This window comes from Diprion similis, chromosome 3 (assembly GCF_021155765.1).
Source record: "Diprion similis isolate iyDipSimi1 chromosome 3, iyDipSimi1.1, whole genome shotgun sequence".
Classification (NCBI taxonomy): Eukaryota; Metazoa; Arthropoda; class Insecta; order Hymenoptera; family Diprionidae; genus Diprion; species Diprion similis.
This window is the reverse complement of record NC_060107.1, coordinates 4882268-4939257: the sequence shown is the minus strand read 5'-3', so window position 1 is coordinate 4939257 and position 56990 is coordinate 4882268. Positions and strand designations below refer to the sequence as shown.

The window sequence follows — 56990 nt, the reverse complement described above, 5'->3', positions numbered from 1 at the left end:
TCGCTTTTTCTATCATAACTTGCACCCGGAGACCGTTACTTCGGCGACGATGGCGACAATTTATATTTATGACAGACATATAAAGGAGGAATAATAGTATATCACGATATTAGAGACAGGTACGTTCTTAGACGTCGGTACCGGCTATCGGACATAAACAAGTCATTTAACAGCATCAGGGAACAAATCGACGCTGGACGATTACATTCTCTGCGATCCGTGTTGCCTTTGTCTTTTTTTACCTTGTTGTGTTATAGAACTTATAGATTATGGCAATTGTTTTACTTAGAAAAGAATAACAACCCTGCAATTTGTGATGACGATGATGAAGAAATTCCCGCGTTGGATCGGACGTGATCGAGCGACTTGGGAGGGGAAGGATACTGCCAAGAGGAAACAGCGAGTTGGGAAAAAATCCCGGCTAGGATCAGGACGGCCCGCACGAGTCGGCAGAACGTGAGAAATTTGCTGACGTACATCAGACGCTCGCCGACTCGCGATGGGGGTGCAACCCGCCCCCGTAAAAGGGGCAACGTCCTGTTTCCCCAATCTTCAAACCCCAGGCCAAAGACGGAGACGCGGTGCAAATCTGCACAGCGACTAACGATTCGGCTGACGTTGGCTGCAGGGAACGGTTGACGAGCGAATAAACGTTCTTTTAACGGTCACCCATCAATCCGTCTAGTTTTATCGTCACCTTAACGATTCCGTCCCGCGGCATTGCGCTGTCGAGCGTTAACTTCGACACGAGAAACGTCGTGCCTGTCCGTTCAATTTCGTTGCAATCGTACTGCGATATGCGCAAATACGATTGACCGGAAGTCTGCAAGGTGGTGGTGGTGGTGGGTCGATTCTACTGCTTTCAAGAATTCCGCAACAGCCCCGTGAAACGTTTTATAACGCTAATGATGGGGTCGCGCGGCCCCCAAGAACTGGAGCGAAAAGCTCGCGAAAAACATGCGCCGCCTTTGAAAGCGGCTTAAACGCGTCCAGGCTTCTGGGTGAATTTTTCATACGACAATCTGAGACGCGGCTTGATTTACGCTCGCATTAGTCTCTGCTCTGTGCGTTATACTGTACCTATAGATATATATATATATATATATATATATTTATATACGTCGGGTGTATACAGGTATATCTAAAGTGCCCGGAAGTTGGGCTTGCCATTTCGAATCGCCACCCCAGAGGCCAACCCTTGGGCCCATAAATATGTCGAGTGGACTTAAAACTGTCACTTGAAAGCTTTTAGAAGTGGTCCAGGCCATCGCAGCTTCTGACCTTCTCCACCCTTTCTTCACCTTGGTCGACAAGTGGCTAAATTTTTTTTATCCTCTCGTATTCAGGACAATTTTGATCAGCGAAGTTCGAATTATCCTTCACTAATCACTGATTGGAGCTAATATTATTGACCAAGTCTGGATTACCTTTGTTAGATTCTATTCCGCAAAAAGTCATTCCGAAATATTATCTGCAATAAGAAAACTTCTGCTCGAGAGGATCCGAATGGCTTGAAAGTATCTTTTCTGCAACGACTGTGGGGAGGAAATTCATTGAAGCTTTCCTTTTTTCCGTGTCATATTTCCTCCACAGAGAGTAAATAACGTGCGTGTATATTCGTTTTGCGGTATATAAGACCGGCGGAAATTATCTGCTGAACCACGTCGCCGGCAGAAATTGCTGATTTCGGTGGTGAAAAGATGATGCGAGGGGAGGAGGAGAATGGCGGGGGGGGGGGGGGGGGGGTGGGTGAAGGGAGGCGTGGATTTTGTCAAGAAAGAAACCCTTCCGCGAGTCCTGACGACGACGGGTTTATCCACCTTCTCGTCGTCGCCCTCACACACACTTTTCCCGCGAATTTTCTACCTCCAACTCGCGCATTTTCCCCCTGCGAGAGCTTACCAAACAGATATTTTCCAGAGCCAATCGGTCAGATGACGAGATGAGATAATCCGGCTCAAAGAATCTGAAAGACGCGCTGCGTTATCCGACTATAACCGTGTCATGGCCGAAATCGTGGAGTCTTGTTCACCTTCTTCTTTCGCCGCTGTTCCTCAACGCCGTTTCAACGTTCGACGTTTCAAGATCTAGAGAATCACCTCTGACCACTTACGGATGGACGTCTGTGTAAGATCAATTTGTTTGTAGAACGATATCTCAAGAACGAGTGACTGGATTTCAATGATTTTGGTCTCAATCGACGTGGATTTTCAAAACTTAGAATTTATTAGATTTTCACTCTGGCCGGTCAAGTACTTTTTCATTTATTTAAGTAACAAAATTCCAAAAAGTCAAATAGAAATTATATCTTGAGAATGGATGAACGGATTTAAATGAAAATTGCTATCGTGAGGTTTTTTGGGTCACCGATAACGAATCCAAGGTCAGGATTCCAAAATTCATGATGGCGGATCCATTATAGTGGTTCAAAATAAAAAAAATCGTAATATTTTCATGTAATATGGCATCCAAGGGCTTTTGAATCGTGAACCACGAATCTGAATTTGTAATTCGAAATTCGAATTCGATACTAATATTTTTTTGTTTCGTGAACTTGGAACCTGCAGTGAAAAAACGGGAAGTTCGAGGACTGGCTTTCGGTCAGCCTAAAGCTGCTTGTTCTAATCTGCGCGTTAATTTGTGGCCGCGTATTTCGCCGAGATAGATCTTCGATTTGTAGGCGCAGCTGAAACGCGCCTGAATCGCATTTTCGCTGCGATAAAAGCACGACGAGTGTATTCGCTTCGGGTGTAATCTCGAGGATGAAATGGCGCCGCGGACCATTTGACATCTCGGGAAAACCCGAAGCCCGTAAATACCTATATCGGTTGGTATTCCGTCTCTGCGGAACATCCAGCCGAATTTGACACTCACCCATCAATGCGACATAATTCATCCCCGAGAAATTCTCGCTGCGATTTACGAGGTGAAAAACTTTCGGCTGATTGCAGTGCAGGGTGGAAAATCCGCGAAGTTAGGGTGGCGCGAGTTTTACGAGGCCAATCAAAAGGCGCGAGGCGAGTTACGGTGACGCGTTTTTAAACACTCGGAAATCGGAGTTTCCACCTATCGCCGAAATGCTTAAGGGGTGCCGAATCTCGGTCGGTATGAGGGCGGGAAATCCGTATAATATGGCCACCGCTGCACAGGGGCTGATTAATGTTATACCGAAGGAAACGTGGCCGCGCAGATAAACGGGAAAGAACTAAGAGTGTGGCGAGAAAACGATGCTAAAGGGTTCGGGGATTCTTTCGGCGAAGGGGATCCACGCGCCCCTTGTTTCACCCTGCTTTTCATTCTTCCCTTGTTGTTTCACGTTCCCCGTAAGATCAGGAGTTGGCTTATTGCCTCATGAATATGTATAGGAAGTTCGTCCACCGACAAGCTCACCACTCTTACGTACTGACTCACGTTTTTTCAAAATTCCATTTCTAGTGATAACTTTTGAGCAAACATTCTCTCGCGAATTTTTGTCGTTTTTCTTTTTCATACGATATTATTCGCCTTTTGAAGGGGATTTTTATCGACCTTGTAGAATTTGTGTGAAGATTGTTTTCCCTGTTGTTTGGTCAAAAAGATAAAAACTAAATGTGAAATGACGGGTCAGAAATTCAGATACGTAAGATCGGCTTTAGTACCAAAAAAAAAAAAATATTACACTGAAAAACAAAGTAAGGTTTGTATGAACCAATTTCATTTGCAATAGATTTTTCCCTCTCGATGGTTCCAATTTTGGATCAATTACACTCAAAAAAATTGTACAAACCGAATTTTGATGCACAGAATTTTTTCTCGCTCAACAACTCGATGACGAACTCGGCGCTCGTATTGACTTTTCTTTGTTCTTTAACAGGGAATTTTACGGGTTTTTCCTGACGCGATGACGCTACGATCAAACCAAACTATCTCTTTCTCATAATCTCTCAAAGCAGTTAGGTAGTCCCAGGAATCCATAATAGAGAGAAAGAGAGATAATCTAAATTAAAACAAATTTCATATTTACTGAATGAATGATTGAATGAAAATTTTGAAGGGATATAAGAGGGTAGAAATTATAACGTCAAGGACTCTGAAGCGCGGAAACGCGGTTTGACCCTTCCGAGCAAGAGTTAGTGTTGGAAAATCTTGATTGTGACCAGCCTAAAAGAGACCGTGTCTCTCGTAGTCAGAAACGATCCGAAAGTAATTGAAGATGAGCCTCAAATTTTATGTGTATGGGTTCAGAAGACGTATCCCATTCGACATATAACGATTCATTTCTGCTCCAAATGAAGCGGTAGCCTCTCAGCTTGGCATAGGCCCTCACTCAGGCCCAAAAAATTAAAAAGGTTAGGGTCCATATAATTTTTGGTCTGTCAAACTTTTGACCCCTTTTTATTGACCACATTATACACTTCTTGTAATCAGCCCATCTACATTCTGGATTATCGCTAATTTGGGTATTCGCAATATCAGCCATTCCAAATTTTGAGCCCCACTTACTTCTGGTATGCTGCAAGCCTTATTGTACATATGCTGTCGTTTTTATACTCGTATTATTACGCTCGAGGCACGGTCTTATCGCATATCATGGGTCTTGCCGGCTTCCGCAGTCAGTCGCGCGACTGTTTTCGGACCTTGATGATACCTTCTCTTCTAACTCTATGAGCCCCACCATTCTGTCTAAAACACAGTGCGCAGGCTCAGATATGGAACGCGGTCGCGATGTCAGTCTACCCACGTCGACGTGTTTGTTAATGGTTGTTTCTTATCGTTCCATTTCTTTGTTGTGATTACCTGACACGCCGAACCGGACTCAAGTTTCAGTCGTAGAACTGATGGTCTTTACTTCGAAGTAGAGGACTCCTTGTAGATCGATATTATTGCCAGACTACCATGTAAAAGACAATGATTCTAGTCCAATCAACCGTTGATCTGGATTGCTAAAATTGGTTATTGAGAACACGGCAAGATCAAAGATGTGTTAAGAGTGTCTCACCGCGAACGTCACCGTATAATAAATAACTTATAGCATTGACGGAGAGTATAACAGTGACGAACGGAGAATAACTAGTTCGCAACAAATCGTCTGCCGTGACGTCACGCATGATGAAATTCTTGTTTCCCGTACCGCCCATGGCGGCGATGATGTCATGCGTTTAATACAAACTCAGGTCGCAGCCATGACTCTCGTAGTTGAACCGATCCCACCGAAAGCCGTAGACGTCGATTGGAGTGTGTTGTTGACCGGCCTTGAGCTTATCTAGAACGCGTTTCCATGCTGGTGCATTTAGACGCCGCATTCAGAAGTCACGTAGTTCTTCTCAAATCTTCGTTATCGTTGGACGCGACTGCTCGAGAAGTCAAGGTGTGTTCACGTTTACACCATCGTTCCCAGTCGAGGAAGTAAAAAACAGAAAAAAAAAAAAATTAGTGGACCGATTAGTGAATCTTCATCAGGTGATAAGTGAGGTTTGTGCGTTGTCGTTGTTCATCTAGTCTACTTTTGCTGCGTATCGGATTTTCGAGAGATTTTTGATCACATTGTTTCGGATTTGACTGATACTTTTTCACTGTTGCGCCTGCGTTTGGGCAACCGGTGTTACTCTTTGCACACTAAGCCATTCGTCTACTACTACTACTACTCTACTACAACTTACTTCATATTCTATCCTGTTTTTGATACTCTCGCGATTCCTTTATCGAACACTGCATGCGGAGCATGATAACCATAAGCTATTCTTTTCGACTTCCAGAGCTCGTCGTCAGATGTACGAACCAAAAGGAAACACCGGCGAGGAGCCAATCACTCCACCACCCTCGTACTCCACCGTTGTGAACGAACGGTCACACCAATGCAGTTTCGTAACCCACCAGCCTCCAGCTTCTGCACCCTATCCAGTGACGCCGAATCACGCAGAGACATTTCACCGGATGCCAATGCCGATGCCGATGCCGATGCCGATGCCGATGTCGATGCCGATGCCAATGCCCATGCCTGCTTCCATGCCGATGCCCATGCCGGCGTCACGAGTCATCTACGAGTCGCACTTCGACGAACCCAGGGAAAGCACATCGACCAGCTATGGGATTGCCGAAACGTTCAGGACCACTGACCACGATCATAATTACTCCGGGAGTGATCACAACCGTGCAGTGGCTACTCACGTGTCACATGTCAGTTTTGGGTCGTCCGCGAGGGATCAAACTATCCATGTTTTCCCAGAGGAGCAGAAAACCTCGGACTTCAAACCAGCATGTAAATTACCGATTCTCATCATATGCTCATTGGTTTCGTACACCTGAAGAAGGTATACATGAAATTCGTACTTATTCGTTGAAAAATTTTCTTCCAGTATGCTGTGCCTTCGCGATTGGCTTAGTCCTGTGTGGAATCCTGATTGCCATATCAACCATGATAAGGAGATTTCACTAATACCGTCTTCAGGTATGGGCTACTGGAGCTATAGCCAGTGGGTGGTCGGATTTGGGAGGTGCTTGACAGTTTTTCTGATTCCATTTGCAATCGGAAGTTCAAACCTTGAAGAATTTTTCGCACGTTAAATGTGATCCTAAAAAATCAGATAAAATTTTTTGACTTAAGCACAGATATCTGCAAAATAATTTATTCATTTTATAATCGTTTAAATAAAAACTAAATAAAAATCAGACCGTCACGTATTAGCCTCATCTGTGATACGTTGTACAAAGTATTTATTCAATGAAAACTATTAGGCTTAGAGCACAATAGCAAAATGCTTATTAGGTGAAAACGGTTAGATTTAAAGCATAATAGCAGAAAGTCAATAAAAATATTCGGTTTACAATGAAAATCTGAAAGAAATATAGGTTCGCAAGAACAAAATACGAAGTACGAGTAGATGAAAATAATATCGCAAGACAAGGAGTTAACAAATCACATGGTTTGTTAAACAAAGCAAGAGAATATTATAGAACTGTACTAATCAAGAACAAAAATTAAAGTGTCGTCTGTTATTGAACAGAGTCTCCTTCAGAGTTTGGAAAAAACTTGACGAACTCCCTGATTGGCGTTCTATGATTACCTATGATTGAAGAAGAAAAATGTTTCGCACCTTTTGATTGACTTATTTATTTTTGGCCCAGAATAGTGGGACAGTTGCGCTCACTAGCGGTTATTTTTTGCTTATATTTACGAACTAAACTAACTATTTACTAACTTTCTCGCGAGTAATTCAATCAGCTTTACCGACGTTATTTTTATAGTAACTAGATGAATGGCAGTTTTATTGGCCGTCAAAGCATCGCATCAAATTTTTCTCTTGATCTCCCTCAAATGGAAGGCTCAAATACACCGGCCGGCAATGAGCCAATGACTCCTCCACCTCCATCGTACGAAAGTCTTTTCTCCAAGGGTTGCACCAACAATACGGATTTCCAATGCCGCTTCTGCCTACGACACCGCATCCCGAGACACCGGAAAATCCGGAGACCTTTCAGGGGGGAACGGTGTCAATGTCAATGCCAATGCCGATGTCGACGTTAACATCGACGTCGATGCAGCCAAACGCTTTACAGTACGACGGCAATGGATTCGTGACGAAGATCTCAAATGATGCAATTGCAAAGAAATTGACAATGGACAATAGAAAAACTCGCTTCATCTTGACCCCGTTACAGGTATATGCACGCGACGTCTAGGAAGAACCATTCAAACAGTGACAGTCAAATTTGTGTGAAAGTAATGGACAAGAACCATAAATCTCCAGCTTACCCAAGGGAGATAAGATAAGAAGCGAACAGTGTCTTTCGAGCTTCCAGGTAAAAAATGTGCCACAGTTTCGTAGAGAGTGAATGTTAACTTGGTAAAATTATACGCAGATCGGTGTATCCGTCAGTATCGATGTATTGTTGTAAATTGAACTTGTGAAGCACTCAAGGAGTGAATCCAAGAAATAATCAAAGCCAAGAGGCCGGTTCAAGTAAAAAGTTGGGGTGACCATTCTACGCTGGTTATCATTTCAACGAATATAAATTCGCGAGTATTTTGAATGTATTTTGAGTACCTCAGCTGGTTGCGAGCAATATTTTGAGGCTACATCGAGACACCAAAGCATACAGCCGAAAATCTAGTCCATTCTTGGATCGTTCTTCGAACAGTTTTTCAGATATGGGATTTGGTATAGGTATGGGATAGATCAGGAGAAAAATTTGATGCGATGCTTTGTCGGCCAATAAAACTGCCATTCATCTAGTTACTATAAGAATAACGTAGATTAAGCTGATTGAATCACTCGCAAAAAACAATGGTGATGAAATAAGATGTAGAGTACGAAAAAATAACGGAAGGGGAACAAACTCGTGTGTCTGCACCTGTCGAGTTGCTGGCAATAACTGTTCGAGTTTATTCGCGAATCGGTACAGTATTTTGCCGAACAACGCGCAGCGCTCTAAGTAGGTACATATTCAGCAGAATAGCTGACTTTGAGATATATGCAAAATTAAAATTTTTCTCATTGTTCATTTACCAACCGTACTGACAGTGAGTTACCATTTGATTCGAGGAACATCATCTCATATCAAGCACTTCGTTCACTCCTCTACTTTTTTTTAGAAATCATTCACAACGACGTTTACAAGAGTAAACATTTTCCTTATTCCGATCTCGTGCGTCACGGTCTGTACAATAAAAGTGCGTGATCTGTTTAGTTCAAGTTTGAGTCTCAATTAAAAAGTTGATGTATACCCGACAAGGTGTTGATGCAATATTCATTCATAGAATTGGGGGGCTGGCACATCTTCAATGTCCTTTGCCTCTGGATATTGGGTAGATTCCATAATTCACAATAATTTGTTTCATGCCTCTTCTTTACATCACACAGTGTTTCATTTTCTTCAACCGCTTGCGGAAGTTTTTTCGATTATTTCTACTTCAAATCGCTCATGCGGTTTCTCCTTATCCTTTCCTTAATCGTAGAACCAAGTCATGTAAATGATAATCTCGGTTAGCCGCCTGATATGCGTGCGTCAAAGGAATTTTTCCGATATTTGTTTAAGATTAAATAAATGCCCGGGAACACTGCTTCCGTCTCCGTGTCGTTTTTCACTTACACGAATGTGTATACGAAGCTTCCTCCAAGTCTGTATGTTCTAAGGGAGGCATGCATGGTGATGTACGCGTGGTGGCTGCCCTCTGACGGTATTCCTAATGAACACACGATGTAGTTTCGTTGTTTTTTGGTTTTTCCGTGTAGTCCTTCGACGGCGTCCATTCAAGTTCACTTGATCCTGAACCTACGATCAGTAGATCGTCTCAGCATTTGGTCTAATTGTAAGTAAGCACATTTCCTTTTCCACAGTATTTTTTTTTTGCTAAGCTTGTAATTCCCGATTCTCAGACACATTTTGTGATTCAGATTCAGAGGTCTTTCAGCATCAAGTTACTTATTACTGAGCCAGGGTTATATCATGCAATAAGTGATTGTATCCGAAGTAACCATTATTTACATTCCGTTACCGAAATTTAGACCTCTGGTCAGATAAGACGGCATATACCTGTCCATACTATCAGCTGTTTTTCTTGAATCGTTTTACATGAATTTTCATTCATTGTCGGATTTTAAGATATTCACTAGTTTGAAATGGATTGGTTAGCTTTTAACACTCACACTTTATTTCGGTATGAGTGATTACAGATGTGCTGTGAACCAGACTTTATTTAATAATTTTTGCTATGTGACCCAGTATTATCGATAGCCTCGGAAGTAGTTGAAAGTCTGACACTCTCCATCATCTGAGTAAGAAGGTGGCTTGAAAGTGTGATATGAAAAAAAGAATATTCCGACAAATGCTCTCCACTCGAGAATTCAAAATTGATGGTTGTTCGTAGAATTACTTTTAACTTAGTTGCCATTCGATCATAGTATTAGTGCCGGTTCAAAAACCTCGTCTATTACATTTTAGAACTTGTCCTCACATGGATTTCCCGAAAACAACGGTTGGCACGGAGCCAAATGCTCCACCCTTGGCTCCACCACCTTCGTACGAGGATTCAATTAACGGATCGCCCCACCGTCAATACGGTTTTGCAACGAAGGTGAGACCTGCCACTGCATCCAACCCCGTAGACTCAGAGTACCCAAACATGTCTTCACAGATGATGGTGCCAATGCCAAAGCCATTGCCAACGCCAATGCCGATGCCAATGCCAAAACAGATGTCGATGCAACCGCCCATCTCACAGTACAACCATGGTTGCCCCCACCCCAGGGTGGTAGGCTCAGTTAATCCACCGGAAGAAGCAAGCCGAGATATTACCAATAATCCCACATACACCGGAAGTAACTACGAAAGTTCAGATACCGGCGCGACGACTGTTCAGACGGCGTTACCCTCCGAAGTGACTCATGTTGTTGCACAAAAATCAAGTCTATTACGTGCAGCAAGTAAATATAACATCATTGTTTATGCATGTTTTCTGTTAGTTTGGAATTTTTGGTGTATAATTGTACCATTAAAATCCGTCGACGGAATCAATATTTATTTATTCATCCAGTGATTGTATAATTTCAGCATGTTTCGTCACCATTGTTATTGCATTTGCAATACTCATCATCACAATGTATGAGGCCGCATTCATAAGAAGCTACTATTAATTTAGTTTCGCCGGAAAGTGTGGGGGCGTTGAGATACCGTAAGAAACGTGGCGCTCCGAGTCTGGTGAAATCATCCGCTTACAGGCCAAAATACGAATCAATCACATTTCGCCTTTGTGCGGGTCGAAAACAATCCTTGCATTTGGAACCTGGTAACTGATGCCAATTAACAATTGATGGAAATAATCAAAATTTTAATAACAGCAATTTTCTGTCTTCAATTATACACCTGTGATGTGAAAAATATATATATGTATATATACTAATGAAACTGGAGAATCTGGTAAGTCTAGGAGTGATTTTTCCTTTGCACTAATTCTATTTCATCGATACCATACGCATAACATATCAATATTCATTATGCAGTTCTGTACTTAGGAGTTGCAAATGCAAAGACTGAAATCTGTAGTCTAATTGATAATAAGAATAATTTTGCTGGTGAACTAGAGAGTTGAGGATCCAATGTAACGGTTCCTATGCACAGTCACATAACTGAATGATTTCTTTCGTGAAATTCACCCACAAAAGCGGTTTACAGATCAGAAAAATAAATGTATTTCATAATATTTGAATGGCCAATGAATTAAGTGAGAACGTTATTGCAAGAATAGGTGAGCCCCTAGTCTCGAATGGTATCCATAATCAATGTTATGAGTGAAGCAAGGCAATTGGTATCTAATGAAACAGAACTAGGAAAGAATCTAAGAACCAAATCCCAGTCGTTTCGGGATCTATTTTCTGCATGCAAGGTGCGAGCATGTTCGATAGTAAATGCTTTGTATGGACGACATGTTCAAGGGCATTCCACGGAACCAAATCACCTCGCATATCATCAATAGATCGATAATTCACTCCGTTTGAAGTCCGTCTACTCTGTTCACGCCGCGACGGTGTGGGATAAGTCAGCCATTTTGGTCAAAAGAGTTGTCGGGATTTGCGCAGATTTTACGGATCCATTCAAATAGTTAGATATACGAACATCAGCGAAGTAGCAAAAGCTTGTGGTTTCGTGTGATTTTATATAGTCACCGGTTTGCGGTAAGTATTCTGCTGACGTCAATTGACTGTGGATTGAAATAAGTGCTATCCGGCGTTTTATAGTTCAAGATAAGCAGGCCCATTGACTGAACAAAAAAAAAATAAGAAACTTGAAACCAATCATTGCACTACTGGCTAATCCACATTACGCGCAGGTCTAGCTTGGGGATTTCCCGTCGCTGATGAACCAAGCAAAATCATTGAAAACAGTTGGCAACAGATGTTCTTCTCCTCTTTTATCTTCGATCGTCGTAATCGTACTTTCATTTGCAGTTTGCGTACTGAGATACTTGGGATTGTATCAATATTTTTAGCTTTTCTTTTCCATTTTTCATCGCATTATCGATTCATCATTCACTTGACCTGTAAGCCACAACGCCAAGATCTTTAGGCTCGATGAATTATCTTAACAACCACAGCAGCGGACATAAAAAACCCCGACTTTGAATGCATGAGCTGAGCAACGCTTTGTATCAAGTGATCGCTGAAAAGTGAACAAGTTAGATTTTAACCTAACCCTAATCACGCAGTGTCAGATTACGTTAAGATTACCAGAATTCGGTGTATGGTCTAAATCCCGAGAACATTGAGGGGCGTATCGTTTCTTCTTTCATAATTCCACCACACGCTTCACAAGCACACAAAGTATCAATTTATTCAGGCGCCAGTAGACACGCGGTAAACTATCGCGAACCGAGTATGGACTCGTCACGTGCGATTTTGGGTTAATACTCTCCCGCCTGTACGTGTGTGACCTCGTATCAAAACGTTAAAATAGCAGTCAGGCTCGAGAGCTGCGCAGAAGGCCCGTGAAAGTCAGTGTGTTCTGCGACCAAGTTCAGTTCAATCCGGAAGAAAAGTGCAATACGTTGGTGTCCATGTAATCAACATCTTTCAGAATCAGGAGTTCTTCGGTCGCTTAAAATACGTTGCTGACAGTGATACCACTACCACCGCTGATAAAAGATCGACGCGGTCAATGCACGAAGAGCCAGGCGTGTCTTTCGGCTTGCGTCATTTGCTCACATTCCCATAAATAACTGTGACTCATTCAACAATCCACAAGATCATGTTCAAGATGCTGATTAAAAAATACCGGTGATAAATTGGCTTCGCATCTTTTGCCTCGCTGCGTACGGTGCGGTTACTACGCATACGCTATTGGACAGCAAAAACTCGTTTCAAGATAATGCGCGTCAAGTCGGAGTACGCAGTGCCGAAAGAGTTTTTTTTTTTCTCGCGTAAATCCCATCTTGCCGGTGAGAAATAGCGCGCAGTTGATCGCGGTCGTTGGAGGAGACAAAACGCGCTGTTTCGTGGATCGGAATCTCACTGCCGTAGAAAAGTAATCAGTCTAGGTACTATTGTTGATTTTTTCAACAAGCTGTTGCACAACGTCACACTCATCCGACTTTTTTCAGAGGCCTACTCCATGATGGGCAAACCAAAACCGAGCGCGCCGGAACCAGATCTCCAGCCACCCCCGTACTCCAGTCTCATGGCCTCACAGTCCCAGGGGACTTACACCCTGGTACCAGTGGAATCCAGCCAACCATCACCCTATCCCGCAATGGCGCCGGTTCAGCAGGACACCACGCCGTACCATGACCGCGTTAACCAGGTGTCGATGGAGAACGGAAAACCGATGTCACAACCTGTGTTCAACAGTACCTCTCTTGCCTCTACGACTTACGACCCCATGGCGAACGCACTTCCGACCCCCCGTGTAATCAGCCCAAGTCGGACGATCGTGGTGGCGACCCAAACCGCCATTTCAAGGCGCATAAGTAATTGCTGTTGTTTTACCTCTGGCGTTTGTACTGTTCTTTTTTAGATTTTAACAGTGGTATTAACTCGCTCGTTTTTTTATACTGGGTTACAAACATTCATTATGGCATTCGCCACACTTGCGGGTAATTACTGTAGGTACTAACGCTCCGAGGCTAGTGGTATCAGTGGCTTATTGAGATGATAGAAACGGTTCAACCTGATTCTGATGATATTTTTTCAATTTGATCAGGATCTCGGGTGGTGATGATCTTTGCAGTGATAGTAGTGATCTTGACCTTGATTGTGTTCGGGGGCTGGCTGTGGTGGTATCTAAAGATACAGGAGGAGCAACAGCGGTTCGAGAGGAAGTTCGAAGAACTGTCTAGCCAGCACAGGAAGCTGTTCGACGCATCTTCACTGGGCGACTACTGGTGAGAATAAACCATCCAAATATGTCAAGGTTCGGAGAATTACGTTCGTTATAGTTGCGGGTAAATTAAAGTTTTAGTCCCAGTCTAAGAACCTCGTCTTCTATATTCTAGAGCTTGCCGTCATGGATGTCTCGAAGACAGCAACTGGCGTGGAGCCACATACTCCACCACCTACGTACCAGGGTTTAGGTGACGGATTGCCCCGCCACGCACCGTCAATACCTTCATGGAACGGAGGCAACACCTACCGCTGCACCAATTCTCGTAAACGCAAGGTACGTAAACACTTCTCCGCAAATGAGGATGCCAATACGAATTCCAACACCAACGTCAGAAAAATATGATGTTCCATGTCTGGTTCAGTGATACAATCAACACGCCTCATGCCGAATTGATGGCATTTTGCCTCTGTAGAATTAAAGAACAATTCTGGCGTTTGAAATCTGACCATTGGTGCCAATAAACGATCGATGGAGGTATCAGGAAATTGAAAGTCAGCGAATTTGCGTTTTCTATCTAACATCTTAAACTTGCTGCTAGAGTTCTGAAGCGTCGGGTGTTTTCATAATAAGTCAGGCTATTTATTTGTGGCCAATTACACTATTCAACACAACTTTTTGACGTAAATTTAATTATAAATGGTTTGTATCTTAAATGCATAAAGTATTAACATAACAATATTGAAAAGATTACGTTACATCGGAATTTTTAAATATACAAGACAGTATGTATGAAAAATTGTTAAATATACTGGTTAATGAAAAAAAACCATGTTGAGCGTGGAAAAAAATGTTGTTTTATTTTTTTGTTGACCCGTGTAATCTACCTGTGCTATGATAAATATATGTACTAACGAAACTGGAGAATCTGGTAAGTCTAGGAGTAATTTTTCCTTTGCACTAATTCTATTTCATCGATACCGTACTCATAACATATCAATATTCAATATGCAGTTCTGTACTTACGAGCTGCAGATGCAAAGACTGAAATCTGTAGCGTAATTGATAATAAGAATAATTTTGCTGGTGAACTAGAGAGTTGAGGATCCAATGTAACGGTTCCTATGCACAGTCACATAACTGAATGATTTCTTTAGTGAAATTCATCCACAAAAGTCGTTTACAGATCAGAAAAATGAATGTATTTCTTAATATTTGAATGAGAATTGAAAGATATTCTTGAAGTGATCTACCAAATTCAGCCGAACCCTAGTTAGCGAGCTTGACGTTAAAAAATCAGTGCACCGATGCTTATTGCCTAACCAGCAAATTCGGATTTCGCGCGTAGTCGTGACACGCACAGAAGCGTGTCAGACGGCCACTGGGAGACATCGACAAGTCCGCTACTCCCACTCTGAGAATCAGTTGTAGTTGGTTTCGAGCACATCAAATTATTCTAGCAGTATAGTTTGAAGAGTGCTCGGCGTGAATGGAGCGAACGGCGTGCACATTTCATCGGTGGAATTGATACAATCCTTCCTGTTCGCGAGTGATAAGCCTTCAGTGGTGTATGTTGTACGGGCAAAGCAGTCAATTCTCGAAACCCCGACCGTCAATGAAGTGGGTGAGAACGTTATCGCAAGAATAGGTGAGCCCCTAGTCTCCAATGGTGTCCATAATCAATGTTATTAGTGAAGCGAGGCAATTGGTCTCCAAAAAACAGAACTAGGAAAGAATTTAAGAACCATATCCCAGTCGTTTCGGGATCTATTTTCTGCATGCAAGGTGCAAGCATGTTCGATAGTAAATGCTTTGTATGGACGACATGTTCAAGAGCATTCCACGGAACCAAATCACCTCGCATATCATCAATAGATCGATAATTCACTCCGTTTGAAGTCCGTCTACTCTGTTCACGACGCGACGGTGTGGGATAAGTCAGCCATTTTGGTCAACAGAGTTGTCGGGATTTGCGCAGATTTTACGGATCCATTCAAATAGTTAGATATACGAACATCAGCGAAGTAGCAAAAGCTTGTGGTTTCGTGTGATTTTATATAGTCACCGGTTTGCGGTAAGTATTCTGCTGACGTCAATTGACTGTCGATTGAAATAAGTGCTATCCGGCGTTTTATAGTTTAGGATAAGCAGCCCACTAACTAAACGCAAAAAAAAAAAAAAAAAAATAAGAAACTTGAAACCAATCATTGCACTACTGGCTAATCCACGTTACGCGCAGGTCTGGCTTGGGGATTTCCCGTCGCTGATGAACCAAGCAAAATCAGTGAGAACAGTTGGCAACAGAGGTTCTTCTCCTCTTTTATCTCTGATCGTCATAATCATGCCTTCATTTGCAATTTGCGTAATGAGATTCGTGTGATTGTATCGATTTTTTTTTAGCATTTTTTAAGTGCTATCTGTCAGACAATTGTTATTCTTCTCTATTTTTCATTGCATTGTCGATTCATCATTCACTTGACCCGTAACCCACAACGCCGAGATCTGAAGGCCCGATAAATTATCTGAACAACCACAGCCGTAAAAAAAGAAAAAACTCCGCTTAAAAACATAGATTCGATAGAGTCATATCGACTCGTTTAATAATTCACAAGGTCATGCAGAAAAAGACAGGAAAGATTCGCTCCAGAACAACGCGCGTCAAGTCGAAGCACGCAGTGCCGAATGGGTTCTATTTTTCTCTCGCGAATCCCATTTAGCCGGTGCAAAATAGCGCGCAGTTGATCGCGGTCGTCGGAAGAGACAAGTCGCACCGTTTCGCGGATCGGAATCGCAGTACAGTCGGAAAAAAAATCAGTCTAGGTGACCAGTGTTCATTTTCACATCAAGCACTTGCAAAACATCACACTCATCTGACTTTTTTCAGAGGCCTACCCCATGATGGGCAAACCGGGAGCGAGTGCGCCGCAATCTGAATTCCGGCCACCCCCGTACTCCAGTCTCAAGGCCCCGCAGTCCCAGGGGACTTACACCCCGGTACCGGTGGAATCCAGGCAACCTCCACCCTATCCCACAATGGCGCCGGTTCAGCAGGACACCACACCGTACTACAACCCCGTTAACCAGGTGCCCATAGAGAATGGACAACCGATGTCACAATTTGTGTTCAACAGCACCCCTTACGGCTCTACGATTCACGACCCCATGGTGAACGTACCTCAACCCGCCCGTGCAATCGTCCCAAGGATTTTTCCCCAAACAGACAATTCAAGGAGCCCAAGTAATTGTTTTTGTTTTACCTCTAGAGTTAGTACTGTTCTTTTTGAATACTTGTGGATAATTGCTGTGGTACCGTTTTGGGATTAGTGGCATCAGTGACTTTTCTAGATGATAGAAATAGTTCGACCTGATTCTGATATGATAATATTTGAATTTCACCAGGATTTCGGTTATACTTGAAGATTTTCGTAGCGATGGGAGCGATCTTGTTAGGGATCGTTATCGGTGTGAGGTTGGGTCAAAAGTGGAAAAAACAAAAACAACTGCAGGAGGAGTGGGTGCACGATGAAATGCGCTGGAAATTCCAAGAGGATTTCCGCAAGGTCGACGGTCTCGATCAGAACCGATACCAACGTTCTTTGGCTAATTCAGCACTGCCACCTCGTGACTACGACTTCGAGGCTTTAAACAGGGCTACGATCGGGTTCGTCAAGCAATTGCCTCAGTTCAAAAACTCGGAAAGTCGACCAACCGTTTACGACGCGGATCACAGATTCGGTCACTCTCTCTTCAAACGGAATACCAGAAACAAACATCTCCAAAGGCATGTGAAGAGGCTTACACCTTAGTCATCGGATTTCAGATTCGTAATTTTAAGGAGTGATTATGCGTGCTTTGTGTTAAGAAAATAACGTGCTGGTCACCGATATACACCGATTAACATCTTCCTCGCGTAGTTCCTCGCGAAAATCTGTGTCATAGTTGAATAGAATAGAAAGTCTATTAATCGATCTCAGGAATCGTAACGGAAGCTCTTGATGGCTTCATGGTTACGCTGTTGCCTCGGTGATTCGCGAAGTCCTGCATACTGTGATGGTTAGATCGAATAGTTCAAGTATCGCTTACAACTACTCAGGCCAAGTAGCTTGCTGGCCAAGTTTGGACGGTGTACCTACATTATCGGGTATACGTGGTTTCGATAACGAAACATGTTTAGACACAGCGTAGACCGATAATTCAAACCTTGGTATGTATGTTGGGCAAAATAGAGTCAGGCTGGAATCGGTCGTGAAGTTATATGATACCTACTGAATATACGAGTTTTGATGGTTGGTTTTTAAATTTCTGCATGTTAACAGCTCTGTTGTACAAATAGTTATTCAAACCAGTTGTTCGCATTGAATGTAAATTGAGATGCGGCATGACTGATTAAAGACTGTTTTTGTTATACTTATTTTATATTTTGAGACAGCAAGTTTTTTAATCTTCATTCAGAATTTTATTACAAACATGTTTACACGAGTTTTTTTATCGATAATTTTACACTTTAAATACTTTCGACATTTATATTGAAATAAATTAATGCCACTCATGCTTCCTATATATTATACATATCGTTATATACACATATATACATATACATATATGCCTACAATATGCACATATCTATTTTTAGAGAAAACAATACAAGGATGTAACTATACACACGTGTACTTAGATAGCTACGTATGATAAGCAGGTCTTGATATATTTTCTACGCCTATATATATATATATATATATATATATATATATATTCTTACACAGTACACACGCTTGCTACACGTTAATGACGGTGACAATAAAAAGTATAAATACAATAGTCAAAGTACGTGTAAAAGCATGAAATAAATTTTGAAACAATATTTCGACTGAATAATTCGGTAACGTAATCAAAGCTGGAAACTAATTTTCTGGAAATTTAAAAGAAATTATGAATAGTGATCACTTTTAAGTGATTTTCCCTGCAATCAATGATGACGATATCATACCGCACACAACGACAGGTGTCTAATCATGCTGTCATTAAATTCCGGGGGTTGGGGGTTAAATTGTGAATACGTATCAGTTCATACGGATTCGAAATTCTGCGAACAGATTTATTCGCGCGTATAAAATGCGGTGAAATTGTAACGTGTTTACCGTGCATGATGCGAGTGATAGCGAGATGCGATGTATGTATTATAGCGGAGCAATATTCAACGAGATAAACGTGCTTGAATCCGAAACACTGAATAAATACGAACAAATGTTTTCTCCTTCACCGACCGTTTCGTCGGTACTTCGGCTCCTGGCCCCGCACTAAAATACTAATTCCAATTCAGCTTCGATGTTCGTTCTCTTCCTCCGTCCCAGTTTTGTGATCCATTTACCGGGCGGTTTCCGTCTCCTGTTTAATCCTCGATCGCTCCGCAAGCTTTTTATCTCCCCTTCGTCTTGATCTCGAGAACGGAGAATAAAGGCTTTTTTTGTGGCTTCCGGAAAATCGTGGTAAGTCCAAAATTTTACAGATATTTAATTCGTTTGATGAAATACCGGTAACAAAATTCGGTTAATTTGTTTTTAAAAAGTGATGTGATGTTGATGTTATTTTTGGTGTTTGCGAAAAGGTACAAGAGAGAAAATCAACTGCTCAAACTGCTGTGTAGTTCTGCGACATAAGGAAAGAAAAGATAAACAGAAAAAGACGCAGAGGTCAATTTAGTAGATTTACTAAAGACTTCGTTTTACCCGACGGTGCTCATTTTCCTGTTTATATGACGTCGTAAAAAATCAATGTAACTCGCCGAGACGGAGGGTCGATTGTAGATTAGATTATCTCTGGCTCGATCTTGATCGGCCACAAGTTAAATTGTGTCTCCACAAGATATATATATATATATATATATATATATGTATACTTCTTAAACTTCCCCTCCGTATCTTTTTCAACCACCGCAGGAAAAATACTTTTTCGCTGATTCGTTTCTCTGTTTTTATTTAATTTTTTCAATATCTCTTTGCGGGGGGGAATTTCAACGGTAATAATGAGAAAATTTGTACGAACAATTTTAAATTTCGCTCGTTACATACGCGATGAACTCGTCAACGCCTCTGACATTCACAAGCTGCTCTATTTACAGCAATGACAGTTCGTAAAGAATTGCGAACCGTGTGACCGCCAGGGACGATGAAATACGGTGACGAAAATCGGCGAAAGCTATTTATGTAAACGTGCAACGTCAAATCGCACGTGACTCCGTCGAGTCGGCTGAATATTTTACGTGCACGCGGTATCCAATTTGAATAAATCAAATGAAATTTTATTCCGTGTTGATTTTGATACATACATATATATTTAAAAATTTACATCTTATTATTCTGGAATGAATTAGGCGGGAAATGCTTATTCATACATATACGTGTATGTATTGTGTAAATATACACCAACATTTTCACGTCTTTGAACGCCAGCCAATTAATATCGTCCTAAAATTGAGAGCTACTTTCCATTAAGGATGCCTCCTTCCTCTCTTCGAGGCGAAGGAAATTAATTCAAATTAGTAAGATACTCGCTTTGACGAGTGCTTGGCGAACGACTCAAAATCTAATATCACTTGAATCCCTTCAAGGCGTTGAACATAAGATATCGCGTCGCAAATATTGTCAATCAAATTTGAAGCCCTCTGACGCAGGTCAGACGTAGGTCCTAGAAAGAGATGAAATATATTGATCGGTAAGGCTCGTAATTACAATATTTCGTGCATATATGCGCAGCTGTTCGAACGAGTTGGCTCTCCCTCGTCTTCGATAAAAGATACGAATTTCCTAACATAGAAATAAAATGGTATCTATCGGTGCTTTAGTGGTCGAATTGAACGAAACGTAAGCAGATTATATCGCGTAGAGGGTAAAAATAACGGGAATCGAGTTGCGGAAGATGAAGCGGATCTGAAAACACGAGAAGAAGAACTTCCGTTCGATGCGGAAAATAATGTTTGTACAAGATAAGATGTTTCTCTGAACCTAGATATCATTTTACTTAAGGAGAAACTTCGCTATAGTATATAATATACGTCGGTATATAACAATAGATTGAGGCCTAGATTGAATAAAATGGGGTAATAAGAAGTTAAGGGTAAGGAAAAAAATAAAAATACGGAAAAAGTCGGGAAAAGTGCTGAAAATAAACCAGAAATTGATTGTTTCGTGCTGTCTTTTGCCGGTGCAATTTTTTAACGCGTCACAAAGTAGGTAAGTTAAAATTAAACTCCCCCATAAAGCAGTAGTGACAGCCATGGTTACTATCTTTTCTCCGTTCTCCATTGGCCGCATCTTTTGGCCAATCCCGAGCCGAGCTACCGAGTGCAACAGAGTCGGAGGCTTTTTTTGTCAAAGAAAATTGCGGATAAAAAATTGAAGAAAAGAGATTGAATCGGGAGCAATTTTAATTGATCGAGATGACGAATGGCGTGCATATATTTAGGTTTTCTCGAAGTGTGCAAAAGAAAATCTTGTCAAGTTAGATGCTTTCATTTGCGGAAAAAGCAATCGGGGATATTTGGTCTGGGATCGAGTTTCGAGGAACGAAACAATCGCCACATTTTCAACGATTTACGGAGGGTTGCTGGGTAGTTACTGTTCGGTGTAACGAGCGGTGGAAACCAGACGGCATCCAGGTTACAAAGAAAAAAGAAAAAAATAAAAAAAAAAAAAAGAACGAGGGAGAAGAAAAAATAAATAAAAACGGAAAAGGCAGCGCAGGGAATACGAGGAAGCCGAGAAAAGGGAGGACGAAGGAGCGAAGGATAGTTGAGGATTTGAAACGGCTCTATTCGCGGGATTTCATTCGATGCACCGCCACCTCTCGTTCCAGGCAATTCCACTGCGGTCGGTAGTAACACATTTTTACTGCCGCACTTCGCGTAAAGTATGGCTGCGCCTGCTCTGAGACCGAGTTTAAGAGATAGGAGCCTCGAAACGAGCAGGGAGTGAGACAGGCCCCGAAATAAGGAGAACGTGGAAGGGAAGGAAGGAAGAAGAAAGTGTGCGATGCCCGGTAAATACGGAGGAAATGCTTCGAGGTGCAGAGTGCAACGATCGATGTGCAGAAAAAAAATTGAAATGTGGTACTTTTTGGATATGCAATCGGAAACTTGATCTAAGGGTAATTCGATGACGGTGAATCGAGTGGTGATAATAATTTTGCAGTCGATCCTCGAGATTATTATAAAACAAATTGAGAAATTTGTCGAACTAAAATTGTTGGTGAGAAAAAAATAAAAAACGTAGAAAGGATTGTATATTTCTATTGGTATCGTTTGATGAAGTTATTATAGGTTTCGAATTGCACGGTTTAACCCTTTTATTTTTATGATTTCGGGGGTTTATTACTAAAATATTATCACATTTCTATTCAGCGTTATCGAATTACCCTTAGATCGAGTTTTTGGATTCATACTGAGAAGTACTACCTTTCATGCTTATTTACTATACCGATATTCACAACCCCTGAGAATCTGTCGCAAAATACTCTGCGAGATCTCCATTAATTGCAATCAGCCAATTCCTCGTCACTTCCGTTGTGCTATAGACTATAACGTATGAGATTCGAGTCATGAATTCATCAAGGTTTGGCGGAACGACGTATAAGACGAAATAACTGTAAGGCGCACATTTTCTGCGCAAAAGCTTTTTCATTGATTAACCCGCGATATCGCATATACCCGCGAACCTTTAACATGCTACGTCATTTTGGCAATATCAAGACTCCCCTGGAGGTAATAATGGGAGGCTGAGGAGCACAATGAGACGTTCGCTGAGCGGCGGCGTCGCTGAATCATCAGATCGCAGGAAAGTTATAATGGTCGACAAAGAATCTGCGCGTTATTGTTCTAATCGTTATTTGCCGTTGGAGAAAAGGATCAGGGTTCAATTGCGTGATACAAGAGTTTGGAAAAATCGATCGTCGTGTAATTTCACCATCGGAAGAACTGACAAAATATTATGCTGCTTCTAATCCCGTTTTCAGTGATTTGGTAAAATAGTTCTAGAAGTATTTATTATACATGATCGAATTACCGTTAATTGCAATTTTCAACGGCACACTGGAATTTATTCTACCGGTTCGATTTCCTCATAGGATCATACAGATCCGACTTTCATATCTACGAACAAATTGAATTAAGATTTTCCTAGATAAATCCTCGCAATAAATAAATGCTTCCTTGCTGTGGTTACGTTATCGTCCGCAACGCGTAATTTATCCAATGTTCGATAACGGCTATAACCGGTGAACGTGTTTCATTAACCAGTCATGAATGAGCACTCGTCGCGTGCGGGAGTGGCTGATGTTGTATTAATACTCAAGGAGACCGTTTAGCGTCTCGTGGAAATGATACGTCATAGTGTTAGGGTCGCTGAGTTGAGGTAGGTCTGGGTTTCTGCTAAGTCGATAAAAATATTCAACTCTATTTGCGTCACGTTCCACAATATTCAACGTCAGCATGGCTGCCAAGTAGTTTTCAGCAATAATTACTGCCGTGTATCGAGTTTACAGTAGTTGGAAACAGTCTAAGATTCTGCTAGACATTATCTAATCTGATAATGATAGCTAATCGACAGATAACAGATAGAATCGTAAACAAAGAGTCCAATTTCGAAATATAAGTGATCCTTTCACCGATATTTCGACAGTTCCAACAGCAATAAGAATGAACCGTCGAGATTGTTACACTCACTTTATCCGATCTAGTATTACCAAATTTACTCTATTCTCTTGAATGTTATTACTCTAATAATAATGTTTTATCAACGCGATTCAATTCCAATATATTGGTGAATCACTGGACTTATCATCGGTATCTTATACTGTCTTAACGGTCCTGATATCGGGTTTATTCTCACCCGACACGCGCAGTTACGGTACCAGTGTTTGATTTTTTTAGTTAACGTGTAGCTGATCAAGTTTTCCAGCCGTTGATTGTTCGTTCCACCTGTTGCATCGATAGCCACGCTGCAAGCTATGAATCCTTCAAAGCCAATAGCTAGAACAATTGAACTTGTCAATTCGAATTCGAATCTCTTTTAAGGACCTTCAGCTTGTGATCAAGTATCGCATGCTTCCAGCTTTCCTCACTCCATGATCCTGCAGATCTTACTTATGAATTGTCAGTTTTTTTTACTTCACATTTGCAGATAAGTGCGTCGGAACCAGTAGAAAGAGTTTTGGGTCCACCCTCTCGCAGCTCGTTGATTGATTTGGAACAAAGGCACATCAGTATCTGAAAAAATCAGTTTTTAGCTCTTCTACCATCGGACCATTACCATGCAACCGAATCATGTAAGAAGGTTAAGTTTTACTGAAGCAGTTGGCCCGCAAACTGTTCTGAATACAAAGCACGATCATCGAGATTTACGTCAAGAATTGATTAAGCTCACTGAAAATAAGGCAGCCAATAATCGTCATCAGAACGAGATTGGTCAGTTAGTTTCAAATCCCAACACAGGGATCCGTGCAGCTTTCTATACGCCTGAGAACTCCAGCCGAAGAAACGACGTTGAAAGCTGTCGGGGTTGTTGTTTACAGTTCTTATGTGAAATCCTCTGCTATTGTCTTTTCTACAAGTGCTGTTCACAGATAGACTGTTGCTCGCGAGATTGCTGCGACGACTAGCCTCACGAAGATTCGCGACCATGATGGACCAACTTTTGAAGGTTGGGTATTGCTTCGTGATTTGTTGTGGTATCAATTATACTATAACGAGTAAGTCATTCAATTTTGCTTCTTATCGCAAGTCACACATAGTCCTTTTAGATAATGAACTTGTCACAAATGATAAGAAGTGACACGGATACAAAAGAAAGATACAAAGGAAAGAGGAATACTAAGATAAAGTCCAACGTTTATGTAATATTAATCAGAGGCAACTAAAATGTGCGATGCAGAATTGCCAAGAAGTGAGGCTACGGTTAAACGGACACCTTCCGGCAGACCATATCGGGCATTTTTAAATGGTGTAAATTTATATCTACTCATAGGCCCCACTTATTCGTGACAATGACAAAAATCTTGTAATCTTTGCTGTTATAATTGAAATTCTGTCGAACTTAAATTGAAAAATACTTGTCGTGTACTAGAATAATAATAAATTAATAAAGTACTAGAAATTAATCTCGAAACTGAGAACAGGAAAAATTTTTTTGCGCAAGGGATTGCACAATTTCGTAGCTATATGAAGACTTCTTGGCTCTGACGAAAAGTCACCCTTTAACGAAGTTGGATCTCCTTTCCGTAAGATATAAAAAGTAGAGAGCAAAAGAATTTCATCATTGGGTTCAAACACCTTTCATTGTGTTTCATCGCGCTAATGATAACCGTGACTTGCATAAGAAGAACGATCAGAATTCAACTACAACAACGGTTGAATATGTGTTTAAATCTGCTGGGACCATTTTGAACGTTCACAAACAGGTACGTAAAGCCGAATGACGACTTAGGTGGGACCCCCATGACCAATTGTTCATAATCGAAGGGCCCGGAGAAGGTGGTATCCTCCCTTGATGACTGACTCATCGTCATTCGAATCCGAAGAAACGAAGGTAACGTAGGTAGCTTAACTCAGCCTTGGACCCGTTGAGGCGGACACACGACGCCATCAAAAGTCAATGGATTCCAGGTTGCAGTGTAGTTTCGTCCACGTCACGTACTTTCCATGAAATTGCTAGTGTGTGTTTGTTAATGCATCCATGAGTTGTCACATCCGATGTTCGTTCTGCTATTCGGCTGCATATACTTTTCTACGGTGCATGGGTTCTCATCCAAATAATTCATGAGAGAGATGGAAAGCTTTACAACATGCACTTCACCATTGGCCACCCATAAACCACATTCTCAATCCCCCTCCTCAATTCTTGTCGACTGCAGTCATCAGCTGCTGGTAGTAGTACGAAACGGGAGAGACACTGTTAGGCTGCAGTTGCAGTTTTGTGTTCCTCGGTGAACGTTGGTGCGGACTAGTTTGTACGTGGAAAAAACATCAGCTGTTGTTGAGAAGATATATTAATGCACCCACGAAGCTGCCAGGCTTTTAATGTGTTTGTTTGTGATGCAAGAACTCTCAAAACCGCGATACACTTTTTTCTCCCCAGAGATGACGGATTGAGATAACGTGTACAGTGTTGTAACCAACGTTACTTTATCTTCAGACTGCCAAACAACAATACGTAGTGCCGGTCAATACACTTCAGCCAGCTCGTAAATTTCAATAGTAAGAATACTTGTTGACAGTGATTGTCGTATCGACATTGTCGGATGTTTGTGTAGCCAAGTCTTCCCAATACCACAAACATGTAATCCATTCGTACATAATGAGGTCAGGGTTCACATACTTACACTGAAGCATGTTCATCTGCTGCAGCAGTTGCGGTTCTACTTGATACTTTCCATCCTCAGTGCGAATGGACTCAACCTAATGGTAGTAATGCTCGTCTGATACAAGCTACTAATAGCCTGGGTAAATAAACGAAGTATTCACCTGGGTTAATACTCCCATTATCAACATGACGGTAATTGTTATTTTTTATTTCCTACGTTAAATAATTTGAGAATTACGTTGAGACATGAGCAACAATGAGCCATGCAATCGTCAAGTACATTTAAAGAACCCGAAGTGCGATATGACTACGTTTATTTAGTGATTTTTACGAAATTTTTGGCAAGAAAAGGATATACACAATTTGTTGAAACTTTGAGAACATTTTGTGCAGATATTAAAATAAATATCGTGATTTTTTTTAAGTATTTCCTTAGAAAATGTAGAAGATATCAGTTGCCACACCCTGGAAGTCACCATCAGATTGTGTTTTAAATTTACTATAAGGATATGTCTTTCTTCTACGTGAATGAAACTTGCTCTAAAAAGATTGAAAATTGCATTTTTTAGAAGTGCTTAAACACAAAAGCATAGTTTTTTGCCATTTTCTTATAATTTTTATCGCAGTAAATATATTTAACAATGACATTACTTCGAATTCCAGTTCATATATAGAAGAAAGAAATGTTTTGTCTGATGGTGAGCTCCGATGGATGACAGCTGAAGTCTTCTATATATTTTTTGAGGCAATACTAATTTATAAAAAAAAATTAATCAATGTTCATCAATTTCGCGTGATTGTTTAAATCGTGTGTTTCACACCTGCTCCTGACCATGCTTTCGTAAAGTGCGATCACGATTGTGGCACGAGTTACGAGGCACAGTCTATAGCGAGATACTTGGCAACGCTGCGAAGCAATCTGGCAACCTGACAAATTCCGTCTTCTCCATCGTCCCCATGGCTTTGCGCATTCGCTCTCTTGTCTCACCCTAGTTACTCTTCAGCTCTTAGAGCATATACATTCCCCTTCAAAAATGAGCTATGCAAGAACAATCGCCAACGCACTATGTTTGTTCATTTCATCTCTTTACTTTTTTGAATGTTATATTATAAGAACAAGTGATATTTGTAGAAGATCTGCCCAAGTTTCAGTCAATTTGAAGTGACTTTGGGCAAGACGTGTAATGTCATGCTTTGCTTATAACCCTGGCGGATTCCATTCCACTGAAATTGAACCGAAATTACAATTATTTGTTCTTACGGTGTAGTTAAGTATTTCTTACACTGTATTTGTATAAGAAGCATACTCAAGGCCTACCGAAAAATCACTGAAATATAAATTTTTGACTCCACCACAAGCATAATATTGAAATCGAAATGATTTCTTACTCCACTAAAATTATAGTGAATTCCAAATTCATTCAAAATCTACTGAAATTAAGTTAAATAATGCGGAAATATTTTATTGAAAAATAAAACTTGTTGGTGATAGATTGGTGATACTAGAATGGATTTTCCGAGTTTAATTTTGGTAAAACCGCAGTGGAAAAAGAAGAATTCAGTGGAACTCTGAGTGATTACCTGAAATATCAATCTTATATCACTGATTTTAGGATTCACTAAAAAAATACTCTAATAACACGGTGGGATCGAATCCGCAAGGATATGGCTCTCGGGTTCTTATACGCTCGACGGATGCTCGCTGAACGAATTTTCGAATTCCTTGTTGACTTAAAAATTAATTCGTCCGTTTTTTTTTTTTTACCGAACTGTGCGCCTTTTTTCATTTTGTCCATAGATTTACAATGTTATTATTATACATGGGGTAAACTAAGTTTGGCACAGTTTAGTAACGTAATTCATGAATATTGGAGAGTTTTGTACAATAACCCAAATTTTACACAGACAATAAGAAAAACCGTATGTTTTTTCCATTTCAGCTGATAGGTGGAGGTAACTAAGTTCACCTGCAGTCGTCGATCGTGATTTTCACCTGTTGCACGAGCAACGACATTGCTAGCTATGGATCATCCAAAGTCGACCGCAGGCACGGAGACATCCTCGAAAGAGATGGTGAGTAAAAAACTATCCGAAACTTTGAATTCCGAATGAAATGCGTGATCGATGATTGGTTGATTCCAGTCATTCTTACTCTCCAGGGAGGAACGCGGGGATCCTTCAGACCTCGGAAACGCATCGTCAGGTCCTTCTGCTCCTTCGCTGCAGTTGTTGAACCCAGTGGATGACCACGGCATGGATCCGCCTTCTTACAGCTCTGTTATGGCTCAAGATAAAATCGCGGAGAGAAGTCAGACCAGACCGTCTTCCTTACTTGAAAATCATCCTGCGCTGGGAATCCCATTGGTGGAGATATCGCAGCCGCAACCCGATCCCACAGCTTCCATAACAGTGCAGCCGGAACCATCGGCGATTGGATTCAAGGAGTCAGTCCTGGCAGCGGGAGAACCGCAACCGCCTAATCCGCAATCGGTCATTATCGTATCTACCGACGACGAAGCAGCCAAGAAGAGAGAACAGCTCAGAAAAATGACAGAACTCGATTTTTTACCGATCGTAGTGCCTGATCTCTCTTGCCATCACTACGTACATCATGGAAACTCTTGGGAAAGTGATTCTGGTGGAGATGGTTGTTGCGGTGACGATTGTTGCGGTGACGGTTGTTGCGGAGATGGTTGTTGCGAAGGGGATGTCGATTGTGGGGGTTGTGACGATTGCACCATTTTGTAGCATATTATAGATACTGACATACCATGTGAAATGAATATTGTTCCGACAAAGTACTTTTTATTTCAACCAAAACTATGATCGTGTTCGGGGAGGTTTTTCTTTTCATTGAACTTCCGCGGCAGAAGATGTGAAGTGATCACCATGCACGAGTAAAACTGTTGACGGAAAATATTTCGCTTTGCTGTGACTGAGAAATAGTGCAAATTAATAATGATTTTTAATCAATAATCAGGCAGCTATGTGAAAATAAAAAGATATCTTTAACCTTTGTAAATATATTAAATTATTTACGTTCAACTTGAACATAGCTGTATTTTTTTTTATCTAATACTGTATATTCCATGGTACAAAAATAATACTTGTACGACTTTGTATCACAATAACAAGTATGGATCAGTAGTGGTAAATCTGAAAACTCAACGACCCTGTACGTGGTTATCGGTATTTAGGATATTCTGGATGCTTAAATCACGCAGAGTGTGTTGAATGTCGTACCTTGGGATGAATTGGCAATTGTGGGCGAAAATATTCGCGAGTTCCTCGCTGCATCGTCGTCGGGGTTGAATGTTTTCACGGAAAGGCATCACTGAGAGAAAAAGGTATTAGCTGCGCAAAAGCTTTTTCATTGATTAAGCTGCGATAGCGTGTATACGGGGTGACTTTACATGCTTACGTCATGTTGGCAATATCATGGCTTTCGCAGGAGAAAACGTGCAGAGGGTGAGTTCTAGGGGTAAAAGAGACAGGCATGAGTACCGGCGACCCTCTGGCCCTTGGCCTATATATCATGTATCCCAAAATTGTCTGAAAATCACCTTGCAAGCACTCAGCAGGCTTTTCACGCTTCTTCTCACTTGACAGGCCAACTACGTTCACACGGAGAAAAGATGCTGCGGTCGAAATAACAATCGGCGAATAGTGAGTATTATTATTATATTGGCTGGCGAAAAGTTAAATTAAAGAAACTTATGGTTAATACATGGGTTCTTTCGAAATAAGTTTTTTCAGCGTGAAATTATATCCCAATTAGATAACCATATGTGTACTTTTTTTATTGCATTCATTAATTTTTACTTAAAAGTTAACCAAAATTTCCAAGAATTGTACACTTGTTAGAGTTTTTTTTGTCCCTCCCAAAGGTGACTTTTCTTCTTCCGTATAAAATATGGTGACGATTATTTACTGGAATCGGATATTTTTAATCAGCTCACTGATTCATATTGTCACATTGTTTCATCTGACATAATTAGTGAGTGAGTACTAGAAGAAATAGTAAGAATTACTATAAGATTTCGTTACGTTGATACAACAAAATATGGAAATACAATTTGCGGTGATCTCATTTTCCCGGATTTATTGTTTTAAAAACAGATTAAGATTAATAACGAAGGGACTAAAAAATATTGTTAAGAAAACTATTTTGTAACGAATTTCTTAGAACATATAAACCGATCTCAAAGTAAAAATAATTTCATAAATAGAACACAGAATGATTGGTCAGCTATTGAACGTATAACAAATTTCACAGTTTAGATTAATTAATAATTATAAATGTAAGATCAGATTAGTTAATAAGAAATATATGTAAAGCTTATCTTGATAAGCGTCGTGCGTTGAATATTTTGCAGGTTTTCCTGTTCCTAATTACTGAGCAAGATTTGAAAATTGAGAGGAACTTTATTTATCCAAATGCGTTCGAAAATTCGAAAGCGATTCATCCCAAAATAAACTCATAGTTCTACTTGAAGAGGTTTATTTTTATTCCATTACAAATATAAAACCAGCCTCGCGATTGCCCGAGAGTCGTTTATCGGAGGATAAATATTTTTAGGCTGTTTACCGAGAAGCTGAGTGACAACTATTGGACAAACCGGTATACAACATTGTTGCATAGACAAAATAGCCGAGAGCTACAAACACGATGTGAACTATTTCTAACAGTAAGTAGAAAGATTTTCAGTATTGGTTAAGGATTTAAGTGTTTAAAATGCATCAAAAATACTGTTCACCAGCATCAATTCGGTTAGAATATCAATGTCATTAATATTTTGTGATACTGCGCATGGAAAATGTGACAGCGCCATTAAAGCCTGAGGCATTGTGTCTAACAATGACCGTGGATACTTTTCCAGAATCAAACGCTGGACGATCAAGTCTCGGAAAAGTATATTCCTCTCGGATTGCAGGATGCCCCAAGGTAAAAGCGCAGGGCCGTAATACAGTGGGTGACGCATTCCTTAGTGCAGTCTTCTTCAACCTGTGAGTCGCAATACCCATGGGGTTCCAGGTGAGCCAGGTAAAAATGAAAAGCGCGGACGAAGTCTTATATCAAGGAGTCCTTCGATTTTAAAAATCCTTTGAAATCACTGACATACTTTCATTATAGTCTTGGGGGGTCGCCAGATTTTCTCTACTTGTAAAGGGGTCGCGATTTCAAAAATGTTGATAAACACTGCCATGAAATTAGTCATAGAAAATTAGCCCATTCCCACCCTCGGTGCCCTCGGTGCCCTCGATGAATTCGGCACTGCCTTCGTCGAAGCGAGCGTCACGTTTCCCCTCCTCTTTATTCGGCCGTACAGCCGGTCTAGAAAAGCATCTATAGTAAGCGTGCAGTGCGCGTTCAGCGTAGGAAGAAGCGTCGGCTGTGTTTGTCGCTGGTGAAATTGGTCGTTCAGTGCATGTTGGGCTCAGGACATCAGCGGAAAAGGACCTTAAGGACAAAGCGAGCCGAACGAAATAGGTACGTGGTGAATTTTTTAAGCCTATCCAGCGTGTCAGATGTACTCAGAAATTTGGAAAAGATCCCAATTTTCGAAATGGGAAGTTGACCTACTGCGATCTACTCGGCAGATGATGTTTGTGTTGGGAAGAAGAGAGCAGAGAGATAGGCAGTAAAGCCAGCCCTGCCAATGGCGTCTCTTTTTAGGCGCCAGAAGTCTGTGGTTTCAACAGCATAACTAATCGGCGCATGCGCATGTCCTGGTGCATGGTCTATATGCGTTGATACGCAATTCTCCGACCGCGGAGCTAGTGTGTCCGTTATTTTTCGTCGGAAATTGGGGTTCGATTTTTTTTTAGGATTTTTCACAAAATTTATGTGATAATACTGGTGCTTCGCAGTTTGTGGAAAACTGATCTGGAATATATTCTAATCGAGGTGTAACTGTAGCCGATTGATAACATGTGACATGAGGGTGAAGAGAACGTGAAATTTGCCGTTGATTAATTTTTACTGTTTTTCGTTTCATCAATTAAATCTTGGCATTATCATCAAGCTTGATCCGTCTCCCTCTGTCCTCTTTTTTCACTTCTTATTCGACTTTGTGATAGAAAACAATAGCAGTTGTGTAGATATGCTCAGTATGCATAAACACGTTGGCACCGACACACAATCTTTTGGCTTTTATCTGTACCAGCTCGAATAACGCGCATGCTTATCTAGTATTCTGGGAGTATTTACAAGATACGATATCGTTCGTACGTTTGCGCCGGTCGGTCGTACTTTGACGTACTTTTCACGTAGCTTTCGTCACTTTGATTTTATTCAATCGAACCCGTTCATCCTAACCATCCATTCCACTCATCTTTACATTTTTTGACTTACATATATTTTCAGTTAACAACTCGTAGCTAAGCAACTTCATCGGTTGTCAATTTTCCTGACCACCTGTTGCACCCTCGTCACTAGCAGAGAATATACCTGCATACATCCAGCATTCAACCATGGATCCGCCAAGGTTTAACGGTACCACTATGGCGTCCAGCAAAGAGGCAGAGGCTTTGAGGACTACAGAGGTAAGCGAAACTGTCACAGCTCAGGCCAAATCTTAAAAGACACTATCACCTAACGTTACAAACACGCATTATCCTCCACCGCTTGCAGCAGAAACACGTTGGCGCTCCGACGAACCACGATAACCAGGCAAATCCTTCGGCTCCCCTACTTTCATCCGATCCGTACAATCCAGGAGTACCAAGCATGCAACCGCCGCCTTACAGCTCAGTCGTGGCTCAGGATTCCCAGGCCTTGAAAAACCACTCCGACTTCTTTTCCGGCGTCAATGGTTCGCCTCCGTATCCCTCAGGTCCAGCACCCTACCCTACCGACGGAGTAGCCTCGAACGCTCCGTACCCAACAGCACCCGTGGGAGCCGCCCCCCAACCCGTGGTCAGTCCCCCCTATCCAACGGGACCCGGGATCACCAGTCAGCCAACATTCACGTCTGGACCCGCCAACCAAGCACCGTATCCCAGTGCCGCGATGCCGATGCCAGCACCCATCGACACGACTGGGATACAAATCGGCTTCGTGAACCCTCTGACGACGCAACCGAAGTCCGCGATGTCGGGATACCAGCCTGTGGAGTACGAGTCCCAGGTGAACCAGGGGATGATCTATCCGAAGCAGTCAGGTGTGGGTGGCCAGCACTATCCGGTGCAGAATCAGTACCTGCAGAACCAGGTTCCTCCGCCGCAGACTATTTACGTAGTACAAAAGAACGCTGACACAAGTAGAAACGATGACGACTGCTCTAATTTGCTCTGTTGTTTGACCAGTTGCTACTGCTTGTGCGAGTGCATCAAACTCTGCATCCCGTCCTAGTAGTAGTCCTACTAGTCGTATCGCTTTGGTTAAGTATCGTTGAATGTAATTAGGTATACCAGCTAAATCACTTATGAATGCACTGGAGATTTTTTACTCTATTCGCAAACGCCGATCGTTTAGTTATTTTTCGGTAATCATAATCTACCGCGCTTGTTCATCAACGTATTAGCATTAGCATCTTAATGGACGAAAGGAATGACCGATTTCTTTCTGTCATCTAACGATATATTGACAGCTTTTACTGCCTGCAAATTAGTTTCAAGCAATTCGGTCTATAACTATTTTTGTAATAACCATTTATTGCCGATTGCTTGTGGAGTGTGACGATGAAAATCAAACTTCAGTTCCGCTTCGATTCTAACTTTTTCGATACCAAACACGTGAGACTGTAGATGCGTTTGGGCGCGTAGGATTAACGGTCACTTATATGGTATAACAGTATGGTCAAAAGCGCGGGTTATTTAATGTTTGTTTCTAATTTATTACAGCAGCGAGGATATGGAAAAGGTTTATCACGTGATGCAAATCTGTCACGAACAAGTTAGCATACTTCGCAGTCTTCCTATGCGCGTTTTTTATTGTGAGAAACCGTCTCTGACTAACATGCGCGTTACAATAGATTTTAGATGTAGGTACAACATCCACGTTACCAAATATTGCTCCTCGTTTTTTCATCTGCATAATTTAACCCATAATACTAGCACAATAACCATTCCTCATGATTTAAAGTGCAATATTATTGGATTTGTAAAAATTTTGCAAAAAGTTTTCATCAACCACCGGACATTTGAATTGTGAGGCTTAATCAGAATCAAATATATAGCACTTTTACGTATGAAAATTTATCGTAAAATATAAAGCGGATGAAAGTCTGTGTTAGGATTTGATAATAAGAAATAATTTTCGGATCTTCCGGAATTCACTCACATTTTAGTGCCATTTTTTTTTTTTTTTTTATTCTCAGATGATGTATAGTGCCGTTCCGTAACTGGATCATTCATATTTTCATTGAAATGACTAGATTTGATTTCACAGTTAACCACAAGTTATTAAGAAGATAATTTAGTTTTGGTCAACACTTCGAAGAACACTTGATGAACTTCGTAAAAGCTGATCAGCGGAAGTGTTGCGCTGTTAAATTGCCGTTAAAATGCCTTTAATGGCAAAATTGAGTATTCAGTGTCAATTCTCCGGAAACATAAAGTTGATAGTATCCCCGACGGAATTGTGTGGCTTTGAAAGTAATTGGCAGAAAAGTTGCTCAAATTTATCTTTTTTCGGCAAACGTAGGCGAATATGTGATTTTCTGTACCTACATTATGACAAATCCATGGAATGATTTAAAATTCAGTGGAGGCTGAATAGAATTCGTCGTATAGATACTCTTGTATCGCGTTCAAAATTAGAAACGTCATTCGAGCGGCTCATTATTCTGCAGCTGCTGATATGACATGGCCTGAATTGCTTCATTGTCAACACGACAAATATAGCTACACTAAAATGTCAAGATATATTATACATATATTATACATATATACTCGATGCATATATTAGCACTATAAATATTATTATTGTATTAGCTTGAGCGTTTGTTAATGAATCTACGTATAATATATGATGAAGATATGAAATCAATAAGTTAATTGTGATAATGGGCTGAAACTCAGTCGCATTGCAGAAATGTTCCAAACCCATATACCTAGGCATAAATATTTGACTTACTTATACACTCTACATCGTAGAATATATACTATATTATAAGAGGCAGATTGTAGGTAATGGAGAGTTACTTCCATGAATAATCAAAACCTGATAAGTTTGTAATTCTGTATTTTGCATTCTTTATAGTAATAGTATCTTGATACATGACATGATTGCTTGGATTTTATGTACATGCTACCTTTATATGTGTTAAGAGAGATAGTTGAGAATAGGAGCTCGACGTGGGAGCCACGAATCAGCAATAAATGACTAGAGTGAGTGAGCGGAACGGTAATCAAAGATAGCTGATGATTATTAGCACAATAATATGATATACTTCCTTTGAGAAAGTAATACTAACCGTATCGCGAGAGATCAGTACAACGACTGAAGCTTTAAAAAATCGATGTAAAACATTGATTATACACAGATATGATTTTCGAGAGTAGATAATCCCCATGTGATCAGCTAGATTCGAGTGAGAGCTGAATAGCGAACGAAACGAGAATGCAACGAAGCTACGAGACAATACTTCAACTTCTACTGTCACGACTTCGCTACTTACAATTAGCCAAATATTCAAAACAGTTTCATCGGTTGTTAATTGTTGTGTACACCTGTTGCTACCTCGTCAGCAGCAGAGCAGAAGCCTAAACACACTCACGATGAGATGTCAGCCATGGATCCATCAAGGTCCAACGGCAACGCAATGGCGTACAACAAAAGGGTAGAGACTTCGAGAGTAACAGAGGTGAGCGAAACTGTTACAGATCCTGCAGAAGATCAAAAGACACTTTTACCTGATGAAGCGACATAGCAAGACCGGCACGCGGAGCCGATCTTACAATTAGTGATTAGCGGCACCGACAGGTGGCGAACCATCGCCCACGACGCGCACTTCCATGGTAGCGCAAGAATTGATCAAGACAGCGGCGAACGATTAGGAGAATTTTCCCAGATTTAAAAGAAAATCTGTCTTAGAATTTGATAATCAGAAATCATATTCGGATCTTCTCAAATTCAACAACATTTTAGTGTCATTTTTTTTTTTTTATTTACGATTTATAGTGCCAATCCCGTAATTGGATCATTTATACTTCCATTGTAATTACGAGATTTGATTTTACAGATAATCAGAAGACATCAAGAAGATACTTTAACCCCGGTCAACACTTCACTTATTTATACATTCTACGTCATAGAATGCATATTACGTTATAGGGGATAGGTTGTAAGTAATGGAGAGCTACTTTGATGGATAATAAAAAAAACTGATAAATTTGCATATATTGCATGTATTTTGCATTTTTTATAGTAACAGTATCGTGATTACATGACACAGTTGCTCGCATTTCATGTACTTATTACATTCATGTGAATTATATAAATTTTCACGGAGACATATAATTTTTTCGATTAATGCTATTCTCATCTTTCGGTTGACTGGAATCCATCTTTTCTATTGCCGACCATCCAACAGGTGCAAACCACTGTACAGTAAAACTGAATCGATCTTCAGGTTTATTCGTTTCATCTTGGGTAAATTTTCTTTCACCTTTACGAGTATCGCTAAAAATCTGACGACAAAATCATCTTCTAATTCCAAACAGTAATTAAGAAGCTCATAAATTGTTGTCTAGCTTGATATTAGAAAAAATTCAATTACTGTCATGTACTCGCGATTTATCCGCTCGGCTTTTTCGATATTCGCGATCAATTTTTCTTCCACTTCCGCTAGCCAGCCTGCGAACGCCAAGGGGTGAGAGGTGGTTGTGCCAACGCCATTTTCCGCGAAGCGGAAGTACCGAGGGTGACTGTGTCCTGTTCCTGCCACGGGGGAAATTACTGGCTGAGACAACACGTACTTCTAACCAACCTATCTACTCGCCATCCTTCCGTGTGCGTAAAACCAAAGAGGGGACGAGCTCGGCTTTCGCATCGAAAAGTCAAGCTGTAGCAATTCATCTTCAATTAAGCCCATCTCCCTCCCTCCTCCTCTCCCTTCTTTCGAAAATGGCTGCAGCTCTTCGAGGGCTATGACGTTAGTCGATTTATTACTCGCATCACTTTTAATTCGACGTCGACTTTCGAAAACCTGAGAAATAATCATTATTTATTACCGTCATTGATGCGCAAACCGCCTCGGCAAATGTTTCAAGGAAATTGCGTTTCATCGGGAAAAGCCGAGGCCTTCGTTCCCCCAATTTTTCAAAATCAGGGGGCGAAAATTCCGATTCAAGTCACGATGTGCACAAATGTATCTCAGAGGGCTTCAATTTTTCACCGGTGATGCAAACGACGATTTAGCCATTCTGCATCTCATTCTCTTTCATACCGTCACAATCACAGTAATTTACGGACTAGTGATTATCACGTTTTGTTAAAAAAAGAAGCCACTGTTAAAAATTTTTCTTCATCTCCAAGGCTCAAAATTTATTCAACAATATTGCGTACTTTATCGAGACGAAAAGTAGAGCCATCTGCTCTATAAAATAGATTCATACATATTGTATTTCCATACGAGGAAAAAGAAGACACGGTTGGTCGAGCGAAAAGGGCTGGGGGTGCGAGATTGGGTTGGGCCAAGGCGAGTGGCTGGGGTTATGGGGGGTGGGTATTTGTCGACGGATGCTGGCAGTTAATTACTTTACATGAGAGGCGCTCCTGGAGCCCTTTCGCTACTTCAGACATCGTTAATACGAAACCCGCGGAGCGATGGCATGGCGGGAGGACCGCACCACCTGTAAGAGCCGGAAAGCTTTAATCTACATTCCGGGTAGCCGAGAATTTTCCCCCTTCGCTTTTCATGGCGCGACCACACGCTCGGAAATTTACTGTACACGGTGTGCAGAAAACGTCACGCGTTGGCGTGTATTCCGAGTCTTAAAAGGCAAGAGTCAAGGCAAAAATAGCGACAAGGTGAACGAAAAGTGCAGCCGGTGGTGGACGATGCATAGTTTATGGGGTTGATACTGGCTGCAGAGAAGAACTGGAGGGCGCTCTGCACGGTGCGCAATCACGCTAATGCCCGGACTCACTTTCCGCCTTTCGTGCTCCCTGTTTTTCGTAAATAAATAATTTCGAGTCTACAGATACCCTGTAACGCACTCTCGACGAAGGTGGTCTTCTGGCGGTCCCAGCATCACGCGGCTCTCTGACTTCCAAGAAGAAACGACGCGTAGATCGCAGTCTTTCACCGATTTTTCTTCCAATTAATTATTCTCATTTTCTTCTTTTGAGGTGGGGTTGAAATTCCGAATTTGAAAAGTTGCAGAAATGTCAAATCCCGAATTTTTTTTGTAGCGAAACTTGAAGTAAGGAATTAAAACTTTGACGATACATCAAAGTTTCGAATGCTTCGACGCGCTCAAAGTTCCGTAAGTGCGAAAATAAGATAATTTTTAAATCTGAAACACCGGAAATTTTTTATGAATTTAACTCCATCGAAACTTAATTTTTTGAGAAAAAGAAAAAAATGTAATTCTTCCTGCAAGTGACACCAAAATTGCCAGTAATCTCAAATGCAAATTTCTTTGTCCTGAAAAATTATGTTAAACTGATTTACACCACTTGCATCCTCAACCCTCCCATATATTAGATCATAAGGTTTTTGCAGGGGCTAAGAATCGCGAAAGTCCTGCTCACCCGCGTCCCAAAATTGTCAATTTTCGCGCTCATGTGAAGAGAATGAGCCTCCGAGATCCCGCGGCTTAATTAACGGCCCATTTCGCAGAAGCCAGACGTTGATAAAGCTGCTTAAAATCGTGCGAGGCTGATATATTCCTGATCCAAATTTCAGGAGAATTCTCTTTGGCTGCGGTGTATTAACGGCAGGGACAGGATTCACGGTGTCAAATTAACAATAAGCTGCGGGTTCCTTCAGCGGTATAAATTCCTATGTCCTTGTAGAAACCGTTTGAATCACTAAACCGAGAACGGAGTCGGATAATTGGTTCAACGTTTTACCAAGAAATTCACGTCGAGCCGTCGCCGCGAGTTTGTCTCGTTTGCGGTATAAATTCCGAGTACGTCAACCATAATTCTACTCCCCCTCCCCTCTCTTTCTTCCACGGCCCCCACCTTCTCGAGTTGTCGCCAAGTTTATACTTAATTAACGCTTTCCTTATACCTACAAGCCGGGTGGTACCAGAAGCTATCCTCCTCATCCCCCGTGCATTACAGCCACGACGAAAGCCTGAAAATTAAGCCGACGAAATGTTTTTTTCACGCCACGTTTCTTTCTCCTCTCCGACATCAATTCGCGGGTAGGATTTTACGCCGGGTGATTACAAACTGTGAAAAGATTTTTTCAGTTAGGTACTTAGGTATATATTTTAACGCCACGTGCGCGCGAGGAACGATTCACATCGAAGTACGAAGCCATGTATCATCATCGGACAGACCAGCGATTTGAATCGTTTCAACAAGGCGCGAAGGACGAGATTGAAACGGAGAGAAAGAAAATCGCAATCTCTTGGCGAAAATGAGGCGAAGAATGCAAACCCTCACCGACGCCCCTGAAGAAAAATGGTTATTCAAAATCGAAGGCGCGTCGAGGCACCCTTCAACCGCGAACCATAGATCAAATTCGGTGGAGAAAACCGTGGCGAGGCGAGGCGACGGAGGGGGAAGGAGTCGGTACAATACATCATTCATAGAAACGAATCTCGTATTGGTTTCTGATCCTCCTGTCGAAAAGAGCTGAGGCTGTACAGTGTGGCGTTTGTGCGTTTGTCAGAGAGCCATGGACCGAAGAAGGAAAGCCTCGCGTATGATACAGTCAGTGTCCCACGAGCTATCCTCACCTCCGTTTATTGTTATACCGTATTTATGCATGAACCCGAACCATTGTAGAGCAGATAACCGGGCAATCCTTTCAAAGGATCGAAGCCGGGCTGAGAATGGCCGCTATCTCTGGTGGTTGCGTTATTGAGGGACGCGGAGGGGAACGGAGAGAAATGAGGGAGGTGAGAAACGCAAAAACGAGAATCCATCCATTCCCCAATCCGGACCATTCAACCTTCCAGGTCACGCCGTGTCGATGCATTCGCTGAATTCGATTCGAGGCGATTCGATTTGCTTAAGGAACCGCCACTTCCAGATAGTCCATTACATTTTATGGGATCCATCGAGGCTCCACCCAGCCTGCATGTCCTTTTCTCCCAATCCACGCACTCAAACTCCATGCCGATACGCCGATTGCTATTAACACCGACTAACATCCCAACCGGAAAAAGAATGCCATTTATTTGATCAATTTTATCAAATTTGTACTTACTACCAGTGTTGCGGGCGACTAAAACTGAGTTTCATGAATTTCTTCGACAGCGATGTGGACTTCGAGTTGGAATTGTCTGAAGGTAGGTACAGTCATATTCATCAATGCCATAACTTTCCGGCTATCTTGTTGTCCGTCTGAAACAAAACGAAAGAGCTCAATTCTATATGAATTATTCCGACAATTACTGGCGATGTCGCTGACGTGACATAATGGGATTCATTATCGCATAATTCGTGTAGAATCGATTATGAATATTTCTGTGTATATATATATATTATATACATACGTATAATAATGTTCATTAATGATTTCCCAGTAGTTCACAATTTTTTTGGAATCAAAACTAGAAAACCAGATTTCATTCTATAGAAATTATATGTCTCTATGGAGAACGTTCGCTATTAATTGGCACATAAAATTTTCTTAGAAAAAGAAACTTGGTCTAATTTTGATTCCGAAAAAGAACTAATTAACGAACATTACCGTAAGTACGAAGCTAGAGTTTATTTATTCACTGGAGCGTGGCATCAAATTCGTCGCTGGGACTTGTTCCGCGAATCGTGGTAATGGTGTTTTCTGGGTAGAAAGCGAAACTGCGAATGGTTGGCCTGGGAGCGACCGACACCCGAAGTGTCGTATACCCATCGGCGTTAAAAGGTTGTATCTTATACGGCCTGGAAGGGAATTAATTTGGGAAAAAGGCGAAGGTTTTGGGTTACCGCAGAAACGACGGTGGCGAAAACTATTGCGGCTGATAGTTGATGGCCCCATCTTCGAGAGTGTTGATGTCTCATTGGAGTGAAGGTTATTCCGCTAATTGGATGATAATTTCGTGCATTACGTCTCCGATGTAGAGGAGAAACCGCCGGCGATTTTCTCTCGTTGGTTTCGACCATTCGGCGCCTGTGACCTTTCGGAAAATCAATTAACAAGGGCGCCGAATTATCCGTCTGTCTCTCGATTCATCGACACTTGAGACGACGATTTAACGGAGGCAATTATACCTGCCGTCTTCGATATTCCCGGAACTCAAGCTCTTCGGGCTTTGGTCTGTCGTGTCGGAAAGTTTTCGCACTTGGAAATCGGAATATCGTCAAACATCTGGCAATTTCCAGTACAAACATCATACCACGGTACTCAGGCGTTATCGGAAATATCCCGAACCGAGGCTCTTCCTCTTCGAGCTGCACGAAACGGAGGCGTCGGAGTTTTCTTCATCCGCCCATTCCAGTCTCACGAGAGATGAGCTGGGGGAGTCCCTACAGTGTAAGGTAGGTACCTACCTATACCGAGACTCTGCAGACTAGGCAGTGCTTGATATGCACCCGTGTCGTAGATAGGAGAAAAAAGATTAAGAAGAGGAAGAAGAAGAAGAGTGGGTACCGGGGAAAGAAAATAAGCGAGTATAACGCGTATAACTGCACTGCACTACCTGCCAGTCGTATTGAATATTCAAAACTTTTTACCGGATGAAACTTGGCAGTATCTTGTCAGCGCAGATAGAATCGTCGCTCGCAGTTGGCTGCATTCTCTCGTCGCGATGCAGTTCTTTTCGGTTTTCAAATCCGCCTCCCCCTCCTCTGGGGCCCCATCTAGTCAGCTATCGGCGCATCGCATCGGCTTGACTCTCGTCACGTACTTATATCTAGTACCTTGCAGCTTTGGAGATGCATATATCCAACCCTGAACGCTATAACCGGATTCCCACGTCTTGTTTTCCTCGGCATAAAACAGGGACTGAAGTGCTTCCGTCGATCGGCACCCGACTGGACGTTGCTGCTGCTACTGCAGGTGTTTGGAAAGCTCCGAGATGAAATCCGGACTGCACTTGACTGCGTCGAGGAATAAGAAAACAGTTTTCTTCATGATCCCATTCACGGATGGGATGTCCAGAACCAGCTCTTTCGATATCCGATATACGCGTCGCCGTGCAATTATCGACACTGTAAAACGACGTGACGTGAGCAGACGACGTTTAGCTGCAAAAGCGCGTCCATGATATCCTTCCACGCGCAAGGTGATTTTTATAAATCCAATTCGAGGACGCTTCAACGCGAGGCAAAACCCTCCTCGGGAGATCGACGAATGATCAATATTGTTCTTCGGCGTGCAGGAGCACCTCTCGTGGTGAGAACCGCTTTTCGAGGAATTGTAAGGCACGGTAACGCTCTAGTTACTCACACCAGGAACGCCCGGAGCACCGTCGGCAATACTACCGGCGACGACCCCAGCCCTCAAACCACCCTCGCCAAACTAGCTCTTGAGTCAAGTGCATCGACCCTTCTTACAGCCCCGCGTACCTGCTTCCAAAATATCAATACAGGCCACGGACGACTCCGACAATCCTCACTCGATATCATTCATCCCGGAGAATGGAAATTCGGGAAAGTATTTATAAAAAATATTTATTATGCTTATTAGGGTGAAAATTTAGATCTGTTTCCTGTGTTCAACTTTCAAAGTGAGACTGGGGTCCTTCGTGCTCGCCTGATTTCTCGTTATATTTATGTTTTGTAAACGAAAAAAACTTTTCGACTATTGGATTTTCGACTAGAAACATCAAAAAAATTTCCCGAATTTTTTTCAGAATTTTATCGAGCGTTTTTAATGGCCAAAATAAAGGCAAGACGCGAAACGCTTCACTTTAGGAGTTAAAAATCTTACATTCTTAGGTATTTAGGCTTTATTGTTGAGAAAAAACACGTTGATAAATTTTATCACTTTTTCGAATCAAACCTTTGTCTCCGTATTTTTATTCATCACTTCACATTAGGAACTGACACAAAGTACAACACCTTTTTCGATATTACCAGTCCGGTATACGCTATAAACCAAAAACTAAATTCCTTCTATTCCTTTGTGTCCAAAAAAGTAAACATTCTGTGCTTCAAGACTCACGGACTGAGACAAAATTAGAATCATAATTAAAGCAGTATACATGTCTCAGAGATCTTGAATTTTTATACCGTTTTAATTATCACCCCGCTTTCACCTGTTATAAAAAAATTGCATAATATACTCCAAAATATCGAACAGCATAAAAAATTCTAACCCTAATTTATAATCCATGCACCTGTGCAAGTGAATTCATGAAATTAGCAGCAGCTGCTTGTCCCTAGGTTATCCTGTATTTGTATAGGCGATAGTGAACGGGTTTGACGAAGGAATTGAGGGAAGCAAAGTGGGGGTGGGGGGTTGGTTGTTTGTACCCGTCATAACTCGCGGATGGAAGTCGAGAGGTTCGGAAGTCGCCCTTTTCCTCAAGCCTACTCCTTTTCCGGCTCCAATTTTCCAAGTTAAACTTGCAGCAACGCGCGGCAAAATACGATGAACTCCGTGGAATCCTAAGGTGAGTGACAACGTGGGAAAATATTTACCCGGAGGTACGCGAAGGCGGGGATCTCGAGGCCGAATTCAGGAGCTACCCTCGCTCGCAAAGCACCCCTGCAGATATATCCGAGGGAGCTTATAAGACGCACCCGACTCGTTTACTCGAATACTTTCGTATTTACATAAATCAGCTATGCAATCTCTTTTTATATTTTTCAAAATATCCAAACTGGATGTACACGCCGAATGAAACGGAAGGCACGAATATAAACGAGACCGAACGATTCGGGAAGGAATGCGGTATATAGCTAGCCTCCGATCTTTCAAAAATCTCAGGAGATCTCGTAATGGGTGAAAAACTGTCTTTCCAAAAAGAAAATCCGAAAGAATAAAGTAAAAAGAAAAACAAAAAAACACAATCAAAGTCTCATGTTTCTCATTTTATTTCTTCAGTATATTCTGTGCTTGGCGTTGCGTGCGGTTGTTTCCGGGGTAAAAAGGGGGTTGACGGCTGGGTAATTGTCTTGTTTTTCAAACGTTCGAGAAGTTGGGAGTTGCATTGCAGTTGGTTTAGTTACGAGCGAAGGTAGTTTCGACTCTACATCCTATTCAAACGTCCAGCCAACTAGCGTCAGTGGTGCATGAGAACCGCGACCCCTGCTTGTGTAGCAGGGGGTGCAAGTGTTTCGCCAGGCCGAAACTACGCGGAGAGAATGTTGATGAGCCACTGCGGGCTTTTCCCGGTAGAAAATGTGAATTTTAATGTACAGCACCATCCGACGCGGCCCAACCACGTACATACATACATACATACATACATACGTTGAACCGTAGAACGGTTCTTTTTCTTTTTCCTTTCATTATACTTTTTCCTTTTCTGTTGCTATGCTAAAAATTTTATCGCTTATATATGCAGGAGGCTACGTAGGATATATAATTAAATCACGAGTGAGAGAGTCAAGTGTTTTGTAAAATTGTTCACGCTTGAATTTTTAACGGCCGAGTTATTTAATCGGAAAAATGATTAGGTATCGCTAACTCGGTTCCAGCCGAACATTTTCATTTCTTTTTTTTGTTCTTTTTTTAAATTAACTAATAAGTAAACCTACCGTTGCATTAATACTACCGCATGGAATATTGATGTTATTTTTGCAAAAATTATTAAACTTCGTCTACGAATATCGCTCAAACATTTTCACTCTCATTACAACCTGTAACTATTTGCCTCACGTGTAATATGTGCACGAATTTCCAACCTGCGAGCAATATCATCAAAGCTATCGCATATTCGGCTCCGTATATAAATTATCGTTCGGAATTTATCAATCAATATTATATAGGCACGGGTTATGCAAATTTCGTTTAATTATTACCCCGAATTCTCGTGTTAATGGGCGCCCACGCGTTATATTTGTGCACTAGAATTATTAATTGAAGGAAATTTATAGTAGGAGAAGGGTATGTGTGGAGAAATTGTTCTGTGAACACGCGACCTGATCGTTCGTTGGATACGGTTTGCCTGCCAGGGGTTGATTAATCACACTTATTTTTTATCAAGTGTTTTTCTCTTCCGTTTACACCGTGCGAGATTTTTAAATATTTAACACCTTAGAAAACGATTTCTTGCAAACGGGCCAATCGACTTGATTTATACGTTCAACAATTCTGCAGGAAGGTAAATAAACAACAATCGATAACAATAATTTTCTGAATTCTGAAATAATTTATTTCTATCCTTTATACCGTTGCACGTTCTATCGGTTCTTTTGTGACCGATTGTACGTCGAGCCACGTCCTTTGAACGAGAAAAGTTGCCAAACTTTTCGCGTCCGATTTGATGACGCGTGAAGCAAGAATAACAACCGTGGATTATTCCCCCCACCCCCCACCCGCCCATCCTTTTTTTCTTCTTCTTGTATTCAGGCATCTGAGAGTGGACTGGAAAATATTTCAGGAACGTTTTCGGAAGTTTCGACGCGGTTCGTTGGGCGAGAAATGTTCCGTTGATAAAAAAAGAGGAAAACAAAAATAAGCAGAAAAAAAGAGAAAACTGTATGATAAAAAAGAGGAACGGAATTGCGCTGGAACTCTGCAATCTCACGTTATCCGGACGCGTAAATCTTTGAAAATAAGGGTGAATAATTTACGGGGATACACTGTAGGGCCACTTATATAATTAGTCATAGGCAAAGTTAATTAATGCAACCTTGTTGACACAGTGTTTCGGTCCGTTGAGCCTACAAGCCAGTCCTGGGAACCACTGTAAACGCAGGTACTATGGGGTAATTATGGAGCTATAGGCCTATAACCAGCGAAGTCGAGAGCATCTGTGGATAAATTCACAGTTCCATGCATGTTCGACATCGTGTATCACAGTTACGCCACTTCAAAGCCTCTGTGATATTCGCACGAATTGTAAATCCAAATTTTCAATACCGAAAACTCGAATCAGAAGGTAACTTTCACCTCGGATCGAAAGTAGTTTTTTTGGTTCTAGGACAGCCGACGACTGTTTGGGGGCGTTTTAACGGATGTCAAGATCCCACAGTCTTTGTATTTACACGACGGTCATCCCTCCGGCCGTTTACCCAATTAACCCCGCCTCAACGGCGATCCCTTAAACAACCCTTGAGCAGGAGGAAGAACGTATTGTAACTTTCGTGGAAGTCATGGAATAAATATGGGCTCGTAAGCAAAAGGAACGGACTCAATTACACACAAAAATTAAGCTGACAAAAAGGATTTTATCTAGCGATACGTGTTTTCGGTTTAAAGTCTGAAACAGGACTGTTTTTAACCTTATTCATTTTGTGACATAAAAAGTCTTGCTTGTCTTTTATCCGCGATGACTTCTCGATCATTTGAAAAGGGGGTAAAACGAATGAATTTACCCTTTGTAACAGTATATAGATTGAGTAAAGGGCTCTGCACGTTAAGGGATGAATCATGATATTATGCAACCCTAATGAACCGTTACCAATTTTTTTCAGTATCGCTAATCTGTTAGTTTTTCGGAAAGAAAAAACGGCGAACAGGTACAGAAAAGCATTGACGTCTGAGATGACGAATGAGAATGATCGCTTGGCTTATATTTGCACCCCGGTCACGAACGCGTTCTGAATTCGCTACCAAAAATCCACAAGCAAAGGGAGTTACGTATGCAGAAAGAGGGACGTCGAGCATCCGTAGGCGTCGCATTCCTAAGCTGATTATCGACTCGAGTAATTTCGTACATCCACCGAACAATGCGATTTACACGAGACAATGTCTCCCGCTGGTTCTTCGGTCTCGACACACCCTAATGAAATTAAAGCATCCCTGCAGTCGTCGGAAACTGTGAAGTCTGAAGAATAGATTCACGCGAAGTAAATCACAGATGGCGCATTGTTCGCCAATTTAGAGTGTTCGTTGTCGTCGATCTAAGAGTGAAATCTGCAGATACTGGCGGCATGGATTTACCCTGGTAACTATGGTGGGTTGTGGTTGTTCTATAGCGGCTAGTTGTCCAAGCTTCGTTCAACGTAAACGCGAAACGACGCATCCAGGAACTTTCTTTGTTCGATGAAAATGCTGAACTCGATTACCTTAAGGACAGTATAATTGAATAATTTTATTTGAATTCTACTTTGTTTCCAACGCCAAGACACCCTCTTCCAAGTCGTCTTACGGTTTTCGAATCTGGAAACACGAGGAGGAGGAACTTTATCCAGACGTTCCAGACCTTCTAGTTACGTTCGGAGCGCCAATTTTTCTTGTCTAAAAACAAAAGTGAACTCGTGAGAATATGGATTAGGGTGAATTCTAGTCGAATGCACGTTATTTCCACGAAAACTGAATTGAATAGTCGCAATTCAACGAGTTGTACATGCGGGTTTTCGTTAACGTGCCATTCTTCCAGCTACGCGTATTGTGTCGTTTCACAGAACAGGAATAATAAAGTGTCCTGTGGGAAGTTTGAGACTCCCGTCTCAAATTGATAAGGAAACTTTGCTCGGCGTGCGACGACAGTCGTGCAGCAAGTCGGACTGATAGGTATTTAGAAATCGTTACGCGTAAAATAGTCGAGAATAGCAATAATAATCAATTGTGAAAAACAATCATAAATATATTTTGCTAATCACGTTTCCCTCCTTGAATTTTATTTGGAATAAGATTGCGAATTTACAGATGCAATCATCACCCCGGTGTGTGAATTGCGTTGCGCAATGTTTGACTAAAATCTAAGACCGATTTACCACGTGCCTCCTGAGTCAGCGAATTGCTTATTCATTATTTTGCAACTTTCTAATGGCTAATTTGTACGTCATTTGCTTTGTATAATTGGAGACTGCGAAAGCTGTGGGGAATTCTTGTCGAGTAGATGCGATCGTTCTTGGTTAAAATGGGAAGAATGAAAGGGGAAATAAATTTCCGACGCCATCGCTGCAGCCTTTTTGAATGTAAACGGTATGAAACGCACGGTGAGCAGATTATGTTGAAAAATGGCTCCCAAGATTGCCTCTTACATTTCTAATGCTTCATGCTAATCACCGAAGGGAACGGGTACGCTGTTTTACCAAAATTCGTCACTGCCTCCCGCCGTACCTGCCTTGCTGCATTTGTAGCTTTGCGAAATCACCATAATTCGCCACTTACCGATTACCTTACGGGATTCTCCTTATCTCATCTCTGATTAATTAATCGGTTGACTGGCAATGGATCATATATAAAAAAATTTTAATAAGACTGATATTTCTCGATAGATTTGGACAAAAATTGGTACAAATTTTTTTTGTAATTGGTACATTATTGTAACAAAAAAATCAACAATTAGATTGAAAATCTATATCACCTTTTTAATTTCGCAATATTCATACATCTGGCGCGAAGGATATAGAAGGATATTACGTATGATCGATAAGAAGAAATGAAAAATAGTCGTTGTGACGTTTTTTTTTACCGGATTTGAACACGATTTTCCGAAATTCGAAGAGCTAGCGAACTGCTGAGCATTCCCAGGGCTTATCCGCTATTATACGTATAAATACCCCGGCAGTCATATCGACGCGCAGGAGTTTACGGGTACAAAGTGCATTCAACGCTGCTACCGATACCGGGTGCACCAGTGCGAAGGAGTAAGTTGAGTTTATCGGGAATTATACGGGCGATGTAAACTCCGTGTCGATGGATGGCGGTTGATGGTTACGGTTAGTTTCCCTGCGTACGAATTGAATTAAAACATTGATTAATTATCTGAGGAAAAAGCAACTCGCAACACAATTTAATGCTAAGTTCTGAGACAAATTCCTGAACACGATTTGCCTTGGATTAACTTCGAATTTTCCCCACTTGAAAGTTAGAGAAATTACTTTTTTTTCTTACAGAATAAAGTTTGTTACTCAAGTTAATATTTAGATAGAACACCGTTACGGTATTGAGTGATGGTTAGAAGGTCATTAATTGATTTGACGCGCAATTTAGATTGAACAAAAGAACAAGAACGTTTATTCGTAACGTAACTTAGCGCAGACATTAGTTATCGCAGATGATGAAAAAACAATTTTTTCTTTCTTTTCTTCTTTTTTCAACGGGAAATAATTATGAACCTGAACCAGTGAGAGGGAATAACCAAGAAACGAAAATTGATGTTTTCCAAAGAAAAAAAAAAAAACAGCTTCTAGTAGAAATTACAAGCTTATTACGAGTTTCTAGACTTTCTTTTTTCTAATATTTTAGTTTTTTAGTTGAAAATTTGCAGGCCTACTCGAAATCATATTTTTTTATGGTAAAGGGCTACCTTACCCGACGAGAGACCCGTAAACATTCCAAATCATAACGGCAAGATCAATAACAATTTGCAATTCGGAGTGCAATCAACGGCAATTGATACAAGGAAAAAAATGAAACTAATGAAATGCATCTATGCAATCCAAAATAGACTATACGATGATACAATAAAAAATTTATATTCATAACTAGTTAACCATACAGGGTAATGCATTTATCAAATACCAATGAATTTACCTATACTAGCCGCCTGATGCCTGAAAGGACGATAATCTTCTCGAAGCCAACTGGTCAATTCACTCGATCCCATCAAGTCCTGAATTCTTAAAATACGAACCTGAGCTGCAAGTGGCAAAAATTAAACGTTCCAAATTCTATTAGTTGATAATATTAAATAACTGTTATCAATCAGTAGTTTCCATGCGAAATTGATTGTGTTGGCAGAAAAAAAAAAAAAAAAGACAATACAGTTCATTTATTTAGTGATAATAGACTAAAAGACGACATTATTACAGAGGATCACACACGATACGAACAAGTATAATATAATCATCTCACTGAATAATAGAAATCGAATATGCCAGCCAAGTATATGACGCGTAGCTTTTGAAATGACGTTTCGATATCAATACACTAAACACCGAAGTCCGACTTCACGACTTATGTATACTAGGGTGTCGCAAAAAAACCGACTTTTTTTTTTTTTTTTGAGTCTCGTGTGACAAAATGTTAGTTTTTGATATTTTAAGAGCCCACTCCAAAGGACAGTTCAAAAAAAAAAAAATTTCAAGAGGTCGCTCCACATTTTTTTGAAACGTCAGAAATCGTCAAAAATCGATTTTTTTTTTTTTTAATTTTTTTTTCTCGTTACTGTATAATTTTATAGACGAAAAAAAAAAAATATATTTTTTCTTTTATTTAGTAAGAAAGAATCGATAACAATACACCACGACATGAATTAAAAATCAAACAAAATACTGAAAATATAATTTTTTTAATTTAATTTTCTGACGATTTTTGACATTTAAAACAATTTGGAGCAACCTCTTAAAATTTATTTTTTTCGCTGTCCTTTGGAGTGGGCTCTTAAAACATCAAAAACTAACATTTTGTCACACGAGACTCAAAGAAAAAAAAAAAAAAAACAGTCGGTTTTTTTGCGACACTCTAACGTATACATGTACCTACTTGATCTTTCTTGATTTCACCACAGATACTGGAAATCCCTAAGTTGTTTTGTATTTCTGTTGTGATGTGGTTTTTGTAGTTGGCAGATTTTTTACGTCTCATACGTCTCATTCTGCTTATTGTTAGATACCCGGGTGTTAATGCCACGTCAGTAGAATCGTAGTGAGAAGGTGTTGGTGCCCGGCAGTCATATCGACGCGCAGGAGTTTACGGCTAGTATATTTTACGCTGCTACCGATACTGGGTGCACTAGCCTGGGGGAGTAAAGTGGGTTTATCGGGAATTATACGGGCGATGTAAACTCCGTGTCGATGGTTGACGGCCGATGTTGGCGGATAGTTTCACATCCCGCATTTTTTCATCCGTTCGCAGGTTCCCTCCGTGCTTGGCGGGGTCGAAACGGACCTTGGCTTCGAAAATTTCAAAGCAAATAGGTGCTGCTGTGGGTAAAAGCTAGAAATATCCGTTTATATAGCTTGTAGCCACAGCCTCTAAAGTATCAGAGTATAACATCTATTATACGAGAAGCTTGCAGATAAGGTGGTTGAAAAAAGGAGGTCTTTATTGTTCGTCCCTCGGCTTCTTCATCACACCCGTGGCCTCCACAGCGGAAGGCAATCTCTCCTCACAAATTTAACTATATTATCATCTTTTACGACTTTGTGAGAAAATATTGTAAAGAGTCGGGGAAGCTGCAAGCTTGCCGAGGAACGTGGTGTGATTTTTTGAAAAGGCAATTGCAGGCTAAAAATTTCTTCCATCACCTCGCCTCACGCTGTTATTACATTACACCCTTTTACCCTCGTAATTATCATCCCGAGATGAAAGCTCCGGCTAACTTCCATTAAGGGGGTGACTGAAGAGCCGCGGAAAGTCTTTCGGAAGCGCGACCAGAGCAGCACCCCGAAATACATTCGGCATGTATCGCAGTCCTGCAGAGCTCGTGGCTGGAGGGAGTGGGAGAAGAATCCAGAAAATCCCTGAAAATCCTCTGGAACCTCATCAGAGAGCCCTCTGCTCCCGCCCTTCGAAGACGCGGCGAAAATCTCACCGGAAGTACGCACCTTCGGGGTTTCATAACGACTCTCGCATTCGGCAGGCGCTGTTAGTGATCGATCATGTCCATGGAGGATGCTAATGGCCATGCCGTTGATGTAGTCAGAAGGCAAGGAGTCCACCTTCGCGTTAAGGCGCGGTCAGGACTTTCCGAACTTTAGTGATCAAGAAAACAAGCTCTTAGAATTCTTGAAATACTGTTTCGAGAATAAATGAATCGTTTAGGCTACTTTGGCTAACGACTAATTAAATTTTCAGCAAAGTCGGTCTAGCTATTCCAGACTCGTTTGCAAAAATAAATCAGACTTGGAGCTCGAAGCGCTCCCTAATCGGACTGTCATCGTCTGATATTCCAAAGGCAGTTTCCATTAGGGCATTCCGATACTAATTCGCGAGGGCACGTGAAAAATTCATTCGTCTTTGCAGGAGGGGTGAAATCTTTGCGACGAAGGAATAAAGATGTGTAATTGATGGCTTCATTAGAGCGGCTATTACTGTTTGACATTACCGGAACATCCTCGTCGCCCCAAGTATAATAGTGACGCTGGCACGACGGGAAAGAGTCTTCAGCATATTTTCGCAATGGAATAAATTATACCTACGCGAAGGGCGGACGAGCGCGCGATGGACTTCTCACCCTTCTCGAGAGGTTGTACGTTTCTGTTTGTCTCTAGACTGTTGTTGCTGCTGTTGTTATTATTATTATTATTGTTATTATTATTGTTATACCCAGGTCCTTTTATCTCGGGAAATTTTCTCCCTGCTAAATTGTATCTTTTTTACGCAGACCGCGTGCACAGTGTACAGCCCTCGTGGCACTCTAATATCCTGTTTTTACGCTAGCCTTGCCAATTTTGAAGCTTGTCCCGGGTTCCCTGCGTAGTCATTCCTCCGGAGGAGATCGTCGCGGGGGGGCGTTGCAGGGTGGCATCATTTGTCAGCGGGATTATAGCCCCGACGGAAGTGTCACGTCGCGCGGACCATACCGGACCCTGCGTAGGTTGGTAAGGGGTGACGGGGGTGAATGAGAGGCCCGCGAAAAACAGGACGACGGTAAAAACGAAGGAGGGAGAAGGGGGTGAAAGAGGGCGGGCGAAAAAAGGGAAAATGCTCTAGGTAGGTGGTGGTGCTTGATAAATTGCAAGCAAAGCTCCGGTGGCTCGATTGGAGGAAGGAAAAGCTCCGTAAAACACGTTCAACCCGCGGCTCGACGCGCCCTTATATGGAACGGGGTTCGGTTCACCGGCCGGATCTAGAGCCGAGTTACAACTTGATTGCAAAAAATATCGCGCACGCGGAATCGTTTTGCAAAGAAGAAGAAAAACCGACGTCGAATCCAAGCCCGATATGCAGTCCCGGTAATTCGGGACGCCCTAATTTTGTGCTGCAGCCTGATCAGCTCGCTTGCATCCTACCAGTAAACGTCGTAATCTCGTTAAACACCGACGTGTCTTGGGTGCCAATTGAACCGGTCTTCGGGTCGCACCGAGTTGCCGAGGGTCCTTCTAATTCTCGACGGGCCGCCCGGACCGCCGCCCGGCTGATTGCAAACCTCCTCGTCGCATTCTAATGACACTTACTGAATGCCGAGTACACCCGAGAACTCCGGGTTAATTCCCTCGCTCATCTCAACTCGCGGTATAACTCTACCCGCGTAACTGCGTGCAGAATTTAGTGTAGCACTTCCGCGAGGAAAGAAGTATTCGCCATTTTCCAGCACTGACAAGTGCTGGGTTGATTATCCTTGGGATCCTTTTTTTGAGTCACTCGATCGATTTCCTGCCACCCTGTTCGTGAATTCGATCACAATTTGAGTTACAATAACAGGATCCGTTCACCAATTCGACTCATTGTCAGTCATGTTTCAGTCGCGGGGAAGTTTTGTCACAGGAGATGCAAACTTGTATGAAAAGTAAACACGAAAAGCTAAGCTTGAAACGTGAGACCGACACGCGAGTAGCTAGTAGTGAGAAATATTGTTTTCCAAGCCTCTGAGTTTGAAGGGTTAAAACCGTTTCGAGAGATTGAGATCTTGCGCATTGAAGATGTTCAAAGTGAACGTAATGAAAGAGAGAGATGAGTTGAGAGCCCGGAGTGGCTATAAGAATTGTTAAAAGTTTCCTCCGCGGTCGAAGTTTCCAACGGTGTAAGACAATTATCGTAAATTGGAATAAAACTTTGGAGAGGGGTGAGATGAGGGACGGAGAGTGATTAAAATTAGCATAAACCGTTGCACACAACAAGTGACAAACGCAACCGGGCCTGTAATACGCCACGTTTGTGTTTAATTAACTGCAATTAAGCCTAATTAAACTCGCATTAACACTCAGCTCGTGTTAAGTCTGGAAGGAGCTTGCGGTCGCCTGTCGTAAGAGCGGAATTGCCGGGTGGTTGGCGACGCGCGATGCACTAAACGTGTCCCAGATTGTCGCACCACGTTCTCCAGAACCGTTGATGACGGCGACAGCTGCATGTCGTGTGCAACTTCACTTAATTCCATCCCCCGCTTTGCAGACACCGGAATGTTATAATCAACCGGAAACTGAGCTTGAACTTTTCGAGTTCCACCAAAAGCTTGAACCATTTGGTCAATTCCAGTAATTACGGTCCGCTATTGGCGTCAGATGATGCTGGCGAATCTCGCGATGGAAGAAAGTGCGAAACGATTGGCACGCGCAGATTGTTCCACCCAATCGGACCATTTCACGATCGGCACCGCAGACATCAGATCGGAATTCCGAATAGCGCGCACCGACGAAACTCGACTTTTAAGCCGTCTTAAGCGGATCAGACTACTCATAGCGAATACCCTACACCCTCGTCTTCGGTGAGAGGCTGGAACTTCTGCAGAGTTATATGGACGAAGTGAGAACGTTGAATTATTTTTGATGCAGTGAAAGCATATCTGCGAGTATTTCGCTGGGCAGACGTGGCAGGTGTACAAAGTAATCTGATTCGGGGTTTCAAGAAGCCACAACCACATGGTGTCTTCAAATCCATTTCACGCAGACACGAGTCGACTGCTGGTCAAACTTATCTTGTCGGGAAAATACCTATGCGGTGGAAAAAGTGAGTCGAAACGTAGGTGTTCCGAGTTTGAGAATAATCAAATTCCCTGGAGAACTTGCGGCGTATGTGAGGAACCGAGGCTAGGAGGAGGGTAGCGACGAAAGGAGGGAAGGAAGGAAGGAAGGAAGGAAGGAAGGAAGGAAATATTTAATAATGTAGAGAGTAAGGCTAGACGTTGGGTACACATTGACATTGGTACACGTCGCTTTCGGGCGTCTTCAATATCTGAGCAGCTCCAGCTACCGTTCAGCATTGTATAGGCTTGTCTGCCCGTCTGGCTGTCCTTTATGGTTGGTATTGCCAGTGCTCCCCTATCTACGCGATGGGTATTATGTCTAGAATAATGGTTGTTCAGCAGGCCATTCATTCCGGCACAAAGAAATAGAATTTGACAAACCAGCCCGAGACGCAGCGATCATTTAGCCGCAGGTGTAACTCGCTCGAGTCTGCGTCCTTACATTACCAAAGCGAGCACCAAGTCTGAGATCAACCGGAAGACATTCGTGATATTGGCAAGCCAAAGTCACGAATTCGGTTGATTATATCTACATACATGCAAGACGAAAGAAGAGCCGAGATATGAGAAAATTCAGAAGAGAAAGCTGAAGAAAACGCCGAGGGAAGTGGTAGGCGCATGGAACGCCGAGCGACTGCGTAGGTATACAATACCTCCGCCAACGTCGGCCGAATCCCATTTCAATTCCAGCAAGTTAATTGGAATTGTTTGCCGCAGACACCACGGCTGCTTGCTCTTGCTCTCGACCTCCACTTCTCCACTTCTCCCCCGCGATCCAGTCCGTCTTCACTCATGGACCCTCGGATATCTCCTTGAGCAGAATTAATTCCCATCCGGCAGTGCTCCGAGGATAGGCCAGAAGTACCAACAACTGCTTGCCCTTACTCATCTCGCGAGTGGTAAAGGGCAGCGTCTAGTCAGACGTTTATTTTCGCGGTGATATCCTGCTCTTCCGCTTCTCACTAGCTATCACGAAGAACACGTTTAACGGTGTCAAAATGTAGCGCGTGAATTGAAAGAGATTCGAGAGAAGTGGTGAAAAGAGAATCTTCCAGGCAATTTATTGGCTTAAGTTTCGTTAAATTGAATTTTTTTCCTCCGCTAGTGTAGATGTATCGATGCAAGGTTGTTATTGGGCTGAGAATGAAATTTGGAGAGACTAAAAATTCGTTCAGAGGATATGTCAATCAAGATGGTTTATTATAGATTATCTGGTTTACAGTGTGATGAAACATCGCTTCGGAATACACGTTGGTGTTATAATAGCAGATACATTACAGAAGCCTTTCATTGTAAGAGATTTATGCAGCACCAACTAAAGATTTAAAGAAGGTGAGGATTTCATCGATATTGAAGGTCATTTTTTCCCGTTTTGCAATAGAAGGCATGTCGTAACGTGTACTTAGGTGAGACCAATAATAGTCTTCAAGAGGGTGACAATTGCGTCGACGTCAAGTCCATACTCTTCCAGAGTCGAGCGGATGTGTTGGTACTCTTCATTAGCCTTAAGTGCGTCGTAAACAGTCTGTGCTTCGTCAGAGCTGAGAAGTGAAACCAGTGCAGCAAAATCTTCAGAACTCTCGAGTTTTTCTTCGTACAGAGCCGTGATATCGTCCACGGGAAGGACAGCAATGATGTCAGTGATGAGACCGGCGATTCCTCCGGTGATGCGGCTGGATACCAGACGGGTGCTCGGTACCTCGAGCTCATCGAGTCCCAGCCAACTGTGGAGGAGATTGACGTACGTGTAAACGTCGAGTCCAGCAGCTTGAAGATAGTTCAGGAACGCTATGTATTCAGGGATCGCGTCGACGGTGACGATCAAGTTCGCGAAATCCTCGGATTGAACGTACTCGGTGACACTCTGAACTTCCTCGTCTTCGGATAAGTACTCGATAATAATCGAAAGTATTTCATCGACAGGGATCAGTGCAGCGAAGTCTTCGAAGTCAGAAGTGAGGTCTCGGGTAGAACGGTTCAGAACCTTCGGTGATGGCAGAGATGCAGCGGTAGCCACACCGACGAAAGCGAGGAAGAGAATTGACAGCTTCATCTGCGCAGAATTATTGAAACGAGCGTTTAGTA

General features: G+C 41.8%; 4 protein-coding genes across 9 annotated transcripts; all 4 read left to right on the top strand.

Moving 5' to 3' along the window:
- The first annotated feature begins 5157 nt into the window (after nt 1-5157).
- On the top strand, nt 5158-6492 carry LOC124403996. 2 transcript variants are annotated; one of them, XM_046877791.1, is made up of 3 exons: nt 5183-5347; nt 5736-6238; nt 6336-6492. In XM_046877791.1, exons 2-3 carry the CDS (start codon nt 5749-5751, stop codon nt 6413-6415), a joined length of 570 nt encoding a protein of 189 aa, XP_046733747.1. In that variant the 5' UTR covers nt 5183-5347; nt 5736-5748; the 3' UTR covers nt 6416-6492. The 2 variants fall into 2 exon arrangements, with proteins under 2 accessions (XP_046733746.1, XP_046733747.1); XM_046877790.1 differs by having other exon boundaries at nt 5158-5451; nt 5736-6492.
- A 6412-nt stretch (nt 6493-12904) lies between these two features.
- Nucleotides 12905-25294, top strand: LOC124404264. Of its 2 annotated transcripts, none has more exons than XM_046878262.1 (4): nt 12905-13009; nt 13073-13438; nt 13672-13881; nt 13964-14227. In XM_046878262.1, exons 2-3 carry the CDS (start codon nt 13084-13086, stop codon nt 13854-13856), a joined length of 540 nt encoding a protein of 179 aa, XP_046734218.1. In that variant the 5' UTR covers nt 12905-13009; nt 13073-13083; the 3' UTR covers nt 13857-13881; nt 13964-14227. The 2 variants fall into 2 exon arrangements, with proteins under 2 accessions (XP_046734218.1, XP_046734217.1); XM_046878261.1 differs by lacking the exons at nt 12905-13009; nt 13672-13881; nt 13964-14227 and adding exons at nt 17191-17576; nt 20462-20472; nt 25240-25294 and having other exon boundaries at nt 13032-13438.
- Nucleotides 25295-28058: 2764 nt separating this feature from the next.
- On the top strand, nt 28059-29113 carry LOC124404266. Its single transcript, XM_046878263.1, has 2 exons — nt 28059-28214; nt 28284-29113. The coding sequence occupies exons 1-2, from the start codon at nt 28164-28166 to the stop codon at nt 28887-28889; spliced, it is 657 nt and encodes a 218-aa protein (XP_046734219.1). The 5' UTR covers nt 28059-28163; the 3' UTR covers nt 28890-29113.
- Nucleotides 29114-31510: 2397 nt separating this feature from the next.
- LOC124404263 (protein diaphanous homolog 1-like) lies at nt 31511-34870 on the top strand. Of its 4 annotated transcripts, none has more exons than XM_046878259.1 (3): nt 31511-31632; nt 32509-32687; nt 32776-34870. In XM_046878259.1, exons 2-3 carry the CDS (start codon nt 32616-32618, stop codon nt 33493-33495), a joined length of 792 nt encoding a protein of 263 aa, XP_046734215.1. In that variant the 5' UTR covers nt 31511-31632; nt 32509-32615; the 3' UTR covers nt 33496-34870. The 4 variants fall into 4 exon arrangements, with proteins under 4 accessions (XP_046734215.1, XP_046734216.1, XP_046734214.1 ...); XM_046878260.1 differs by lacking the exon at nt 31511-31632 and adding an exon at nt 31933-31953; XM_046878258.1 differs by lacking the exon at nt 31511-31632 and adding an exon at nt 31991-32086.
- Nucleotides 34871-56990: the final 22120 nt, after the last annotated feature.

Coding starts and splice junctions, on each gene's coding strand:
- LOC124403996 (XM_046877791.1), top strand. CDS start 5,749: ATGTACGAACCAAAAGGAAACACCGGCGAGGAGCCAATCACTCCACCA. Junction 6,239..6,335: donor CTCGGACTTCAAACCAGCAT/GTAAATTACCGA, acceptor ATTTTCTTCCAG/TATGCTGTGCCTTCGCGATT.
- LOC124404264 (XM_046878261.1), top strand. CDS start 13,084: ATGATGGGCAAACCAAAACCGAGCGCGCCGGAACCAGATCTCCAGCCA. Junction 13,439..17,190: donor CGCCATTTCAAGGCGCATAA/GTAATTGCTGTT, acceptor GAATTTCACCAG/GATTTCGGTTATACTTGAAG.
- LOC124404266 (XM_046878263.1), top strand. CDS start 28,164: ATGGATCATCCAAAGTCGACCGCAGGCACGGAGACATCCTCGAAAGAG. Junction 28,215..28,283: donor AGACATCCTCGAAAGAGATG/GTGAGTAAAAAA, acceptor GGTTGATTCCAG/TCATTCTTACTCTCCAGGGA.
- LOC124404263 (XM_046878259.1), top strand. CDS start 32,616: ATGGATCCGCCAAGGTTTAACGGTACCACTATGGCGTCCAGCAAAGAG. Junction 32,688..32,775: donor AGGCTTTGAGGACTACAGAG/GTAAGCGAAACT, acceptor CACCGCTTGCAG/CAGAAACACGTTGGCGCTCC.